The sequence below is a fragment of the Centropristis striata genome, chromosome 15, assembly GCF_030273125.1.
Source record: "Centropristis striata isolate RG_2023a ecotype Rhode Island chromosome 15, C.striata_1.0, whole genome shotgun sequence".
NCBI classification, from domain to species: domain Eukaryota; kingdom Metazoa; phylum Chordata; class Actinopteri; order Perciformes; family Serranidae; genus Centropristis; species Centropristis striata.
This window is the reverse complement of record NC_081531.1, coordinates 23462065-23534153: the sequence shown is the minus strand read 5'-3', so window position 1 is coordinate 23534153 and position 72089 is coordinate 23462065. Positions and strand designations below refer to the sequence as shown.

Below are 72089 nucleotides of genomic sequence, written 5' to 3'. Positions count from 1 at the left end.
GTGTTTGCTCTCATTTAGCTCTCAAAGTGCACCAGATTGATGCATTTTACTTTACAAGGAAATGTTTCTTTACCTGTTTGACAGTTTCGACTCCAGTCTTCCTCAGAAGCGTCATTAGTCCTTAAATTAAATTCAATATGGAAGTGGACTTAAAATCATTGTTTTAATTTATGGCCTTGGTGCCCTGGCTTTTGGCCTTTGTGCCCTCAAAAAATTGACAACACAAAAGGGCAAGTGGCCTTGCCCCTAAAATGCCGAAATTCCAGGCCTAGACAGCCCTAACTGAAATGGTTTAGATCACTTTTGTTGTTGTAAAATGCCAAAATTATCATATAAACTGTAACGATTCAGATAAGTCTCATTTCAGTGAACCGAGTTTTGTCACATAGAAAAACAGAAATGCCTACACTGCAAAAAAAACACAAATAGGGTGAACTCAAAATTTCAAGGCAACAAACCGATAAAATTTTATTCTAAATATTTTAAGTTTTGTTTTTGAGTTTGCTCAACTCTGAATTCAGATTTTTGTCAACTCAACTGTAAGTTGTACTAACTTATAATTTTACATTGTAATAACTTTTAATCCTTACTTCTGCTAATTTCTGCAATGTGCTGAATTGGCATGATTGTAACGCTGCTATGAAATGTCAGCTAATGTTGCGACCACAATTTTGAGTTAGCATTGATACGCTAATGGCTACTCTTGTAGCTGTAACAAGCAGCGCTGCTAGCATCAGTTAGCCGCTAGCATCAGTTAGCCGCTAGCTTTCGCTAATGAATTTCATCGCTTTCCAGCATTTCACAACAAAGAAATAAGAGTTAGCAGAACTATTGTCCCTTGTTGTGAACCCCAACTTAAAGATATAAGTAACATCAACTCTCAAACTTTTTGAGCAGACAACTGGCTTCCTTTGTTGTGCTAACTTACATTATTGCCCTAAATGTCAATAATTTATGCTTCCAAGTTTTACCAACTTAAATCACTGTTTTAGGCCAAAAAATACAAGTTGGCTTTTTTGCAGTGTATTTGAGTGTTTGAGGTGAGAAGGAGCTGCCTGTGTGCAGCTGAAGCTGGTGTCAGAGCAGTGGTGCGGACGGGCGGATGGGACTGTCCCTTTCACCCAGCTCGGCTGCTACAATGGCTGTTTGTTCAAACAGAGCGAGCCACTGTTACAGTATTACAGGAACATTGTTACTATTCAGCCCCCAGAGCCTAAACATACAAGTGATGGATATGCAGTGTGTGTTCCGAAGTCTTCATTTGCATGTTCACAATGTCTCCTTGTCCTTTCATCTGCACAAATATCTGAAGGGTCCTTGGAAATAACTGTATGTGTAATAGATTTATCATTTGGTGTGTGTTTATTTCAATGCTGCACTAATATTTTTAGCCATGGTAGTTATACACAGGGTATCCATGGGGTCTTAAGAAGTTTTATAACGTCTCAAATTTGAATTTAAGGCTTTAAAATGTCTAAAACTCTCTTAAAAACTCATAAAATGTTCTAAACACGATTTTGAAAGGTATTAAAAATGTATTAACTTTACTTTTATTCAAAACAAATGCATAAACTTTAGTCTCACTTTTAAATGTTTTTTTGAGGAGGCTATAACACAACTACAAAACCGAACTAAGTACTTGTACAGCCCAGTTTTCAGAATGTATACAATCAGAATTAAACAGTCAGAATGTAAGGTTCTTAACTAATATTAGTTCACAATAGAGAGGCTCCTGGTGTTTTAAGTTGGGCTAAGGGCTCAAAGCTTTTTGCTTTAACTTCACTGTGTCTAAAAACAAGATAAAAACACTAAATCTGAGGGAAATGATCTTGCTGCATGGACAGATAATTTCACTTGACAAGATTTCTTAAATTAAGATTATTAAATCTAGAAATAAGCTTGTTGAACACTTAAAATAAGAAATAAACTCTTAAAACAGGATAAATTAAAGCTGCAAGCAGCGATGAACTGGCCCGAGCAGAGTGACCTGACAATTATTGGTTTCTTAGCAGATAAAAAAAACAAGATTTTTCTAAAATATTCCAAACAATGTCCTACTCCGACAGCTTTTAGTCTATATGTACAATTTATACACCAACACGTAGGAATTTCCACCCTCTTACATCCAATGTGACTTTCATACAGATAGGACTTACAGTTTTTGAATGAATCGCCCAAGACTGCAGACACTGGAGCAAAATCCTGTCATCCAGGCCCATGTTATTTGACGTCTCTCACTTCCTCAGAAATCCAGATGAGGGTGATTTCTAAACTGCTCTCACTCTTTTATTTTTCATCCTACCGACACATATCATACATCAGTGTCTGCGTCTATCTCTTGTGATGCTCACGGTGGAAAAATATTTCTGATCTCAGCTTTACTTTTTGAGATATCGGGAGTTGTTCAGCACCATGTCCAGTGCTGCTTTCACAGTTTTCCCGCCTAAACACAGCTGTCAGCCCTGTATGCTGCAGGACTCCTGACATGACACAGACATGACACACACACACACACACACACACACACACACACACACACACACAGACATGACACACACACACACACACACAAACACACACAGACACACGCACGCTTGCGTGTCTGTCTGAGTGTCCATGTATGATTACAGACACACACGCACACACAGACGACACTCAGACAGACACACATGCTCTATCAAGAATGTCATCACAATCACAATCATCTGGCAGTAGTCCCGTGGCACTCCAAATATTTCCCTGGAATTTTGTTTCTAGTTCTGTTGATGGCTCTGCTCTGATTGCCTTTGATCCTTTGATGTGACTATAGTTACAGATGCACGCACGCATGCACGCACACACACATGCACGCGTAATCGTGCACATTCCTCCAGATACATGTTTCACACAGACACACACACACACACACACACACATATTTTGAGGTTAAAGGGCATAGGTTGCTGAATACTTGAAAAGGAATGCTTGTTGTAGGTGTGCTCCTTGTATATAATATAGTATCATAATATTACTAGTATTAATTGTTAACTTCCTATCGATGAACGCATGCAGCTTTCAAAATAAGAGCGCAGTGTGTTAACAGAATCGACCACAGAATTTACAAGAAGACTGTCAAAATAAGATAAACATTTAGTCATTTAGCAGACACTTTTATCCAAAGCGACTTACAGGAAAAATAAATAAACATGATGCTTTAAGTAAAATATACAAGAATCCTTATTCTCCTTTAAAATAATTCTTAAAATATGCAATTATTAAGATGAGTTCATGTGATGGAATAGTGGCATTAGAATGTGCGAGAGGCACCAAATTTGGGCTTTTATGGAATTTGCACACACACATGGACGCGTAAGCGCACACACTCCTCCAGATACACATGCTTCACACACACACACACACACACACACACACACACACACAATTTGAGGTTAAAAGGCACAGGTTGCTGTATAAATAAATACTTGAAAACAATGCTTGTTGTAGGTGTGCTCCTTGTATATTATATAGTATTATAACATTACTAGTATTAATTATTTGAAATCTCTGAAAAATCTCATCATAGTGTACACACACCGGCAGTAGCCCCGTGGCCCTTTCAGAATTTCCCCAGAGGACATTTTCTAGTATATAAATGTTGGCCTCTGAAAAGTATGTCCATCTAGTCCAATGGACTTTCCATCATATTCTAATTTATTGAGATGATCCTGTGTAAGTGACACATTTTTACAACTGAGGACTACAAATTGCTTTGGACCTACACCAATGATAAATGAACATTAAAATTTAAAGAAATAACTGTTTTATTTTGCATAATTTTGTTGTCACAGCCACAGGGAGCCACTGAAGAGCCACATGTGGCTCTGGAGCCTCAGGTTGCCTACCCCTGATTTAGATGATATAAGTGTGTATCAAGATGATGAATTTTTGCATAAAATGTGTACTCAGTGTGTGTGTATGATTAAAACTGTGTGTGTTTACCTCAGGGAGATGATATGCCAGAGGAGGTGAACATTGACAACTTGATTGACCTGCCTAATGAAGAGGAGCGAGTCAAAAAGTTACAGGTAGCATGATATATGCGTGTATATCATACTGTATAAAAGAGTACTTATGAAATAGGAAAAGACTTATAAATATATTATAATATAATATATAAATATTTTCTAAATGATACAGCATTGTAAACATCCTTTCTGCACTAAGATGAACAGATTTTGTTGAAATGTGTCACTAAAATAGACATGTTTGATATCATTTAAACATTACTTAATACTGAAGATTAAACATTTTTGAAAATAAATATGACTAAGTGGCTGCAACATAATCCTTCTTCTCTTGACAGGAGCTCCTTCAAAAGTGCAATAACAACACAGAGGTATGTTTTCACTTGGAAATTATATTCCCAACCTAGGATTAGTGCACACATTAAATATGCAAATGAACAGTTTACCTGCACACACACACACACACATACACACACACACACACACACACACACACACACACACACACACACGGGAGATAGTCATGAAGCCAGTCTAAGTTATGTCTGTGAAGATTATAAGGACATACTTTATTAAACTAATTATATTTCACTTTTATATGAATGAACAATATAGCCATAATGAGCCACAATTCATTGTTTTGTGCTAAGATAATATTTTCTAAATTTTTGAACATATTTTTTTATTCAGAAATTCATTACTGTAATGCATCCAGATAAAAATGTCATGGTTTCCCCACACTAATATACAATAAATATTTAATAAACTTTATACAAATAAATATTCATTTGTTTAAAAATGTATAATTTAACAGAATATAATCAAACATAATGGTATTTAACAATGTATAAAGAACAAAATCTGAATAAAAATTGATGATAAAAAAGGTTAAATGTTACATTAATGATAGAATCGTTTGCAGTAAAATATGCGTATATTTTAATAAAATACATGTTGGTGATGCCAGCTACCCTTGAGCATATTTAAGTGCTTGCCAAAGAAAAAAAAAAGAAAAAAAACCTTTTGTTGTTTTTTTTTAATTTAAAAATGTGTTACGGAAATGAATTTTGCTCACAGTGTCTCTAAAAATGTCAGAAAATACCTTAAAATTTAAAAAATAGATATTGAATTCATATTAAACAGTGACTTTAGATTAGATGTGTTATAAAGGGTCAAAGAAAATATGTATTCAATGCTCTTAGAGTTCTGCTATGATCTGTACCATGTTCAGGAGAATCACCCACACTGCTCACATGATGCACCTAAACTGAAGCCGACACCTCGTCCCAGTCGCTCCACATCAACAATGGCCTTCTGTGCACTCTTGTCTTTTTCTTTTCATTTGAAGCCTGAAACAATGAGTCTTTCTGGGCTGGAGTGTCGGGCTTGCTGTGCCCTGGTCAGAGATGCAAACACAGGCAAAAGAGCAGGGAGGCTCAGTGTGGCTGCTGCTTACACACTCACACTCACTTTATTTCACTCTGATGTAGTGTGTCATTACAGTTTTTTACAACCGCTATGACCCGTTTGTCAGAACCTTAAAAACTTTTTCAAAACTGTTACAATATACATGTATAGGTATTTACAATGTAATATAAATTGTTTATAGTATATATATATATATATAATTGTTTATAATATTTATCTGTGACTATATTGATTATTCATATGTATATGTATATAGATATACATTTTTTTACTTCTTCCTACTCCCTTCCGAGCTTGCAGAAAGTGTCTGTTTTCTCAATTTTTTTTGCTTTTTTGTTTTGTTTTTTATTTATTCATCTATTAATATTTAAACTTGTTTTTTTTTATTTGCTTGCATGTTCGAAATAAAGACAATCAATCAATCGATCAATCAATTAACGCACATCACACCTGAAACACACAATTCCCCAAACAGTTCATTTCATGCTTAAAATCACACAGTGTGACTAAACACAGACACACACTTCCAAAATACAATAATACACTAAGACAGTTCACCAAATCTACCAAAACACTGACACATGTTGTCTCCAACAGAAACATTTAGTCAGTCACAACACAGGGTCATAAAAAACACTGACAACTGATGGAAGAACACAAACTCAATCACTTTGCATGTGTCAAATCGACTTTTTTTCCATTTTCTTTTACAATCAACAGATTATTGTATTGATCATACATGTAAATTAATGTTTGTGATGATGTTCTTCATTTTTCATGGTGGCCATGAGTTTTGTTCCTTTTTTTGTACAACATTTAGTACAAGAAGTGAACGAGCCATGTCAGAGCAGCTTTACAGAATGTTTATGAAAGAAGAAGACAGTAAATGACAGGATTTACAGTAAACACTTTACCGTATTGCAAATGAAAATGACTTACACTAGAGTGAAGAGGAAAAAAATCAGCATTCAGCTGTCTTTCATTATTTGTATTGTCAAATACACAAAAAGAAAAAGGCGCAGAAGAAATCACTGTAAAAGAGGAAGAAAAAAAGCGAATCTGTTCAGTCTTCTGCATTGGCCCTTGATTTCACATTCATTAGAAGAGTGTTTCCTAAAGCCTTGTCAACAAAAAAAAGAAGAAGAGGAAGAAGGAATAACTGCTGTAAATAAACTGTTCCACATAAACAAACAGGGCTTTTCCCAAGAAATATGCCACATCACTCTACCGAGTCTGTACCTAACGGCATAAACAGACTCCAAGCAAACAGAGGCTGAAGGGGGGGGGGGGAGGGGGATGGATATCGGAAACTTCCATTGCTTGTGTGAGATTTTGACAGAGCTTCTCAGGGTTATATACTGCTACTGATTAACATTTAGAAGAGACAATAACACACACATGAATCCAGGGTTAAACAAATGTTTTCAGTCAGTATTCAATAGGGACTGAGGCAGCTTGTTTTGCTCACCTCTACTGTACTGTTGCCATGGAACATATCTAATACTGTGTTCCTCTTTAGACTCACTGATGTAGTCATGGAAAAATGATTAGTACACCCTTGTTTTTTATAATTTCTTCTTCATTTTAATGTCTGGTACAACTAAAGGTACATTTGTTGGAGACATATCATGATAACAACAAAAATAGCTCACAAAAGTTTAATTGAAGAGCTGATATCTAGACATTTTCCCAACATGGTCTCACAGGAATCGGTGAAATAGCCACGGATTTGCTTAACTCAAAATCCATGGAATAGCCACGGAATCACTCAAATTTTCGTGAAACTGACACGGATTTCGCTACAGTGCAAGTTAATGAGAGTCATATTCCGTGGGCATTCCATGGAGAACTGTCCGCCATGTTTTTTGTTCTGACCGCCGGAACCTTGAAAGTCACGTGACTTGGACACAAACCAATAGGAAAAAATATCCATGGAATAGCCACGGGATATGACTGTCATTAACTTGCATTGTAGCGAAGTTTCAGTTTCACAGAAATTTTAGTGATTCCGTGGCTATTCCACGGATTTTGCGTTAAGCCTGTGAAACCAGGTTGCATTTTCCATGGTTTTCTTGATAATGATTTTGGTTATTATCAAGAAAACCATGGAAAATGACTCAATATCAGTAGCCTGGGTATACCCAGACTGCCTTGCGCGCTCGAATTTCATTTCGAACCTCCAGGTGGTCTGGAAACCAGGAAGGTTTTTTAGCCCTGTTTTAGGGATCCAATCACAGAGCGGGGAGGGACGGCAAGACGATGACACGTACTACTCGGCACTTGGAAGCTTGTAGTTTTCTTACGGATCCAACATGGCTGCTGCAGACGCGAAACTCTCTTTAGCTGTAGATGGTGTTTTAGATAGTTTAGAGCGAAAGCTGAAAGGCGAAAGGTCTCTCGCCGGCTCCGCTGTCCCCCGCCTCGTAGCGAGATCACCGGTAGCGCCTGTGATCTGGCTACGGAGCCGCCGAGAGACCCGCAGCAGCTTGTTTATTGCCCATAAAATCAGTGGATGTGTGTGGCTGAATGACATGAGGGGGAATAAAGCGTGAAAATAAATAATCTTGCAGAAAGCGAGAACTGGAGGAGCAAAGCAGCAAGCAACACTCTCTCACAGACACACACACAACAAACATCCATTTCTGTTGCTCTACTACGTCATCTGGTTTAACTGATACGATTGGCTAAGAGCTACCTACAGACGCTTTTGATAGACATTCTAAACACACAATAAACGGCTCCGGAGGATCGTAAACCACACCTCCTCTACAGAGAAATGAACGGTTGGTTTCCAGACCAAATCTCATTTGAGATTAGTCTGGTGTTAGCCGGGCTACAATATCAGCTCCTTAATTAAACTCTTATGAGCTATTTTTGTTGGTATCACTACGTTTGTCCAAACAAATGTAGTGATACCAACAAAAATAGCTCAAAAATAGCTACATTTGTCCAAACAAATGTACCTTAAGTTGTACCAGGCATTAAAATGGAGAAGAAATTGAAGAAAACAATGGTCTTATAATTTTTTTTCCACGACTGTATAAAGTTAGCAGGAGAAGAGCTGAACCTAATGTGGTGACCAATACAGTGCTTGTGTGTGTGTGTGCATTGACAGTCTGTTTGAAAAGTATCACATTCACACCACAACACTAAACATTAGAGCGAGTTATGACCTCCTCCCTGCTGCTCTCCAAGGCCTCTTCCATCTATGGACATATGAACGCTCAACAAAATAAGTTAGACATGACTAAACATCCCATTTATTTGGCACCATTATTGTTACTTGACTCCAAAATGCAGTTTGCTTATCATCCTGATAAAGGCAGATTAAATATTTATTATTTTAGTAATTTAACTTTGGAACAAAAGGGTGGAATGCTTATCCAACGAACAGCCATTTACCATGGAATTAGGCACACTTCCATTCAAATCAACTTAACAGAATGGCTAGCGTGGCACCCTGTAACTTCTGCATTAACTTCCATTTACAGTTTTTTACAACCGCTATGACCCGTTGTTCAATACTTTTTTTTTTTTTTTTTTTAATGTATTTTTTTGGGCTTTTTCATGCCTTTAATGGATAGGATAGATGAAGAGAGACAGGAAACAGGGGGCAGAGAGAGGGGAATGACATGCAGTAAAGGGCAGTCCGATGCGGGACTTGAACCGGGGCCAGCTGCAGCGAGGACTGTAGCCTCTACACATGGGGCGCCTGCGTAACCCACTACGCTACCGACCACCCCTGTTCAATGCTTTTAAGGCTTTTTCAAAACTCGTCACACAGTTACCACAACATCAGCCTGTGTGGGTGATACAATTAACACAATTCTTCTTCTTTTGACACAAAATACACACATTTTACATGTTTAAAATTAGTTTTAACTCCTTTTAACACACAAGCTCAATCAAGACCAAAACAGTAGGTGAATTTTCAATTGCTTTCACACAATTTGTCAAAACAGAAAATCTCATGTTCAAAACTAATGGATTGAAGATTACATGAATCACAGCTTCTGCTCCTTTTTCTTTCTGTGTAAAATATGTGGCCCAATGCTGACGACTGAGCAGATTAGCTTTTTTTCTTCCTCTTTTACAGTGATTTATTCTGCTCCTTTTTCTTTTTGTGTATTTGACAATACAGTAATGAATGACAGCTGAATGCTGATTTTTTTCCTCTTTACTCTACTGTAAGTCTTTTTTTTTTGCAATACAGTAAAGTGTTTACTGCAAATCCTGTCATTTACTGTCTTCTTCTTGGTAACATTCTGTAAAGCTGCTCTGAAATGCCTCGTTCACTTTTTGTACAACAAAAGGGAACAAAATTCATGCCCAACATGAAAAATGAAGAACATCATCACAATATATTAATTTACATGTATGATCAATACAATAATCTGTTAATTGTAAAAGAAAAAGGAAAAAATGTAGATTTGACACATGCAAAGTGATTCAGTTTGTGTTATTCCATCAGTTAGTCTGTGTTAGTGTATTACAGTTTTTCACAACCGCTATGACCCGTTTGTCAGAACCTTAAAAACTTTTTCAAAACTGTTAACGCACATCACACTTGATACACTCAATCCCCCAAACAGTTAATTTCATGGTCAAAATCACCCAGTGTAACTAAACACAGACACACACTTCCAAAATACAATAATACATTAACACAGTTCACCAAATCTACCAAAACACTGACACACGTTGTCTTCCAACAGAAACATTTAGTCAGTCACAGCACCGTGTCATAAAAAACACTGACAACTGATGGAAGAACACAAACCGAATCACTTTGCATGTTTCTTATCTACTTTTTTTCCTTTTTCTTTTACAATCAACAGATTATTGTATTGATCATACATGTAAATTAACCCTCTGTAGTCTCCAAAAGCATCAAATGCAGACTTCTTCATGACATCCAGACTAGAAAACAAAGCAGCGTGGAGCCCTACTGTAAATTTACCTCTAAAGTTCTAGCTGTAAACTCCATGAGGCCAGTTTCAGTTTGATGATGATATACCAAGTAAAACTGGAGACAAGCTCAAATAGATTTAGTATAAAATGATAGAACTGGATGGAACCCTCTTACAGTATATGTTAGATTTGACACCTTTGTTCACATTTGAAACATTTACAATTCTTTATTGAGCATGATAGTGTTTTGAAAGGAAAAAAAAAGATTCAAAATCACATTTTATGTTGGACTAAAGGACTAAAAAAGACACAAAATGACCAAAAAAAGACACAAAATGACTAAAAAGACACAAAATGACTTACAAAGACATGAAAAGACATGAAAAGGATTCAAAAATAGACAAAATTGCGCAAGACTCCAGATAATGTTTGTGATTATGTTTTTCATTTGTTGGCCATGAATTTTGTCCCTTTTTTGTACAACACTCAGTACAGACAGTGAACGAGCCATGTCAGAGCAGCTTTGCAGAATGTTTATAAAGAAGAATACAGTAAATGATAGGATTTGCAGTAAACAAAAAAAATCTGCATTTAGCTGTCATTCATTACTGTATTGTCAAATAGACAAAAAGAAAAAGGAGCAGAAGCTGTGATCAATGTAATCTTCTATCCATTAGTTTTGAACATGAGGTTTTCTGTTTTGACAAACTGTGTGAAAGCGACTGAAAATTCACCAGTTAACATCTACTGTTTTGGTCTTGATTGAGCTTGTGTGTAAAAGGACTTAAAACTAATTTTAAACGTGTAAAATGTATGTATTTTGTGTCAAAAGAAGAAGAATTGTGTTAATTGTATCGCCCACACAGGCTGATGTTGTGGTAACTGTGTGAAGAGTTTTGAAAAAGCGGTAAAAGTATTGAACAACGGGTCATAGCGGTTGTGAAAAACTGTATTGTATTTTGGAAGTGTGTGTCTGTGTTTAGTTACACTGCATGATTTTGAGCATGAAATTAACTGTTTGGGGAATTGTGTGTTTCAGGTGTGATGCGTGTTAACTGTTTTGAAAAAGTTCTTAAGGTTCTGACAAACCGGTCATAGCTGTTGTAAAAAACTGTAAACCTTCCTGTGAGGGGAAAAAACAGCTCCATGTGTGTCTGCAGTCGTATATGGATCAGTGACAAATAAGGGTTGGCAAGATGTCAAATGGTGTAAGCACAAAAGAATGATAATTATGAAACACTTTTTCCACCTACAGTGTATTTAATTGGACTTACAGATATGATTATTTCATTTTAAAGTATTTCTACATTTACACATTTCGTCAATATTGAGCAGAACATATTCTAAAAACAACCTTTTTTTTGACAAATCATGTAAAATTTGTGATATACCATTATATTGCAATGTGGATTGTATTTTTTTTTCTCATTTTAGTTCCCTTTTATATTCCTGTTTATAGATATAGATATCAGATTTTTATGAAAAAAATTACTGCTTACACCAACTGACACTTGTAGGATAGAGACGGAGCACCAAGCATCAACTACAGTCATGGAAAAAATATTAGACTACCCGTGTTTTCTTCACTTTATTTTTCATTTAAATGCCATTCTAGCCATTTTCCATGGTTTTCTTGATAATGATTTTGGTTATTATCAAGAAAAACATGGAAAATGTCTAGATATCGTCTCTTAAATTAAACTCTTATCATCTATTTTTGTTGTTATCATTATATTTGTCCAAACAAATGTACCTTTAGTTGTACCAGATATTATTATGATATGATTATTATTATATTATGATATCTGTGCCACAATACACAACATTGTGCTGAAATGCTAAAAAAAAATGCCTATTTGTAGCTAAAACTATTATTTTAAGCACTCTGTCTACCAGAAAGGACAAGGACTGCACATCTTTCTGAATTGTACATGTTCCACTACATCACAAGCTACATAGTGTCAAAAGCTTTAACCCTTGTGTTTTTGTAACTTTCTGTATACACCACTTGTCCTCAAGTTAAAAAATGACCCACCTTCACTTGACCCCTTAAATAAAAAGCTTGATTGAATTTTAAAACCCAAATCTATTTTGCATGAAGAAACAACCTCTCATTCATCACAAACCTTGTGAATATCAAGGTTTTCCCTCTTACAGTGCAGAAAAACTGTGTTTAAACAGTTTAATCTTTACTATTTTACTAAAATATGGGTTTATTTTTATATTATTTTTGTTGCCAAAGTTACTGCATATGTGTAAACATAAATTTTGTGTTTTTTTATAGCTGTCAAAAATGACCCCAAAGACAAGATTTGTTGGTGATCAGCTTTCATGGAAATGTGAACATAGGCAATGTTTTACTTTTTTTCTCATGATGGGGCCATTCTAGGAAAAGTAATTGAATTTCAAGTTGAAAAAAGCTCATTAGAGGCTTTCCTCTGCTGTTAAACATAGTGGCAGGTCATTTTTGACCCTTAAGACAAAACAAAGGTAAACTTACGTAAGACGTAACAGTTCATATACTGAGTTTCAGGATTGCACAGTTTACCCCATTGTATCTGCGAATGTCTCATGTCTGTGTCCACTTTATTCCCCTTTAAAGTTTGCTTTTTTTGGTTTGTCAGTTGTCGGTTTGGTAGTGAACTTCCTCACACAGCAGCTTTTAGACATTTTTCTGCTGTTTGCTAACAGACTGGATTGTTAAGGAAGTTCCCTTCATTTAATACAAAGACAATAAAGAGAGAATGATTGTTTTTCCCCTCTGATGGGACATGACTTTAGTTAATGGGTGAGCTGGACAAACAAGAATCACACAATAATCAGTTGTCTAGGTTCTATTAATACATAGGTACTCCAATACACCACTCAGTCCCAGATGGTTATTTAATAAAGCAACAGTCCTGTAGACCGCTCCACTTGGGGCCATGCGCTTTCCAGCATCAGCTCTTCAACAAGAGGCAATGTTGCTCTAACCTTCCTGCCCATACATGACATCAGGACAGACCCCACTCATTTACACATTCCCCTCACACATGGTGTTATCAGAGTTAAGTTCACAGTTTGAGTTCCCACAAGGCCTTGCGTCTTGAATATCATGTAGGTCGCCGCCTACTTCATGCCCCACCATGACAGGAAACACCAAATTTCCTTCACACGACCCCCCTTTTGACTAACATATATGTAGTCAACTACAAACTAGAAATGTGGTTGCAGGCCGAGGGAGAACTGTATCACTGATCGTTAACCTAGTTAAACCATGATTGAGTGAGAACGGGACAACAATGCAACAGTAATTTTAATAGGTGCATGTGAGTTACATGAAATTCAGAAGTAGTGAGAGAATTCAACTCAGAATATGCATTAGGACATTTCAAAACAATGTATATAAGAGAAAGCTGAAAATGGTGTACAGGTAAACATTCTAAAAAAGTCTAAAAAAATTGTAAAAAATGTAAATAAAACATTCTAAAAAATGTAAATAAAACATTCTACAAAGTCGATAAAACATTTTAAAAATGTAAATAAAGAATTCTAAAAAAGTCAATAAAACATTCTAAAAAAAAAGTAAATAAATCATTTTAAAAAAGTCAATAAAACATTCTAAAAAATGTAAATAAAACATTCTAAAAAGTCAATGAAACATTCTAAAAATGTAAATAAAGAATTCTAAAAAAGTCAATACAACATTCTACAAAAAAGTAAAAAACACATTCTTAAAAAATTAAATAAAACATTCTAAAAAATGTAAAAGAAACATTCTAAAAAAGTCAATAAAAAATTCTAAAAAAGTCAATAAAACATTCTAAAAAATGTAAATAAAACATTCTAAAAAAGTCAATAAAACATTCTAAAAAAAGTCAATAAAACATTCTAAAAAAAGCAAATAAAACATTCTAAAAAAGTCAATAAAACATTCTAAAAAATGTAAATAAAACATTATAAAAAGTCAATAAAACATTCTAAAAATGTAAATAAAGAATTCTAAAAAAGTCAATAAAACATTCTAAAAAAATCAATTAAACATTCTAAAAAATGTAAATAAAACATTCTAAAAAATTTTAATAAAACATTCTTAAAAAGTCAATAAAACATTCTAAAAAATGTAAATAAAACATTCTAAAAAAATTCAATAAAACATTCTAAAAAAGTAAATAAAACATTCTAAAAAAAGTCAATAAAACATTGTAGAAATGTAAATAAAGCATTCTAAAAAGTCAATAAAACATTCTAAAATATGTAAATAAAACATTCTAAAAAAGTCAATGAAACATTCTAAAAAAAGTTAATAAGATATTCTAAAAAAATCAATAATGAAAACTTTAAATAAAACATTATAGAAAAGTAAATAAAACATTCTAAAAATGTAAATAAAGAATTCTAAAAAAGTCAATAAAACATTCTAAAAAATGTAAATAAAACATTCTAAAAAAGTCAATAAGACTTCCTAAAAAAATCAATAATGAAAACTTAAAACTCAAAACTACAATATGTACAGCATGTCCACCCAGTACAATGTTTTACTTAGCTTGTTTTACTGAGTGGTATAAGGTGTCTAGGGGTGTTACCATATCATTGTTTTTGGTATCTTATTGTGACGCCTGGACTGCCCCTCTTTGAGACTTGAGAGTGGGTCAGTAAGTGGATATTAGTCCATCCCTTAGCCTACGGGGCAGCATTGGCTCTTAAGCAAGAGGCAATGTGACCCTAATGTTCCTGCCCATACGTGACATCAGGACAGACCCCCGCATTTACACATTCCCCTCACACATGGTGTCATCAGAGTTAAGTTCACAGTTTGAGTTCCCACAAGGCCTTGCGTCTTGAATATCATGTAGGTCGCCGCCTACTTCATGCCCCACCATGACAGGAAACACCAAATTTCCTTCACACGTCCCCCTTTTGACTAACATATATGTAGTCAACTACAAACTAGAAATGTGGTTGCAGGCCGAGGGAGAACTGTATCACTGATCGTTAACCTAGTTACACCATGATTGAGTGAGAACAGGACAACAATGCAACAGTAATTTTAATAGGTGCATGTGAGTTACATGAAATTCAGAAATAGTTAGAGAATTCAACTCAGAATATGCATTATGACATTTCAAAACAATGTACATAAGAGAAAGCTGAAAATGGTGTACTTTTAAACCTTCTAAGAAGTAAATAAAATATTCTAAAAAAGTAAATAGAACATTCTAAAAAAAGTCAATAAAACATTCTAAAAAACTGAATAAAACATTCTAAAAAATGTAAATAAAACATTCTAAAAAAATGTAAATAAAACATTTGGAAAATGTAAATAAAACATTCTAAAAAAAGAGTCAATAAAACATTCTAAAAATGTAAATGAAACATAAAAACCCAGTACAATGTTTTATTTAGCTTTATCTCTGAGTGGTATAAGGTGTCCAGGGCTGTTACCATAAACAGTAGTGATGGGTCTGATCGTGCCGATGCTTCGGAGCATGTGTCGAGAAATCCCGGAAGTCTTTGGTGGAGCGCGTATCGACGCTTGTGTTGTTTAGGGCGAGTGACGTCATTGATGACGTTCGAAGCCTCGGTGGTTGAGGAAATGGTTCGACTTGTGCACCCCTGCCTCCTCAGTCCCATGCGAACGAGTTTTTTCGAAAGCTGGAGAGGTTGTCTCCAAAATAGAAACCGACTGAGTCCAAGCACAGTGGAGAAATTGTTGTTTTTAAACTGCAATCAATAAAGTCACAAGCACAAATGATGTCCCATCTCTGCCCCGTGCTTTGAAAACACTGTAACATTTTTAACAAACACCTCATGTCCTATTGGATTTATTTTATCATTGACTGAAATGATGCTGGTAAAGTAAATAATAATGATTATTATATATTATTATTAATAATTACTAATACACTGCTATTAGCATTACCCACATATTAATCAAAACAACAGATAAATAAAATCCACACTAAATCAAATTAAGGTGTTTTTATTTCTGTTGGCAGTGATTATTCCCATGCAACAAGAGGCCTCACAAACAGCTCAAAGGTCAATGACAATTTGGACCAGCAGGGGGTTTGTGAGCACATTAAGCCTCAAGATATGAACCTTTTCTCGAACCAGTTGGCTGGAAAGGTTCAAGGCTTCATGAGGCTTCATCTACCCATCACTAATAAACAGGACAGACCCCACTCATTTACACATTCCCCTCACACATGGTGTTATCACAGTTAAGTTCACAGTTTGAGTTCCCACAAGGCCTTGCGTCTTGAATATCAAGTAGATCGCCGCCTACTTCATGCCCCACCATGACAGGAAACACCAAATTTGCTTCACACTCTATTTGAGCCTGTTCTGTGACATCATAGCTGGGCATTGTAGGTTTTTGAATTAATTTCAGTGTCAGGTTTGCTGCATAAACCATAGTGTGTGTGTTCATGTAAAGGAACATGTTTCCAGTGCAACAGTGATGTGTTTTCATAGCTTTTGGACAGTTAAGGTCTATGGCACAGAGAAAGAAGATACAACAACTTGTTGATAGACAGATACAATTAAAGCTTGATGCAATTGGCTGGTATAAATATTGACTTCTTTTTAATGCGTGCATGCTACAGTCGTGGAAAAAAATATTAGACCGCCCTTGTTTTCTTCAATTTCTTGTTCATTTTAATGCCTGGTACATTTGTTTGGACAAATAATGATGATAACAAAAATAGCTGATAAGAGTTTAATTTTAGAGCTGATATCTAGACATTTAACATGGTTTTCTTGATAATATCCAACATTATTATTAAGAAAACCATTGAAAATGTCTAGATATCAGCTCTTTACCCATTTAAGGTGGGAAAGCATTACTTCATTTCTACCATTAAAGCCGGGCACTGTTGTGTTATTCTACCATTAAAGCAGGGAAAGCAGATATGTTGTTTGTGGTACTTGTAGTTTTTTCCACCTATTTTTTGTCTCTTGGCCAATGAAATGCATCAGAACACATGTGGGAGTGTCGCAATGCAACACGTTGATTTTTTTTAAAGACTTTATTGAAGGTTTGGACAAATAAACTCAACTTCTCATGCATGAAAGCCACAGGTATAAGCTCTCAAATACTTTTTGAATTTCATTTCTATCTGCTACAGAGGCTGAAAATCGATTATTTAGTAGGTAGTAGTAGGCGTTGACACTTCTTTTGAATTTCCAGAATTTCCAGAAAAACTTCAGGTTTTAGGGTTTTTTTTCAAATCTCCCAGAGGTTTTACAGGCATTTTTCCAGGCGTTTTAGGCCTAAATGGGTTAAATTCAACTCTTATGAGCTATTTTTGTATTTTTGTTGTTTTCATTATATTTTTTTCCATGACTGTATATGTCATGTTCAACATGGATCTTAGATAAGTGATTTAGGAAAAATATATCATATGATTGATCATCACAGAAAGATACTCACTAACATTGTCAAATATCAAATTGTGGTGGCACTTACACATGTAAAAATCCTATTGGAAGACTTAACTTCATGTGTCTGCTAAATCAGCAATTCTCAACCTTGGGGTCCCAACCCCAATTGGGGTCGCAAGATGATTTCTGGGGGTCGCCAAATCCTTTTGGAAGTCAGCTCTGTCTTTTTGGTCATTTCATGTCTTTTTTTGCCCATTTTGTGTCTTTTTTAGTCATTTTGTGTCTTCTTTGCTCAATGTGTTTCCTTTTTTTGGTCATTTTGTGTTTTTTCTGGTCATTTTGTTTCCTTTTTTTGGTCATTTCATGTCTTTTTTTGCCCATTTTGTGTCTTTTTTAGTCATTTTGTGTCTTTTTTGTCATTTTGTTTCTTTTTTGGTCAATTTGTGTGTTTTCTGATCATTTTGTTTCCTTTTTTAAGTCATTTTGTGTCTTTTTGGTAATTTTGTGTCTTTTTTGGTCAATTTGTGTCTTTTGGTGGTCATTTTTTTTTGTCATTTTGTGGTCAATTTGAGTCCTTTTTCGGTAATGTTGTGTCTTTTCTGACAAATCCCAAAGTAGCAAGTTGTTACTTTCCAAGGAGTCTCTGGCTTGAAGCTGACTGTTACACACTCAGGTCAGAATGGACCTTTAAACTTATAGCAAAGGACTTAGATTAAAAGTAACAATAAAATATAAAAAAAATATATAAATGCACAGACAGAGATGTTTTAGTTGTTGTCTGCTTCATTATTTGTCCAAAATTCGTCGTATCGACTGAGTTTGTCTGATCTGAACTGTGAGAATGTGTTCTGTGAGCGGGGGTCACAGACAACATGCATGTTAAATTACCCTGTGGGTGCTATGCTCCTCCTCAGGGCTTCATCAGAGAGCTGGTGGCAAAGCTGGAGGGAGTTCAGAAGCAGGACGAGCTGCAGAGCGAAGGCATCGAGCATCCGGTCATCTGCCACAGCCACTACCGCCACGAGCCGTACCACTTTAACACCCCGCGGCAACCCCAGTCCTCCCAGCACGCCCGGGGCCCAAACCAGACCCTCTGACCACCCCCTCAGCCAAGGCACGCTGCTCTCACTGGCAAGGCAGGAAAACAATAAATGGAGGTTCTGTTGGACTATGGAAGGCAAAGAAGGAAAATCCACCCTAAAACGTACTCATTAAGAGTTTCGATCTTCTGGAATCACTGACACAGGGACGGCAACACTCAAGATATAGTCCAGGTTTATATTTCCCAAAATGTCAAACTATTCCTTTAATTACTTATTAAAGAAGCAGCTATAGGTGACATGCATTCATGGGAAAACTTATCAGACCTTCATTTTCTTCAATTTCTTGTTCATTTTTAATGCCTGGTACAACTAAAGGTACATTTGTTTGGACAAATATAATGAGAATTTTTGAGCTGATATCTAGACATTTTCCATGGTTTTCTTAATGATGATGTTGGTTATTATCAAGAAAACCATGTTAAATGTCTAGATATCAGCACTTAAATTAAACTCTTATGAAATATTTTTGTTGTTATCATTATATTTGTCCAAAATATTTTTTTTTCATGACTGTATGTTATCTAATTGCCCACACTGCAAAAAGGTGTGTCTCAAAACCAGATAAAAAAAGTAAATCTGAGGGAAATGATCTTGCTGCATGGACAGATAATTTACCTTGACAAGATTTCTTAAATTAAATCTAGATTATTAAATCTAGAAATAAGCATGTTGGCACGCCTAAAATAAGAAATTAACTCTTAAAACAAGATAAACTGTCTAACACTTCTAAATCTAAAGGTTTTTTTTTTATCTTGGTAAGAAACAAATAATTGTCAGTGATGAACTGGCCCGAGCAGAGTGCTGCTCGGGCCAGTTCATCGCTGCTGGCAGCTTTAATTTATCCTGTTTTAAGAGTTAATTTCTTATTTTAAGTGTACAACATGCTTATTTCTAGATTTAATCATCTCAATTTAAGAAATCTTGTCTAGTGAAATCATCCGTCCATGCAGCAAGATCATTTCCTCAGATTAAGTGTTTTTGTCTTGTTTTTAGACACACCTTTTTTGCAGCGCAAGGATAAGACACGAAATAGAAATAAACCTACGAAGATAATCTAAGAGCACAAATAGCCATCAAACAGGAAGAAAATAATACACAATAGGAACATATTTGTTTCCACACACAGTTTTCTCAAAAGAAATGTTGTTTGCAGCACCAAAACCTGTGACTCTCACTTTGACTTTGACTGGAAAAAAGCTGCCATTCTATCTTGATCTTACTATTTTTATCTCTGTTTCCGCATGCACACAGTTGGATGCAACAGTTGCAACTGTCACTAAATGATGAGGTACCTGTTGAAAGCCACTGAAGGAAACCAGGAGCAATGTCTTCCTTTAAAAACAACATCCTGCTTGCCAGCCACTGAACATGACACACTGATCAAACTAGAGTGGATTTAACATTGAAAACATCACTGAACCGTCCACTGGAGACATCAACATGTTAGCTCATATACGTTATTTAACATGTTTCTCATGATGACGGTCATGATTGTTATCTATTGTCATGGTTACAGGACATGGAGATGGATCCAACATAGCAGTACAACATGGTCTCACAGGAATCTGTGAAATAGCCACGGATTCGCTTAACTCAAAATCCGTGGAATAGCCACGGAATCACAAAAATTTCCATGAAACTGACACGGATTTCGCTACAATGCAAGTTAATGACAGTCATATCCCGTGGCTATTCCAACATACAAAGTGATTATGTACATTCACTGAGTGAATATTTAGAAAATAAAACATATATTTCTCGCTAGAAATGTGATCAAAATCCATTTTGATGCAGAAACTAAGTCAAAATATTGATTTTTTCACTAAAAATGAGAGAACTGTCCGCCATGTTTTTTGTTCTGACCACCGGGACCTTGAAAGTCACGTGACTTGGAACAAACCAATAGGAAAAAATATCCATGGAATAGCCACGGGATATGACTGTCATTAACTTGCATTGTAGCGAAATCCGTGTCAGTTTCACGGAAATTTGAGTGATTCCGTGGCTATTCCACGGATTTTGAGTTAAGTGAATCCATGGCTATTTCACAGATTCCTGTGAGACCAGGTTCTAGCAGTATGATGTAACACTGGAAATAATCCTGTTGCATTGCTTACACACTCGCTTTTTAATCTGTCACTGTCATTCATCCTTTCTGTTTCTCAGTTGTGTTGTTACTACTTTTTCACTTTTATTCACTTAGTATTGATTCTGCAAAGAGGCACTAGTGCTCTGCAAGAATTGCTAATAAAATGATTTCTTTCACTGTGGGTACATGTTTAATGTATATGATACTGTGCATTGGCATGTAATGTGTTTTCAAGGTCAGGAGGCACTGACATTGTGTGAGAAATACACACCAGTTTATTACTGCAGGAGTTCATGTCATGGTAAATGGAGTGCTCTTACAGTATATAGCGATTTTATCAAAGTCTAACTGCAGTAGCTACATTTTTGGTCAAATTGAGTTATAACTAAAAATGAACTCCTTGATGTCTGTTTTATCTTGTGACAAAGTTTTAGTTCTTTTTCTAACTTCGTTCGGTGTTTCACTATGGGAATCGCTTAATGCGTGACCAACTACGGAAGCTCCAATGACACCACGTCTGTCTTTGACAGACAGGTCGACCTGTGGGGAGGGCCCCGCCCTCCCTTATTATAAGGGTCGACTGCACTGACCAGGTCATTCTCGCTTTCTTCCCATGCGGAATAATCTACATTTAAGCTCCTTCAGCGCATCCGGACGAGTCGGACTTGCTTAACTGCTATCAGACGTCCCGTCAAGGAGCTACGTCGCCTAGCGCGGTTCCGATTACGACTCTGGACTGTGCTGAAAATTTTCGTCATTGAAATAAAGTGAGTTTAAGCTTTATTGGAATAGCGACCGCGTTGTGGCGAGCTATTCTCGCGAGCGACTTGGTATTTGTTTACCGAGCAGCAAGCGATTATTTAGGGCGATAGCTTCAGGCGAGCCCGGTCGGGTTAGCTAAACATTAGCTGGTGGCTAACCAGACTCCCGACGCATAGCCACCGCGTAACGGCGGGCTATCCTCCACAGGGTGCGGGTTGTAGTGAGGTTACACTAGCTATAGCCGGTGCTCTGTTACAAGACTAACGTGTTACGACGAGTCTTGTTTTTTCTTGCAAGATATCTAGGTTAACAGCCTAGCTTCTTTCTACTTCTCTAGTCATCATGTCTGTGCCCGCGACCCCCGCCAAAGGGTCCGAGCCCAAGGAAGCGGGGGGTGCGTCCCGGTCTTGCCCTGCGTCATGCGGAGCCATCATTTCGGGCAGGGATCCACACCCGCTATGTATAGTGTGCATGGGCGCTAAACACGCCCAGGCTTCACTAGCTGACCCGCAGGTCTGCGCTCACTGCGCCACCATGACTGAAAAAATACTAGAGAGGAGACTGAGGGTTGCGGTGGCTAACATTAACAGCCAGGACCCATGCCTGGCTAAAACCACCGAGGCAAGAGCAAACCCCACTGCCCATCAGCGGCCAGTCTCGACGAGCTGGGCCGACGCGATGGACGAGCTAGAGCCACTGGACATGCCTCCGCTGTTCGAAGGTCTCTTAGCGGGGAGCGACGATGCAGACGGCGATGCCAGTTCTGACATCCTCGATATGGATGATATGGAGGAAGGGGAGGAGGATTCCACCTTCCCCACTCTAGAATCCAGACCCCCCAGCAGTGCTGATGCGGCCTCGCCGGTCGATAACAACTTGTATGAGGTTTGCAAGCGCGCCGCTGCCAAGCTAAACATCCCATGGCCAGCGGCCCAGGGCACGGAGGGGACGGTGAGGGACCTATACGATGGTAAAAGGCTTCCTCCAACCCAGCCTCCGGCGAAACAGCTCCTTCCAGCAGTCCCAGCATGCATGAAGGAAATGAGCCGTTTTTGGTCTAGCCCTTATAAAAGCAAACTTGCCACACAGGGCCACTCTAAACTAGAGGTGCATGGCATGGCTGACCTGGGGCTGGCTGAACCCCCAGCCGTGGAGCCTTCAGTGGCGTACCACCTCCACCCGAATCGCCGGTCCGTTTCTGCGGCCTCTAACGTCTCACTGCCCGGTAAAGTAGAACGAACGACCGCTGCCATTTATCAGAGAATGTATAAATACGCAGCTCAGTCTGTCTGTTCTCTGAACGCTGTCACGCTGTTGTCAGCTTACCAGGCTGAGATATTAGAGGAAATGGGCCAACAACTAGATTCTGGAGTTCCAAATCCAGTACTCTGGGACGAGATTTGCGTGGTGAATGATTTACTGTTACGTTCCTCCCGCGGAGCGGTGCAGGGCTGCGGCCGCGTCATGGGGCTGGCGGTCTCAGGGGAGAGGGCTTTGTGGCTCAACCTGTCAGGCTTAGGGGATGCCCAGAAAGCCGAAGTGATGGACGCGACATACGACCCCACCAAGGGTCTTTTCGGCCCAGCCCTCGAGAAAATGAGAGAAACCAGCACTCTCAGAAAACAGGAAGGGGAGGCTTTCGACTTGTGTCTGCCTCGTAAGCAGACACCGCGCCCCCCAGCCCGTACAGGCTTCGCTGCAGCGGCCGCCGCAGCGAGAGGAAGGCAGCACGACAGCAAGCCAACCCATAAGCCCGGGGCTAGCCGCAACGATCAGCCGCCGAGAGAGAGAGCCGGTAATAACAGACCCTGGGGAAAACAGTCGTTCGCGGCTGCGGCGGCGAAGCGCCGTCCTTCCAACCCCGTGGAGGGGAGGAAGAAACGGCCATCCTAACGTTTCAAGCCGGCCCGTCACCCCCTCCTCCACCTGCGAAAAGGCGGAGAGGAGAGGATGTGAGTTTTACCCCCTCAATGTTCAGCGCGGAGGCTCCCGTTCCAGCCGAAAGCCAAGGGGTCCCTCCTCCAGAGGTGAGCGAGGAGACAGAGGGGTTGTTAATGTGTCACCAAGCACAAGATGTTCACTGTTCTCAAACAGTAGTTCACATCCCCATATTGAAAGAAATAAAGTCTGTACGTTTGCATCCAAGCTCACAGCTGAGGGCAAAGTACACAAAACAAAAAATGATAAAAACAAACAGTATAAGGGAACAGGGTCATTCCTCTTCCCTCCCTCCAGAGGGCGCTCACACCCCTCCGGAGGGTTGTCTCTCTCTACCCACGGTAGGAGAGACAGTGCAGTGCTTCAGGGGGCCTCTGGCTGCGCAGGTAGAACGCTGGCGCGCATGCGCAGTTCACCCCTGGGTCCTGGCGACTGTTTCGCGAGGGTACAGACTGCAATTCGCTATGAAACCACCGAGGTTCAACGGTGTGTTAGATTCAGTAGCGGATGGAGAAGCAGCGCAGGTGCTGCAGGACGAGATCAACTCTCTTTTACACAAGAGAGCGATCAGAATGGTCCCGAACGAGGAGAGTCAGCAAGGGTTTTACTCCCGCTACTTTCTCATTCCAAAGAAAGGGGGACCTGCTCTCCGTCCTATTTTAGATCTTCGTGTATTAAACAAACATTTAAGGAAATACACGTTCAGAATGTTGACACACAAGGTGCTTTGTCAATCGATTCGCCCGGGCGATTGGTTTATAACGATCGACCTGGCAGACGCATATTTTCACGTCGATATTCTCCCCGCACACAGGAAGTTTCTCAGGTTTGCTTACCAAGGCAAAGCCTACGAGTATCAAACTATCCCTTTTGGTCTGTCACTGGCCCCTCGGGTGTTCAGCAAGTGCGTGGAAGCAGCGCTATCTCCGTTAAGGAGCAGCGGCATCAGAGTATTTTCGTACATAGACGATTACCTGATATGCTCTCATTCACAAGAACAGGCAATCAAGGATGCGGAGAAGTTAACGTCCCACCTCACGGGCCTGGGTTTCAGAATAAATTGGTCCAAGAGCCGATTACAGCCCACTCAATGCACTGTCTACCTGGGTCTGAGTTTAAACTCCCTCAGATATTGTGTCAGTCTCTCGGAGGAGAGAATAACGTCATTCAGACAGTGCCTGGCGCGCTTCCAACTGAAAGCCGCGGTGCCGTTCAGACTCTGTCTACGACTCTTGGGTCTGATGGCGTCAGTTATATCAGTGGTGAGGCTCGGGCTCCTTATGATGAGGGATGTACAGAGATGGGTGGCATCATTAAAACTATGCCCCCGCCGTCATCTCCGTCGTTTGGTGACGGTGTCACCGGAGTGTATGGCGGCTCTCCGTCAGTGGCGGGACCCGGCTATTTTCTCTCGGGGTGTGCGCCTGGGGGCAGTAGCGGAGAGGGTTGTCATGACGACGGACGCTTCCTTAAAGGGATGGGGAGCGACCTTCGGGGGCAGAGCAGTGAACGGCATTTGGTCGGTGGAGCTGGCTCATGCTCACATAAATTATCTGGAGTTGATGGCAGTGTTTTTAGCTCTGAAAAACTTTCTTCCATTCCTCAGGGGGAAACATGTTCTGCTAAAGTCAGACAACTCCACAGTGGTAGCATACATAAATCGGCAGGGCGGCACACGCTCCCTGCAGCTACACAGTCTGGCACGGAAAATAATGTTGTGGTCCAGCGACCGGCTGGGGTCGCTACGAGCGACGCACGTGCCGGGAGTCTTGAACATAGGAGCAGATCTTCTGTCAAGAGGAAATCCTCTATTCGGGGAATGGAAGCTTCACCCACAGGTAGTGGCACAGGTGTGGCAGAGATTTGGGCAGGCTGCCGTAGATCTCTTCGCATCGCAGGAAAACACGCAGTGCCCCCTGTACTTCTCCCTGGCGGACGTAAACGCACCGTTGGGGATAGACGCTCTGGCCCACCCATGGCCGAACGTTCTGCTGTATGCCTTCCCTCCTCTCAGCCTAATCTCCCCCACTCTTTCCAGAGTGAGGAAGCGGGGCCTGTCACTGATTCTAATAGCCCCACGATGGCCATCCAAGCATTGGGTGGCGGAAATAGTGCAATTGCTTTCGGGCCAACCATGGCCCCTCCCGCTGCGAAGGGATCTGCTGTCTCAGGCTCGAGGGGAGATTTACCACCCTCATCCAGAACAGGTAGCACTATGGGCCTGGCCCGTGAAAGGCTGAATTTAAACGCAGTTGGTTTGCCCCCCGGTGTGATCGACACTATTCAGTGTGCGAGAGCCCCCTCTACTCGCTCATTATACAGCTGTAAATGGCGAGTGTTTGAGGAGTGGTGTGAGGTGCGACATATTGTCTCTTTTCAATGTTCGGTTGTGGATATCCTCTGTTTTCTTCAGGATCTGTTGGACAGGGGAAAGGCTTTTTCCACAATTAAGGTTTACCTGGCTGCCATTTCAGCATGCCACATAGGGCTGGGTGACAAACCAGCAGGGCAACACCCTTTGGTGTGTCGCTTTATGAATGGTGTACGTCGTAAACTCCCAGTCTCTAGGTCCCTGGTACCTTTATGGGATTTGTCAGTGGTGTTAGACGCCCTCTCACAACACCCATTTGAACCTTTGGAGGGTGTGGGTTTGAAGTTTCTCTCACTCAAAACGGCATTGCTCTTGGCTCTGACTACAGCCAAGCGGGTGAGTGATTTACATGCTCTGTCCACTCGCCCAGCATGCCTGCAGTTTGGCCCTGGGCTTTCAAAAGTATGTCTACGGCCCAACCCGACCTTTGTTCCTAAGGTTGTGGAGTCTGCGTATAGATGCCCCACAGTCGAGCTGAGGGCTTTTCACCCTCCTCCGTTTTCATCAGCTGAGGAGCAGAGGTTAAATGCTTTATGCCCAGTGAGGGCATTGCACGTTTATGTAAACAGGACAGCAAGTTTCAGGAGAAACGACCAGCTGTTTGTGTCTTGGGCTAAACAGTTCAAGGGGAAAGCTCTGTCTCGCCAGAGGCTGTCCCACTGGCTTGTGGAGGCTATAGGGCTAGCTTACAGGTGTAAAGGCCTGCAGCCTCCTTTAGATTTAAAGGCTCACTCCACTAGGGCCATGGCTACATCATGGGCCCTGTTTAAAGGAGTGCTAGTGGAGGACATTTGTGCCGCGGCAAGCTGGGCTACACCGCACACATTTGTAAGGTTTTACAGGTTGGATGTTTCAGGTCCATCCTTAGCTCATGCAGTACTGGAGACAGGGACTCCAGGGACTGTTTAGTCATGGACTAGGTTTAAGGATGCCATATGGCTTTGGGAGAGTAGGCAATCCGGGAGTGGGCTATATCTCCCATAGTGAAACACCGAACGAAGTTAGAAAAAGAACGTCGGGTTACTTAACGTAATCCCTGGTTCTTTGATAACAGAGTGAGGTGTTTCACCAACACTTCCCTCCTTGCCCGGTAAGGGAAGAAACCGTTTAAGAATGACCTGGTCAGTGCAGTCGACCCTTATAATAAGGGAGGGCGGGGCCCTCCCCACAGGTCGACCTGTCTGTCAAAGACAGACGTGGTGTCATTGGAGCTTCCGTAGTTGGTCACGCATTAAGCGATTCCCATAGTGAAACACCTCACTCTGTTATCAAAGAACCAGGGATTACGTTAAGTAACCCGACGATTTCAATTTTGCTTTATTTCAGAGAAATAATGATATAAAAACCACAAAATCCAACTCAAAACCAAGCAGTAATTGCACTTACCACAGTCTGCTTTGGATATATAAACTAATTTAAACATAAAAATAATAGAAATTATAAGTTTATTTGAAAGGGAAATTATTATCTAGATAGTGATGGAGTAAAAAAAGTGAGTTAAGATTATATTAAGACTTAAATATAACATTTCTTTATAATAAGTCTCAAATATGCAAGTATTTTAGACTTTATATTATTTATACAAGTTGTATTTACACTTTTAAATACACAAAATCATTTTGAAAATGTTTATTCACTGAAAACAAAATATAAAAGACAGCAACATTGTAGTTACTGCACTCTGTTTTTGTATTACTATTAGAACCTTTTACAGCAATGCAGTAGCTACGTTTTTGGGGTCAAAGGTCAAATAAATCATCATGATTTTTTAGCATTAAAAATTACATAATCAATACATGTAGAAATAAGTGTTATAACACTTATCTACCCATAACCCAGGGGTGTCAAACTCTTGCCCAAATTTGGCCCGCAGTGTAATTTTATTTGGCCCGCGAGGCAATACCAAATTAATATATTATTATTGTACTATAAAAGCTGACCCGCCGGTATTATACGGCGCATTTACCGCTAATACTACAAATCCCACAATGCCCTGCTGTTGTTTTGGCGCGTCAATCATGAAAGGACCCAGAAACGCGCTCCTCTGTGACAGTCGTCATAGCAACCTCAAGCGAGAGCTGTCTCCAAGCTACCCTTTCCCAAAAATGGCGAAAAGAAAGGCAGAATTTATTAAACTGTTGAAAAAGTTTATTTTGATATTTCAATCAGAAGGATGCAAATAGAAAAGAGGCATCCAATTTTTATTTAATTTTTATTGAATAAATTAATGACATTGATGTGTTTTTTATTTGAAATTTGATTTTGCATGTCTGCACAATTTAGTTATATATTGTATGTTTATAAGCGTTGCTGGTTCCATATTTAATGTTAAAGCCAAACATGTTTGGTATATATTAAAAGGTTTATTTGTTCAATGTTTTATTCAAGTTTTAAATTTTGGCCCATTGTGTATTTGAGTTTGACACCCCTGCCATAACCCATTTGGCTGGCCAGTTAAAACACGTTAAAAAAACTTTAAAGCAGTTTTTCTCAGTTTTCCCTTCTGCGTAGTTACTGCAGTTAGACTTTGTAGGGGAGTGTGTAGTGAAGCATGAAGAAATGCAGCCTCACAGTGATAAAGATCTTGTTAAACTACAGGTCTGACAGCATGACAAAGGCGTGGAGCGGAGGACTTTACAGACACACAATGATTGATAGAGACACATAACACAAGATGAGGCTGGTGGAGAAGATGATTGTTGAGTTAACTTCATAAATCCATTCACTTCTATGGAAGAGGAGTCAGACCACTGACTTTATTCTGAGGAAAAAAAGGTCTGAATTCTGATTTGAAACATTTGGTTTTTCAGTATTCTAGTTGCAGTATTCTATTCCATTGTTGGCCAAAGAATGAAAAAAATATTGTAATGGAGCTGCAAATCTTATTTGAGGCTTACAATGAAGATGAAACAGCCTACTTAGTCTAAATTACCCTACCAACAATAATAGGTCATACACTGTAAAAAAAATAAAATTATTTATTTATTTATTTATTTATTATATAATGTATTTATTTTTATGGTAAAAAACCAGAATAATGATAAAAAAATAAAAAATAATTTAAAAAAGATTTAAAAAAAAAAAAGATATTGACACTGTTGATAAAAAAGTTTTTCCATCAAAAAAAACCCCCGCTGTTCTGCCATATAATTGACAAGAATATACTTTATGATAATGCATGAATTAAAAATTTTACCATTAAATATTAAAGTATATTTTTGTTAGAGATATGGTGTTTAGTACATTTAACAGTGAGGAAAAAAGTATTTTTTTTTACAAAAGATAAATGCAAAAATTACAGTAATGGCTTACACATTTAAAACTTTATCTCAGAATATCAGTTGCTTCACTTAAATTTGCATCTAAAATCTCAGAAAATATAATTTTTTTTACTCGTAAATTTACCGGTTTTAATCTCAAAGAAAGTCTGATTCATTTTTCACACAGGAAATTTGAGTTTTTGTCTTTTGCCACTTTCATCTTTATTCATGATATTCAAGTTTGTTTATATATTACAGTATATTTTTTGTTACAAACACAGTGCCAGTGTATTTTACAGTGGAGTAATGTATTTAAAAAAAACAAACAAAAAAAAAATGTTTTGGCTGATATATACATTTACAGTGTTTCATTGTTACTGAAACTGAATTAACCCATTTACCATTTTACGTCTTTTTTACAGTGTAATGAGCATTTATTAGTATGATTTTGTCAGAAAACAGCCAGGACCCGAGTGCAGATGAGTGCATAAAATAAATAAAATAAAAAAATAACATAAAATATAATGCCATATATATGCAACACATTTGCTGTACACATTTTAAAATGAATACTTTTCACTCCATTATGTACATTAAGAGCACATTCACATTCCTACACTGTGATTCCTTTAAAGTTTACATGTAAGACCAGATTAAAGATAGATTAATTGAATCTTTATTGCATGTATTTTCTTCAATCTGAACATTTTGTGAACATGTTTTAAAGTTAAACTATTAACTTAAATTTTTAACTTTTATTAACGTTGATCAATGATCTTATGATAATGGCTTTAATTCTGCATTGGGTGATAGATCCTCAAATGGTGAGTTGATATTTTTTATCTATTTTGTCTTTTTTGTCTATTGTAAAACTGTTATTGGTGGCTGTAATCATTCTTCCGGTCCATACTGCCTGTGAGAGATATTTTTCTAATGCAGTATGAAAGAAAAAAAACATACATTATGAATTACTTATGAAACTAATGAGAGACTTTATCATCCAAACATAACCTCATAAAAATCATAAAATGTAATACATAAAATGTATATATGCAACACATTTTTATAATTGAAGAATACAAATTGTTTGGGCCTACACCAACAGTCAAAGAAAATTAAAATGTAAAGTTATACAAACAAAATTTCATTTGGTATAATTTTCATTTTGGCAGCCACAGGGAATTACTAACCACAAGAAGAAAGAAAACAGAAAAATATTCAAAATCTTTAGATTCTCTTCTTATTTTGAAGTGGCTGTGATTAACGGCAGCATCGTTGTTCTCAAAGTTTCCTCCGTTTCTTTATGACTATTTAATATTCTTTATATTTGATATCGAACTGCAGACGGCCTCATGTGGCTCTGGAGGCAAATAAACGTTTCACATATTCCTAATTGTCTTCCTTGCACTTCATTGAGGTCTAGGCCTGTCACCATAATTACTGTATGGACTTATTGTTCGTTACATAAAAATGGACAACATAGTTTTTCTGAACTCCATATATTGTCTTTTACATGAGTGACTTTTTATGTGTTTTTTGTTTTGTGTTTAAAGTAATGCTGCAAATGTTTGACAGGCAGTACAATTTGCCGGGAATAAAACAATATTTCCCAAGCAGCCATTCCAGCTGTTTATATGCTATTTTGATAATAAAATAATATAATACATAATGATTATCTCATTGCACATAAACTACAACCAAACCAAATAAAATAGACTTTCAGGCTCTGTTAACAAAACATAACAGAGCCTGAAAGTCTATTTTCTTTGTTTTGGTTGTAGTTTTTTTTATTTATGTTTTATATATCTAGGATATTTAAATATTTTTTTTCCACATTTCAATTCCAATGTTTAATATTCTTGCGATTTAAAAATGCATTGTTGTGGAAAACTACTTATTATGCTCTAATATCATTATAAAACTAAAACAACACCGATACATAGATACGATAGTATATCATGATAGTTTCTGGGAAAATATGTTGTCATAAAAATTGTGTTATCGTGACAGGCCTACTGAGCAAGGTTATAATAGTTTTGGATTTTTCATTAGTTTTGGTTTTAATTTCGTTGTGATTTTTTGTTTTCAAATTCAGTTAGTTTTAATTGGTTTTTAGAGTGTGTGTGCTAGTTTTAATTAGTTTTTATTTTTTGGAAAATGCTTAGTTTTTGTTTAGTTTTTATTCATTTTAGTGTTAGTTTTAGTTTTCTGTAATGGGGTATTTGTTGGGTGCGAGATTCAAAAAAGTCACAATAAATGTTTCCTTTATGTCCTTTTATTATCCATCTCAGCCCTAATTAGTTTATTAAGTCATAAAACCAGATAGATGAAATAGATTTCATATCAACCAAAAAGGTTTACGTATGAAAAAAGTAGACAAAGATGAAAACGAAGGACATTTTCACTATAATTTTAGTTAGTTTTAGTTAGTTTTTTAACCACAAGATACAGTTTCACTTAGTTATCGTTTTTTCTTAAAATTAACAAAAATGTTTTTTCAATTCTAGTTTATGTTATTTCGTCAGTTTCCCTTAACTATAATAACATTGGTACTGAGGTCCTGTTTGAACAGCCAGGTGTAATGAAGCTGGTCCCTCGGTAACACTTTACAATAACCATCATTTATAAATGGTAAACAGATAGTTTATTAATGTTTAATTATCATTATTAAACTGTTTATAGGCCATTTAGAATGGTAAATACATAATTTATTACTGTTTAACTAACTAAATCATTTATAAATGGCTAATAGATGGTATATTAATGTAAGTTTATAATTAATTTACCATTTACAAACAATTAAATTATAATTAATAGTTTATTAATAGTTTTAGTTCCACTCAATATTACATTTTAACACCATATTGAGTATGTTAATGATTTTGAAATGATTAAGAAATTGGTTGAAAACATTTAAAGATTAAATATGTATAGCACTTGTTAAATGGTTAATAATTGGTTTATTAACCATCTAAAAACATTACTTAGATGTTATTGTAAAGTGTTACCAGTCCCTCCTCTTGTTCTACACTGACTGTCCAGTAGGTGGCAGCGGGGAGCCACACTGACGCTTGTTGGGGAAATGGTGAACCACTGGGATTCTCACCTTGTTGACATGTTGTTTTTCTTATTTTTTTGCATGGTACAACTGTGAGCAATTTGCACGTACACTCCTGTCATATATCCTTCAGCTGTTACTGTCCTTTGTAGCACGGTGGAGTCCTGCCATGGCCTTGTAGCTCATTTAGCACCAGTGTTGATTGTCATTTTAACTCAGATCGCTCCACTTTAAGTCTTCCGCTGAGGAAAATGACACTGTAGATGCTGAATGAATGGAATTTAGACTCAAGGCCATGGACACTGAATCATCCTCATAGTGCATGTTCTACCTCCAACACACACACACACACACACACACACACACACACACACATGCATGCAAACACACAGACAGGGTGTGTAGAGCTGTTAAAAATATAAAACACTGCAGGGGAATTCTCTGTCCTATCCTCCTCTACTGTACAGTTAATACAATTAGCAATCAGAGGGGTCCCCAGGGGGCGGGTGTGTGTGTGTGTGTGTTTGTGTGTGTGTGTGTGTGTGGGGTGGGGGAGTGGAGGCGGTGTGAGGGTCGGTGGCATAGGAGTGGGTGGGTGGGTGGGGGGGTGAGCAAGGACGGGACGGGCCTTTCCTCAGGAAAACATATCACCTTCCACCACAATAGAGCCCGTCAGGAAACCACAGGCAGCCACATTGCTCTCTTGAGCCACCGAGTACTTTCGGACACGCTCTCACACTCATCAGTCACACACACACTCGCACACACTCCACAGCCTGGCAGCCTGCACAGCCAGCACACTCCAGGATGACATTGTATTGAAACACTGCAAGGCAATCTCATCAGGTAAGACTCATTCTATGAATTCATAGATGACGTTTGATTTTTATTCTAATGCTTTTATTTTTTTATTTGGATTCCATAGAGAAAACAGTTTTTATTTAAAATGTATGCTTAGGATTAATGCCAATGCTCAATGTATTATGTTTGTATACGTTTTTGTGTTTGGACACATTTGTCCCCAGTTGTCTGAGATGCCTAGACATTCATGTGTTGATAAAAAAGGTTTGAGATTTTCAATTTGCAATGAGGGAAATTTCTGTCATGTCATAGTGAGAAAACTCACATCTGAGGGGGATTCTCATTATCATATTTGACTTTATTTCACAATATATATTATAACATAATGAGGGCTCATTTTTGTTGACTAAGAGACATTTATGGTGTCTGCTTCCCTCGTATCACCTTTTGTTCCTTTAAAAAACATGTTTTGCTCAAAAAGAGTCGTAAAAACCTGTTTACAGCCATCAAGTGTTTTCCTGTCCAGCGCTGCTCTGAGACATCTGATAAACAGTAGAAGAAGAGTTATCAAGTCGTTACAGGAGCACACACAGCGGTGGTTGAAGGCTGTGGTAAAAATATGTGTGTGTGTGTTTATGACACCTGCATGTCATAAAAGCATAAAAGCTGACAATAGAAATCACAATAGCAAACAACACTTTATGTAGGATGTGTTCAGTTTTGGAGAGTTTGCTCTCATCACTGATAATAAGCTTGCAGCTTGTTCCAACAGTCGCTATCCTGACTAAGTGATCTGCTCTGGGCTGCAGCAGAGCTTCCAGGTGTGCAAATAAACCTGTGGTGTCGAGAGAAGAACAGAACTGTGGCCACAGTCGAAGAAAATTGCAAAATTGCAAATTGAATATCAGGGTATCATGCATTAATTCAAAGTTGCTGTACAAATTTTAAAAAGAGTATTTTTCACTCAATATATGTACATTAAGAGCACATTGGCATTCCCACAGTGATTTCCTTTTTATCTTTTATCTTGAATGTCTCGTTACAGAGTGAGAGGAATCAGAATGTAGGAAAGGTTTTGTATGTTTTGGTGCATTTTCTTTGGAGACGAATAATATCTGTTGTGATCAAGACCAGCTAGTGTGATTGAGAAAGATTGGGGAAATAATCGATAGAAGTGTTTAAGTTCAAACATATGAAACTACCTTTGGTTTTGGGGGGTGCTACCTCTAAGCAGTTGCATGTTTTGGCTCATTTATTACATTATTTGCAATTAAATCTAAGATTTTTGCAGATCACTGTGCTGTGTCTCTGATTCCTTTAAAGTTTACATAATGGAGCAGAATAAAATAGATTTATTGAAGCTTTATTACATGGAGGTTTTTTCAATCTGAACATTTTGTGAAAATGTTTTCAAGTTAAACTATTCACTTACATTTTTAACTTTTATTAACTTAATCAATTATCTTAGGATAATAAAATGCAGGTATACGTGTTTAAATGGCTTAAATTCTGCATTGGGTGATAGATTCTCAAATGGTGAGCTGATATTTTTCAAGTCTATTGTCAAACTGTTATTGGTGGTTGTGATCATTCTTCCTGTCCATACTGCCTGTGAGAGATATATTTCTAATGCAGTAGGAAAAAAATACATGCATTATAAATTACGTATGAAACTAATGAGAGACTTTATGATCTAATGTAGCAGTCTGTTTAGCACAAGTCGGTCTTTGTGTTTCCCTGAAGTTTCCCTTTCTTTGAAAATAAATCATTTTCTAGTAAAAACAATACTTAATTTGTTGATGACTATGGATTTAGCTGGAGGTTAAAACAATATAAAAAAAATGTTAAAATGTACATACGGACATGTGAGTGTTGTTCTAGGACAGACTCGAAAAAACTGTGAACCTGTGGCAGACTCAACTCAAAAATGAAGGGCTGGTAGAAAATATAAATCAACAAGTATCCAGTCAGAACACTGAGTTGTTGGTTGATTGACATTATTTCTATAATTTAGAATAATCACATTGAGAATTATAATTCAGCATTACAAAAAGGAATATTTTGTCATCCTCGTGAAAAGTCTGACTGATTTAACATTTTATTATTTAACCTCCATTTAATCAGGAATGTCTCTTGCACATCATTTGAGAAAAGCATTTTAAAAAATACCTTGATTTTTTTGTGTGTAAAACAGTTTTGAGCTGTTATTTTTCCCTATATGACAGAAGCTCTTAAAACATCTTTTTAAGGTTGTTTTCTGAAAAAAAAAAAAAAAAAAAAAAAAAAGGAATATATTCAGTAATATTATATAGTATATATTAGCTATATAGTGTATAGCGTGTGTAAACGCAGCAATATTTTGAATCCATATTTCCTATTTGCTTAGTGAAGTGCATTGCATAACATGTGAACGGATGTTTTTGCTTCCAGTTATATAAACTGTCTGATGGCTGATGTGCCACCACAAGAAAAAAAAGTTTTCCACATTTCATAGGTTCAATTTCCTATGAACTGAAAGCAAGGAGTCATGTCTTTTGTTCTTGGATTTAAAGGTATTTTGTATCACATCTGGATTATTAATGTTTATGGTATTAATGTTGCCATACAGGATGGGTGTTGGGTGGTGTTTTTGTGGGTAAATGTAAAAAAATTTTTTTTTCAAAAAGTCAAGTATTTATAAAGCCCAAAATCACAAATCACAGATTTGCCTCAAAGGGCTTTACAGAAAACTGAGCATTACAGCTAAATCTGACTATTTTTTCTTGTTTTATAGTTTGGAAAAATCTCAAGAGCAACCATGCCCATTCTGAAGAAGCTCCCAGGACGGTCCAAGACCTGCCCCGAGTTTCCCAGAGCCAACGGAGAACTGATCCTGCCCCGGCTGGACCTGGACCTCAAGGACTTGAATGATCTCAATGGTCTGAAGGAGCTGAACGACCTGAAGGATCTCAACAAGAACTTAAACCCCTTCGAGGATGTGGACCTGTACGAGGACGAGAGGAACGCAGGTGACATGGGCCTCATCATGAGGGAGGTGAAGGGGAACCTGCAGCTCAGGTCCTCCCGTGATGGAGAAGAGGAGGAAAACGAGGTGAATGCAGAGAGGCACGGGGCAGGGAATCTTAAAGGGAAGCCCCTCAGGGGGACCCTGGAGCGAATCTGTGGATCGTCGCCCCTCAAAACCCTTGGAAAACTTGGGAAGGGGCTGCGCATATCGGGACGCAGTGTATGGGGGAACAACTCTCCTCACTTCAGCCCTGGAAACTCAAACAGTCTCCCAGCAGAGAGGGAGAAAAGGAAAGGACTACGCAGGGGCTCCGAAGGAATTATGACCCTGCTCCGGTGAGGAGGGGCGGGGAGGAAGAAGAGTTTAGCTGTTGTGTGTCATTGTGAAGAATTTTGATTTCTGATATAAAGAGTAATATGTGTTAAAGGAGCAGTGTGCAGTGAGGTTGCAGAGTGCAACCGCCCCTCCCTTTTCAAGCATGTAGAGAACCTAGAGTCATGGAAAACATTTTTAGACCCTTGTTTTCTCCTTGCTTTCTTGTTCTTTTTAAAGCCTGGTGCAATTAAAGGTGCATTTGGTTGGACATATATAGTGATCACAACAAAAATAGCTGATAAGAGTTTAATTTAAGAGCTGGTATCTAAACATTTTCCATGGTTTTCTTGATAATGAGTTTGATTATTATCAAGAAAACCATGCTAAATGTCTAGATATCAGGCTTTAAAATGAACAAGAAATTGAAGAAAACAAGGTGATCGAATCATTTTTTCATGACTGTATGGTGACAAAAAATCGGAGCTTTCCATTCAGGGCTACTGTAGAAACATGGTGGTGCAAATGGTCAGTCTGTGTAGACAAGATAAGACAATGAAACGTCACTTTCAGGTGATTGTTCGCTAATTAATAACTATTTCTGTCAGTAGATCCTGTAATTGAACATGACATTCTAGTGGAGGGCAAAAAAGTGAAAATCTTCAAAAGTATAATTTTAATTTACAAAGATACCAATTTTTGTTACTATTAAAATGAAAAAAAAAAAAGGCAAATGAATGTTTAGATGGTGCTGCAGAAAGCCTTTTTTCAAGGGCTTTGCTACAATCCAACCATGATCTGATGAAGCGAAATGGCAGAAAAAGCTTTAAATAAAACTGATAATAAATATTTCCCACTTAAAAAGCACATATTCAGGATCCATATTGAAAAATATACAACAAAAAGCATTCTTTACATCAACAGGAATCAATAAAAGGCAATTAAGGACTCTTACATAAAATGTCAAACAATGCAGTAATGTAATTATCACAGAAAACTACAATACAATAAGAAAATCAAGGCCTCTCTCAAGAGCTGCACAACAACAGAGTTGTAAATGTGTTATGAATTGGCCTCCGAGTCCCAGAGGAGAAGGTGAAAGAGGGAAAAACCCATTGCTGCTTGCTGATAGAATAGCATATAGTGTGCTTATTTCCTGACGAGTTATGTAATATGCTATAGCAGCTTGTTGATCTGCGGAACCTCTTTTGTTTTTCACTGACATGTTGAGTACTGGCTGTGCTTACTCAATGGGACTATTTTTAACTGAAGCAGTCACGCTCACAGTTTAACAGATGTGTGAATATGTGGCATTCCAAACATAGCTGCTACCGGCCATACTGTAGAGCAGTGGTTCTCAACCTTTTTGAGTTGCGACCCCCAATTTAACATGCATGTTGTCCGCGACCCCCGCTCACTGAACAGAATCTCACACGCACAGTTCAGATCATACAAAAAAGAAACAAAATTACCAAAAAAAGGAAACAAAATGACCAAAAAAGACACAAATTGACCACAAAATGATCGAAAAAAGACACAAAATTACCTAAAAAGACACAAAATGACCCAAAAAAGAAACAAAATTACCAAAAAAAGACACAAAATTACCAAAAAAGACACAAAATGACCCAAAAAAGAAACAAAATTACAAAAAAGACACAAAATGACTAAAAAAAAGACAGAAAATTACCAAAAAAGACACAAATTGACCACAATATGATCAAAAAAAGACACAAAATGACTAAAAAAGACAGAAATTGACCACAAAATGATCAAAAAAAGACACAAAAAAGACACAAAATGACAAAAAAAAAAGACATTAAGTGACCAAAAAGACTAAAACACATTAACACATGAACACTTTAACACAGTGGAGACAGAGCTGACTTCCAAAATGATTTGTTGACCCCCAGAAATCATCTCGCGACCCCAATTGGGGTCCCGACCCCAAGGTTGAGAATAGCTGCTGTAGAGTACAATACACTCATCCCTATTCATACATTCCTGTATATTATGCAAGTCATGTGGCATGATGCCGTGTCTTATTGAAAGTAATTAATGTTGTGCATTGCTGCTCTGGACACTGTGCAGAATAACAGGTCGGCGTAAGGAGGAGCGCAGAGAAAGCCTGCCCTGCGGAAACCTGAGCACATACAGCGAGGCGGAGGCGTCTAGGCGGCCCTCCTTCCTCAGGATGGTCAGTCTGGGCAAGCTGAAGAGGGAGTCCATGTCAGACAAGGCGTCCCAAGAGACTGAGGAGGAAACAGATGAGGAGGAGCCGGTGGTCAAAACCAGAGAGCCTCTCTCAGGTAACAATCACAGAAACATCAGATGTAAAAAAAGTCCTGATCAAAAACATATTAAATGACAAAGAAGTCTTGGAGTTTTCCTTACATTAGAGAACTTTGCTCCTCCTGGTCAAGCTTCAGCAGAGCTTCCTTCCCAATCCTAGACAACTCTCTGATGAGGCTGAGAGGTCCCCAGATCCCTGAGTCACTGGGTTCAATCACCAGAAGACTGTGAAATCAGGAAATGACCGCACTTCCTCCTACCCCAGGTTCCTCTAGATAGAGGTTCAACCAAGCTACTGTTCACAGACTCCACAGGGAGCCTTGCTAGGAATAGAAGAGTGTGCAGAATGAGCAACAAATATCCCAGTTTGTCAGTCAGGCACATGCACAATACACTGTAAAAAAGAAGAAGTTGTTTTTACGATAAAAAAAAAACGTTTTTTTGTAATATTACGGTAAAAACATTTAAGATTGCCATTTTATTCCATTTTTTTACTGTAAAAAATAAAGTTTTTCCATCAAAAGGAATGCTGTTCAGCCATATAATTTACAAGAAAATGTGAATTAAAGATTTTACCATTAAATATTACAGTATATTTCTGTTAGAGATATGGTGTTTAGTACATTTAACAGTTAGAAAAAGTATTTTGACAAAAAATAAATGCAAAAATGATGGCTTGTATATATATATTACAGAATATTTTTGCTACAAACACGGTGCCAGAGTATTTAACAGCGGAGTCATGTATTGTAAAAAATAGAAACATGTAAACAATACTGTTTTGGCTGATATATACATTTACGCTGTTTCATTGTTACTGAAACTGAATTAACCCATTTATCATTTTATGGTCTTTTACTGACATGGTTTAGCAGTTTTTCACCGTAAAATCTACAGACTTTTTTTTTTACAGTGTAACCATAAAAACAGATACACTCTTTCCCAGTTTGTTGGTTGCAAATAAACACAGCTGCCTGTCTCTTTTGCTCCCCGCAGTACTGGAGATCCTGCAGCTGGTCAACCACAGGGACCTTCTCCTGGCTGACACACACATCCAGGAGCTGGAGCGGGAGTGTGAGCTGCTGTCTCTCCTTCCCATGAACTCTACTCCCACAATGACTCCTACCCTTTGTCCCAGCACCCCTCCTGGCATGAGCCCCTTACCATCCTTATCCTTATCCTTAGATGAGGCCCTTAGCTCCAATGCAACACTGGATTCAGGTCGGCGGAAGGCTAAGGATGTGGAGCTCCTCTATGAGGCCCTGCAGAAGGAGATGTGGGACGTAGTGCGGGAGTCTCTACGCCAGCCGAGCGCCGGCCCCAACCTTGGGCTGGTGGTGCTGGTGGTCCAACAGGAGGAGCATGCCGATGCCTCCTGGGCCCTGAGAGAGGCCACCAAGCCGGAGCGAGAGAACCCCCAGATCCAGCCCAGCCAGCGTCCTCGGCGACTGAAGATGAAGTGGCGGCAGGCTGTGATGGAGGCCGCCGACTGGAGTCTGCCACATCAGGTGGACACCCAGGCGGGCCAGCTGGCCTCATACCTGGAGCGCCTGAGGGGTCGGATGGTGGATGACCTGGATGCAGCAAGGAGAAATGCTGTATCCATTTACCCAGAGGAGTTTTCTGCCTTCCAGGTGTATGTGGAAAGTTACCATCGAGCCGTGGCCAAACGTCTTCGGACAATCACCAGCGGGCCGCTGCAGATCACAGACGTCTACTCTTTACTGGACTGGTTCTACAACATCTACAACAGGTACACTGTAAAAAAAACAACTTTTTTTTACGGTAAAAAAACAGCAGCTGTGGTTGCCAGAACTTTACCGTAATAAATACAGTGCAACTTTTTCTAATATTACGGTAAAAAGATATTAGCACTGTTGATTTCACGTTTAAGATTGCCATTTTATTCCATATTTTACCATAAAAAAAAGAAAAGCTATTCTGCCATTTAATTGACAAGAAAATACTTCATAAATGCTGCATAAATGAAAGATTTTACCATTAAATATTAGAGTATATTTCTGTTAGAGATATGGTGTTTAGTACATTTAACTGTTAGAAAAAGTATTTTTACAAAAAATAAATGCTAAAATTACAGGGATTTGTATAGGGTTAATGGGGTCTTGTATATATATTACAGTATATTTTTGCTACAAACACGGTGCCAGAGAATTTTACAGTGGAGTAATGTATTTTTTTTTAAACTAAAAAATACAGTTTTGGCTGATATATACATTTAAAGTGTTTCATTGTTACTGAAACTGAATTAACCCATTTATCATTTTACGTCTTTTACTGTCATGGTTTAGCAGTTTTTCACCGTAAAATCTACAGACATTTTTTACAGTGTAGGGCACCTTCTTTGACAGTGGATTTCCAATGAAATAATACAATGATTGATAAATCAAACCTGGACTTAGTAATCACTTCTAATTTCCTACCAGGGATGTCCTCGGAACCATTAGCACAACCACACCCATCAACTATACTCCACTGGAGCCCATTCTGCCCCAAGACACAGTGGAGAGGCTGGAAGAAGACTGCATCAGCATTGTCAGGGTACGACATGTTTTCTCCTCTCACAGCTTTACAGCTTTTCTTTACATAATCTGTAGCACACATGTTTGAATGTTATGCTGTGTTTTTCAGGAGAAGGTGACAATCGAGCTGATTCAGGTCCTGGATGATGAGGAGAGGCGATGGGCCCAGACTCTGCACATAGAGGAGTATCAGTCCCATCTAGCACGCTCAGTCATCCAGGTACATGCTACATGTCAATATCTCAGTGAAGATTTTAGTAAAAGACGCAACATGGTCTCACAGGAATTCGTGAAATAGCCACGGAATCACTCAAATTTCCGTGAAACTGACACAGATTTCGCTACAATGCAAGTTTATGACAGTCATATCCCGTGGCTATTCCAACATACAAAGTGATTATGTACATTCACTGAGTGAATATTTAGAAAATAAAACATATATTTCTCACTAGAAATGTGATCAAAATCCATTTTTATGCAGAAACTAAGTCAAAATATTGATTTTTTTTCACTAAAAATTAGGGAACTGTCCGCCATGTTTTTTGTTCTGACCGCTGGGACCTTGAAAGTCACGTGACTTGGAACAAACCAATAGGAAAAAATATCCATGGAATAGCCACGGGATATGACTGTCATTAACTTGCATTGAAGCAAAATCCGTGTCAGTTTCACGGATATTTGAGTGATTCCGTGGCTATTCCACGGATTTTGAGTTAAGCAAATCCGTGGCTATTTCACGGATTCCTGTGAGACCAGGTTCAAAAGACGATACAGAACCCCACTGGCCCGGGAAAACATTTACAAGAAATCATTCATTCCCTCTTCAATAACTGTCCTAAACAGCACAGAATAGGCTGCACTGTTTCTATCTGTTGTTGTGTGTGAATGTGTTTGTAAGTGTGTTTTAATTTGTGATGCAGTGACAAAGACAAATTTCTGGTTTTACTGTAGAACAGACCAAGGTCATAATAGTTTTGGATTTTTCATTAGTTTTAGTTCTAGTTTTCGTTGTGATTCTTTGTTTTCAAATTCAGTTAGTTTGAATTCGATTTTTAGAGTGAGTTTGCTAGTTTTAAGTAGTTTTTATTTTTTTGGAAAATGCTTAGTTTTAGTGCGTTTTTTATTAGTTTTAGTGTTAGTTTTAATTTTTTGTAATTGGGTATTTGTTGGGTGCCAGATTTTTAAAAAAGTCACAATAAATGTTTCCTTTATTTTATTTTATTATCCATCTCAGCCCCAATAAGTTTATTAAGTCATAAAGCCAGATAGATGAAATAGATTTCATATCGACCAAAAAGGTTTATGTATGAAAAAAGTTGACAAAGACGAAAATGAAGGACATTTTCACTATAATTTTACTCAGTTTTAGTTAGTTTTGTAACCTCACAATACAGTTTCAGTTAGTTATCGTTTTTTTTTTTTAAACTCTCGTTTTTATTTTAATTTCAGTTAACGAAAATGTTTTTCAATTCTAGTTTTGTAAGTTAGTTTTCATTAACTATAATAACCTTGGAACAGACAATAAAGTTATATCATCATCATATCATCAAAAGTAGTGATTCTTTAGCCCAAGTTCAGCTGTCTTATTGCTCATGTCTTTCACATTTTCAGAGGTTGAAGGTGGACTTGGACAGATCTACATCTGTGAACCAGTTTCTAGGGGCAAGAGTGGCTCGCTGTAGTCTCATTGGACTGGCTGACTTTCTCTACAAGTGAGTATATGGTGTCAGAGAGGCATACAGTCAGGAAAATTGTTTGCAAAACAGTAAAAAAGTGAAAAAAAAAATGCACTCAAATTTGTAAAATTAGTTGTGTGATTTGCAGGTAGTACAATCAAAAGGCACTTGGTGCAATGGAGTGTCTTTATTTTATTTATTTTTAAAATCAGCTCGTATTAAATACATGATATTTCTTAGGGGAGATATTGTGCTCATTTTCAGGTTCACACTTACTCTAAGTCTCGACTAAAACGTGTTCACACGCTTTAATGTTCAATAAAACTCTGAGTCTCTGCACCATCATTGCAGCTGGGGATTGACTGTTGTGGCCTTATTACCTGTATATAAAATCAACGGTCCTGATGTTACTGAATACAGACTGAGTGTGTTTCTCTGTGGAATGGGTGTTTTGATACATTCACAGTATTTATGAAAAATGATTAGACAAGCCTGCTACAACTAAAGGTAATTTGTTTGGAGAAATATAATGATAACAACAAAAATAGCTGATAAGAGTAAACTCTTATCTTATTTAGGAGCTGATATTTAGACATTTTCTATGGTTTTCTTGATAATAACCAAAATCATTATCAAGAAATTCATAGAAAATGGCTTTTTCCAAGACTGTAGGACTGCTTAATAATTAAAAAAACAACAACATGAAAATCTCACTTTTTCTTTCTTTTTTTTTTTTTTTTTTACAATATGAGACCTTTACAAGAAAGACTGTTATGCATACTTTGGTAACAGTTTACAATGACCAACTAAGTAATGTTTATAGATGGTTTATAAAGCAATTATTTACCATTTACAAAGTGCTATTCATATGTAATCGTTAAATGTTTTCAACCTATTTATTAAAGATATATGAATCATTTCATTCAAAATCATTAACATACTTAATATGGTGTTAAAAATGTTATGATAAGTGCAACTAAAACTATTAATGAACTATTAATAATAATGTAATTGTTGATGGTAAAATAACTAGAAACTTACATTATTATACCATGTATTTGTCATGTATAAATGATGTAGTTAGTTAAATATTAATAAATGATGTATTTACCATTTTAAATGGCCTATATACAGTTTATAAATGATGATTAAACATTAATAAATCTGTTAACCATTTATAAATGATGGTTACTGTCAGTGTTACCCATATTTTGTATAAGCATCCATCAGGTTTTCATTAAACCTCTCTATGCCCAGTTTCCAGAGGAAGATTGAGATGTTTCATGAGACTCAGGCAGAGTTCGGAGACCGAGGGGACGGATATGTTTCCAGGACCATAGCTCTGGTCAACTGCTGCCCTCCTCTCAGGTAGACAAACCATTCGTTCTTCAAATTGTGGCTTATCAACACCTACAGCTGCCAGCACTAAAAGATAAGCCTGTTGTGTTGTTTTGATGTTATGATAAAATGTTATGTTGTGATGTTGTATGTGATGTTGTATTTTTTTCTTAATCGTATCGTAAGTGTTTGTATATGTATTTTGTATATTGTACGTATTTTTATTTTTATTTTATTTTATTTTATTTATTTATTTTGTTTCGTAATTCTCTGCTTTTTTACATCATGGCCAGGGGACTATAGATGAAAACTAGCCTTCTGGCTAACTCTGGCTTTTTTAACCATGTATAATCATTTGTTTTATGAAATTGCACTGTCCCCTTTTAAATAAACTAATAATAATAACGGAAAGTCTTTATATTTTGTAGTAATTTGCTGAAAGTCAATCTTCAATCTGTCCTGTAGATCCTTAGTGGAGCGCTGCAGGCAGTGTGACCCACAAGGCAGCGAGGAGTCTGCACAAAGAGCCAACTCCTCCCTGGACAGGATCATCAACCAGTCAGTCAGGGTCCTGACTGACAGGCTGTTTGAACACATCAGGGTGAGTAAGTCATGAGCAGGTCTCATCAAGGGAATTAAAGCCAGACTGCCACTATAGCCACAATGTATGACAAATAGTGAAAGAAAACCCTGTAACGTACTTCCTGGAAACACAAAGTCAGATTTTACTGGTAATTCTATTACTAATTCTGTAATACTACTATTACAGTAAAAGCCGTAAGAGCTGAGTCACTTTGAAAAAGGCATTGTTAATAAATAAAAAAATTCCATTCAAAGTCAGAGGTGCATCTCAATACATTAGAAAATGATGGAAAAGTCCATCTCCAGTAGTTCAAGTCAAACAGCCCCAACCAAGTATTGAGTCATATAGATGGACATACATTTACATATTAAACAAACTTTTTAAAATTGGTCTTTTGTAATATTTACATTTTTTTGAGACAGTGAATTTTAGCTCTTCATTAAATGTAAGCCATAATCATTATAATTAGAAGAAATTAAATAAATGAAGGCATGAAATGTTTCATTCTGTGTGTAATGAATGAATATAATAGCATTTAAATAGAATTACTGACATAAATAAACTTTTCTATGATATGGTACAAATAATGGTACATTTGTTTGAACAAATATAATGATAACAACAAAAATAGTGAATAGACTGAATAGAGCTGATATCTAGACATTTAACATGGTTTTATTGATAATAACCAAAATCATTATTAAGAAAACCATGTTAAATGTCTAGATATCAGCTCTTAAATTGAACTCTTATGAGCTATTTTTGTTGTTATCATTATATTTGTCCAAACAAATGTACCTTTAGTTGTACCAGACATTAATATGAACAAGAAATTAGAGAAAACAAGGGTGATATTTTTTTCCATGACTGTATCTGTATATTGCAACCTGCCATATCTGCACTTAACTCACTTTATTACTTTGACACTTTATTTTTTATATTGTTATATTTATATTATATATTGTTATTGTTACCTATTTTGTTCATAGTTTTTTTCTTATATTATCCTATATTATGATTGTTTTTGTAATTGTTTTGGATGCTTTGGAGTAATCTGGAAGCAGAATTTCCTTCAGGATTAATAAAGTTCTATCTTATCTTAAAAAAAACTTCAAAACAAGTGTAAACCAAAGGAAAAAGAAACAAACTGTCAGACAGACCACACTGTTTGGATTTCTAGGAAGTGAAGTGAAGTTTTTTTTTTACCTCTACCTTTTACCTGCAATTTCTGCTTATCCCGATAGGTGCCGCCAAAGAAAATAAAAAGCTTTAAACACAGTACCTAAGTAAATATATTTGCTTGTGTAATCAGAGCGTTCTGTTGTTGTTGCAGCCTTTCTTTGACAAACTCATAAAGAGAAAATGGCTGAACAACACAGAGGCCTTTGAGGCCATTGAAGCCAGCATCAAACAACACTTCAAGAAGTTTAGAAGGATGGACCCTCCGCCTTATCAGGTAGCACTAGTTTAATCAATCAGAGGTCGTGTGTTGCATTGCATGTTCTGTACAGCATCTGATTGAGGGTTGTATGATACTCATATGTGTTGAATGACTGACAGACCCTGGTTGGAGAGGTGCACCGGCGGGTCCTGGTGGAGTATGTCCGAGCCATCATGCGGGGACGCGTCATCTGCACATCCTCAAAGATGAGGAAGAGGATGGCTTTCCGCCTGCAAGATGAGGCCAAACAGCTGAAAGGACTCTTTAAGGATCTGGTAAGACTGTATATCAATGTATAAAGTCTGCTTTGTCCTGTAATGAACATACAGTCATGGGAAAAGTGATTAGACCCCATTGTTTTCTTCAATTTATTGTTAATTTTAATACCTGGTACAACTAAAGGCACATTTGTTTGGACAAATATAATGATAACAACAAAAATAGCTGATAAAAGTTTAATTTAACCCTCTGGAGTCTCCAAAAGCACCAAATCCAGACTTCTTGATGACATCCAGACTAGAAAACAAAGCAGCGTGGAGCCCTACTGTAAATTTACCTCTAAAGTTCTGGCTGTAAACTCCATGAGGCCAGTTTCAGTTTGATGATGATATACCAAGTAAAACTGGAGACAAGCTCAAATATATTTAGTATAAAATGATAGAACTGGATGTAACCCTCTTATATGTTAGATTTGAAACCTTTGTTCACATTTGAAACATTTAAATTCTTTATTGAGCATGATAGTGTTTTGAAAGTAAAGATTCAAAATCACATTTTATGTTGGACTAAAAGACTAAAAAAGACACAAAATGACCCAAAAAAGATACAAAATGACCAAAAAAGACACAAAATGACTTACAAAGACACAAAATGACTTACAAAGACATGGAAAGACATGAAAAGGATTCAAAAATGGACAAAATAGCCCAAGACTCGAGAGTTAAGAGCTGATAGAGACATTTAACATGGTTTTCTTTATAATATCCAACATCATTATCAAGAAAACCATGGAAAATGTCTGGATATCAGCTCTTAAATTAAACTCTTATGATCTATTTTATTGTAATTAAATGTATCCACACAAATGTACCTTTTTTATATGTACCAGACATTAAAATGAACAAGAAAATGAAGAAAACAAAGGTGGTCTAATCACTTTTTCCATGACTATATACTCTAATAGTTGCTCTTCAGGAGACCCTGAGCATTATAAATAATTCCAATATGCTGAATCTTAAAAACACGGAGCAGAGCTGGCACAGGGAATGCCGAGTCTGGAGGCTGGGAATGGAGCCTGACCATCAAACTTCCTAGGTCAGGAATAACTCAGACAGTGTTGATACAGGAGTGAGGCCTGAAAAATGGCTGCCGTCAGTGAGATGGAGATGGATGGACCGGGCTTACGTTAGCACTTGCCAGAGGAGGGAAGAGGGTGTAAAACAGCTAGGCCTGACAGCGTGGCATTTGCCCCCTTTCTGTACGCAAGTTCAAACAAGTGTCCGTCACCTCGGCTGACAACAGGAAGCTGCTGTGTTCAGAAGGAACTTCCTGTTCCTGTCAGCTGGCCGGCTTTGATCTAGCTCTGGGATGGCCTTGATGGCCTTTTTCGCCGAGAAGCGGGATGAAGTGTCTGTGGAAACTGGGAACTTTGGAAGGGGTGGGGGTGGGGGGGTTGAGTTTTTAATGGCTGTCTAAAAAAGACGTCGTTATTTTTAGTGGATGCCAAGCCAAAGAATTCTGCTTTCTTTCTCCTGAGTGTTTGAAGGAAAAACATGACCCAGAAAAACAGAGGTGGAGTTTTGTTATTCACTTAGTAAATCACTTAAATGTTGGCCTCTGGACTTTAAAAGTATTAATCTGCGTTTGCTTTGAAGGTTCAATTGTTCACAGTTCGGCATGACTCATCTTAAAAACACATGTTTAATCAGAAGAAGTCATCGGGGTGAACAGCAACAACAAGTGCAATGAACTTTATATTTAGCTGAAAACATTTCTGTAATCATAAAGCCAAAAAAAAGCTTTGGAGACCTTGTCCAAGTAATGCATGATTTATTTAATGCAGCAATGACATTCATCAAGATTGTGTACAGTGAGACATGCAATAATCTTGAGACCCACACCAGAACTGATCCTGCATTGAAGAAACTGTTGCATGGACAGGTCAAGCTCTATTCAAGCAGAGATCATTTGCTCAGCAGAGCGCATAGAGAGCAACAGCCCAGCAGAGAGGAGGGATGTGATACAGAGTCTGTAATGGCGATGAGGAAGCCTGATAGCTTCATGGCTAAGCTACGTTGGGGATGTTTCATGTACTGTAGCTTGGTCTCCGATTATGCAGCCATAACCAGTAGTATCAAGTCATCCAGCTTGTTGATGAGAACAGGTATTAGTGAAAAACACACTGTACAGGAGATTTATCCGCAAAATTCACCATCGCAACAGTCTCTACATTTTATACTTCTAAAAAAGTCTTAAAAAAGACACCTAGAAGTGCACTGATTATTCAAAAAATCACGAATCAATTGGCACATTTCTTACTTGGTAATGAAGACACAGAGTTAAAATCAGCATTTTGCAGAGTCACTATGCCTTGGTTTTCAAACCAGAGGTAGCTAGAGACAAAATCTTGTCTTCAGAGCCTAAGTTTGCAGTCACTTTTTCAAACTGGTTCAGAGTAGCTGTAGCATTTTCTGGGAGAAAAGTCTTATCCTCCAAAGTGAGCTTCTCTCCTAGTTTTCTCAGGGCTGTGAGGGTTTTCTTAGTCTAGCCTGGATCCCGGCCTGCCTGTCTCGCTTCTGCTTCCTTTTGCATCGCAGCCTCTGATTGCTCTCCAGCAAATAATCAGTGCAAGAAAGGAGCTAAACATTTCAGGGACTTCACCATTGCAACAGTCTCTTATATGAGGAATCTCAGTTTGTGATGGGTCTTAATTTTGTTTTTTGTTGTAAACCTAAGCTGCTAACTGCTAACAGTGTAGCTGTGATTACTTGTTCATCCTCTCTGAGTGAAGACTTGGGACTACAGTGACTCACTATTGCTTTTTGAGGCACAAGACAGGACGGGCCGAGCCTGGCCGGGCCAGGGGCTAGCTGGTTAGCATGCTGGTTAGCATGCTAATTTAATTAGGTGTCTTAGCAAAAGTCTTGTTTTTTTCACATTCTGCTGATAATGTTAAGTAATTTTTACAATTTTTAAAACAAAAATTAAGGCCATATTATACCGATTGCATCTTAAAATTACTATTTTGAGTTTGGCTATGCTAATGAATGGCTGTTATTGCATGATAATTAAATTATTGCTATTCTTTATATCTTCTCTGTCGTCTCCAGGAATCAAGTTCGTCCTGGTTGGACAGCATCATCTGCCACCTCGCTGACATCATTCTCCTGGAGGACACTCCCTCCATCCAGATGGAGGTTGCTGTGCTGGTGAAAGAGTTTCCAGATATTCGGTGAGGGCTTTAATAAATTAAGAGTGTTGGAACATTTCTCTTGCAACCAGGAAGTGTCTATAAAAACAGATATTCTCTCTACTGTACCCCCGAAGGTCCTATATTCTTTTATGCTTATTGCTACACATTCACAGTGTTGTTTCTGGCACTTAGCCAGAGAAAGGAAAAAGTAAGACTATGTATGTTTTTTTTTTTGGTCACAATGGATCAAAACAAGGAAAAGGAGCGCGGAAACATATCTACATTAACTTTGCTATTTTTGGAGAGGAAAGCGGGTCTGTTTTGAGAATGGATGAGGCTGAGAGGCCTCGAGGGGGCGGGGAGGGGGGTCCCAGCCGCAGAGACTGTTTGTGCACAGATTAAGACTCAGGTGACGGTTGGCAACCTACGACCGCGCGTGACGCATTACCCTCCGCGGAACAGACAGGAAGCTGCTGCCGAGTACTTCCTGTTCCTGCCACCCTGCAGGAGACAGACTGGTGCCACGCTTGGAATCAAAGAGAGAGAGGTGTGGAAGAGGAGAGCAAAACATAGTAGTTCAGACCCGGAGACATGCTAACTCACTGCTTGGCTCACCCCCTTTGTTTACTGTATGGCATCCCCTGCTGGTATTTTAGGAGATCAAAGGCTGCCGGCCTTTCTTAGGTTCTCTGGGTGCTTCATTTAACTTCTGCAGAGTCCATTCATGCACACGTGACTGTGCCTACACATGGGCATATGAGTCAGTCCTACAAGCACAGACCTTTCCTCCTGGTTCAAGCAGATACTTAAGTTCTGAAGCAATGAATACCATTCTGCCCCATTTTTAGAAGGGCATGGGTAAAATATTGATAGTTGCTTTGTCTCTGAAGAAAAATGCAGAAAGCCGGTGTGATGAATCAAAAGCATTTACAACAACAAAAGAAACTGTTACGCTTATACACAGAAAATCAGTCTCACGTGATCAAACTACCGGAGATAATTACAGGTGATGTCACGACTTAATGTAATTAACATACAGGGATGAGACATTTCAGGACAGTGATACAAGCTTCAAAGAAACAAAAGAAAGCGGATTGAAAACAGAGCCAGACAGTCAGATACTATCATGCAAAAAGACATTATAACCCCCTGAGGTTGGGTTGTCTGGTCATGTGTCTCTGAGAACAGGATTGAATTACTCTTAATGCTTTACAATATTAAGAATATAATATTATTTTCCACAGACAGGAGGTCTTTACACTGCAAAAAAGGTGTGTCTAAAAACAAGATAAAAACGCTAAATCTGAGGAAATGATTTTGCTGCATGGACAGATAGTTTCACTTGACAAGATTTCTTAAAATTAAGATTATTAAATCTAGAAATAAGCATGTTGAACACTTAAAATAAGAAATTAACTCTTAAAACAAGATAAATTTAAGCTGCAAGCGGCGATGAACTGGCCCGAGTAGAGTGCACTGCAAATAATTTGTTTCTAACCAAGATTTTAAAAAAAACTTTGGATTTAGAAGTGTTAGATAATTTATCTTGTTTTAAGAGTTAATTTCTTATTTTAGGCGTTCAACATGCTTATTTCTAGATATAACAATCTTAATTGAATATAAGAAATCTATAAATTATGAATGTGTATAAGGGCTTACAACATTATGACAGAAGTATATGAAGCGAATTCACATGGAATATCATGCCTCATAAGTTGTTACAGCAATTTTTGTGTTGATACTATTTGTTACACAGATCCGATGCTAAATTCAACCATTTTTGTCAACTTAAAAATGGTCAAAGAACATTGAGGTATACCATAGTAAAATCCATGCTGTGATTTAATATCAAAACTTTTGACATTTTGGAGAACATTTTTGGAGGTCAGAGCCAGGGACCCCTTTTTTCAATTAGATTACGAAATGTTGCCCAACTTTGTAGCTTTTTTTTTTTTTTTTAACCACATCTTTTCCCAACAACGATAACAACATGACATGGTTGGTACCATCAGATTCCTTGGATCTTCTAGTCTAAAGTAAATAGTCTTCTACACTGTAAATAATGTTTGTAGAAATTGCAGTAAAACACTGTCAAATTGCATCAGAAATAGGGCGTAACATTAAAAATTGAATATCACTGTAGTAGATGTTTTTAATTACCATAAATCAAGGAATTGTACTTAAAATACCATAATGTCATAAGGACACAATAATCCTAAAATAAAGGAAATATTCAGTCAAAATGACAGTTTTTGATCATATTTAAATTTAAATTTACACTCACTGTATGTTTTACGGTGAACTTATGGCAACCACAGCTGCTGGTATTTTACCGTAAATTAAACAGATCTCTTTTTTACATTGTACAGCCTCTAAAAAAGAAAATGTTAGTTTAGCAACAAATATGAAACCGTTATGAAATGTGCCAAATTCGAAAAAGTGGCACAAATGTTCTGTTACTTCCCAGAAAGCGATACTGTGACTCACAGAGATGTGACTGTTACTCAAAGTCATGAGTGCCTTCGACGGCACCAAACAGACCCAATATCAATTAACACCCATCTCCCCCCCTTCCTCCCTGTATCCTTCCTCCCTACAGGAAGAAGCACGTCTCCACCCTGCTCAATGTTAGAGGGATGATGCGTCAGGCGGAGCGCCAAGAGATCCTCAACATCGTTAAAGACTTTGAATGCAGCAATGCCCTCATGTGCAGGGACCACGCCCTATTTTCCGACATCCCCATCACCTCAGAGGTGCACTGCATCAGCCTGGGCATCCTCCGCCTCGCCATGACCATCACCAACTGGTTCTCAGAGCACCGCCCCCGACTAAACCGCAGGACAAGTGGCAGAAATGCGGCACTTCAGCCTGCTGAGAGCATGAATATGGAAGACACCAATAAACTTCACAGAGAAGACTAGGCTATTGGTGTCAGAGCAGTCACAGATGAACTGTGAAGATGATGATGAGATGTACATGCACCTTGACCAAAAAACTGATTGTACCAAATATTGTTACCAGAAACTTGACCTCAGGTACTGCTCGTACTGTACACGCTCACTGACTTACTGACATTTTCTCCATCTCCACATGTGCATTTTTTAATGGAAATGTGAAACAGACTGTACATCATAATAATCACCATGATTTCTAGTATTTTTATGTGTTATGATCAACAAGGGCAGGGGTCGGCAACCTTTTCCATGAAAAGAGACATTTTTGGCCAAAAAACAGAAAGAAAAATCCCTCTGGAGCCGCATCTTTGAGCCTTATATTGAAAGTAATTTGCCAATTTCTCGCTGCAAATCACTCATCGTGAAGCACTGGCAGTTCATGTAAATGAATCTGTCTTTTCTGTTGTAGCTAGTTTTGGCAAAAATGTATAGAAGAATATAAATGGTGAAGAGCCAGATGGTCATAGGCTACGATGCACATTTCAGTCGACTAAAATATATATATTTTTCCTGTCTATAGGGTACATATTTTTACAATTGTATCATATAAGAATAACTACAATGATGTGGATTAAATTGTAGACAAATTCAATATATTATTTTTTTTTGTCAAAGCAACAGTGAGCCACTGCAGATGGCCTGAAGAGCCACATGTGGCTCTGGAGCCTCAGGTTGCCGACCCCTGAACAAGGGGAACCAGACGGAGCCAGTAGTTAAACGGATAACAGAAGGCTTTATTGTAATTTGCAAATATGAGGTTGAGATAGTGGGAAGCAGTGGTGACGGAGGGTGATGAAGGTTGATGAATGGAGAGGCAAGGTCGAGTTTGGTTTGTGTTGAGCGTGGCAGGCAGGAATGCAAAGGATCTGAGGCACAGGAGATCACTGTAGTGTGGCTGAGAGCACTAATGCTATGCAGTGCCACGCCCCAAACACAAAGACAAGAAAGAGACAGCAGACACCAGAAACACAGAGAAACCAGACTGTGGACTGTAGAGCTGTGCCCACAACATTATGTTGATCTACACATCTACAGAAGTAATCAAGTGGTATCAAATATCCTCAAAATGTAACTTCTTCAGTCCTTTTTAGCCTTGTATTACCCCTCTTCAAAGTAATATGATTTGGGATGTTTTGTTGTTTAAAGGGCAGGTCCATTATTATTATTATTTTTTTTCTTTAAGGTTTTTTATATCAATCTGTAGCTTCCCAGTAGTGTTCCTTAGGTGTTCAAATCCAAATATTCACATGTTGATCAAGTATGTATGTTTTAGCATCAAAATGCTATTTTCCCAATCCCTTCTCAAAATGTTATCCCACTTGACCTGCTTCATATATATCCTTATCCATAGCTATTGAGTGCTACCGACGGCGGTCGATACGCTTCTTGTTTGGAGAAGTATTGAAGTTAAGCTGCTGTGGACATCACTTTAGTTCTGATCTGAGAGCAAAAGTCACACAAATACATATCAAGCTGACTAGCTAACTAGCAACGGACCAACAGCTCCTGTGTTCTGCAAGGTGAAACTACTGTTTATGCCAGAAGAGTCTTTAATAAAGCCATGTGTAGCCACCTCAAAAGGAAAAAACTAAAAAAAAATCTTCATCAATTTCAGTGTATGTTATATAAAGAATGTTTTCACCCTTTAACCTTGCTGTCAGACAGCCCTTTACAACAGACAACTGAAGCAGTTATCTGTGATTTCTTCAAAGTTTTTGTCTCCTTTGACAAAAACACCAATTTCACCTTGTAGAACACACGAGTGGTTAGTTTGTCTGTGTTACTGTGTGACTTGTGTATCTACTGTGACGCCCACGACAGCATATTCTGTGCCATTTTCAAACATTTGACTCAGCTGGTGCTAGTGTTCACAGCCTACTGTAGTAACCTCCATGACTGCTTTTTGCTGAGGCTGAGCGGGCATTTCCATTTAGAAAACTTGGAAAAGAACGCAGATGGAGTCGGCCGTTAACATGTATTTACCCAAAACTATATATACCCATTCTTTGGTATATAGACCACATGTATGTGAGGATATAGTGTATGGAAATGGAAATGTGTTGAACTCTTGACTGTGAAAGAAATGGATCTGTTGCTGGAAACATAATAAAAACCCATTGACTGGGTCGACGAAACTGATTCAGCTGCTGCGTCATTGTGTTCAGCGTTTGTCTGCTTGCTGTGACAGTTATGTTAACTCTTAGAATAGATATGTTATTGTACAGTTACTTTAAATGTTGTTGCCCCTGTACATGGGAGTGTCAGACACAAAGTCTACAACTTATGATAAACAATACATAACACTTTGACAAGCAGGCGAGGGTCTGCGGGTCTGACGCAGAACTACATGTATACACATTTTTCATGCCTTCATTGTTTATGTTAAGGATATGGCAGCTTTGTTCAGCAAACTAGGATCTTGAAATATGGGGCTCCACCGCGGCTCCTATATGACGCTCTACAGCCAGAGGGGTCGTACACCCGAGGCCAACAACGGGATGTTTTTTGATAAACAAAGATTTCCTGTTGTCCACCAAGGTGCCAACGGATGCTTTTATTGGAGCCAAGTTTACGTTATGTACTAGGAGGGAACTTCCCCTCTGCTGCTCAGAGTGGAGGTGAAGCAGCCACGGAGCTTTTTCATGTCCGAGCTGCTCGTCGGCTTCTCAAAACAAAGTCAGGCAGCCTCAGCGGGGCTCATTCTGCACTGCGACCTCTGGGTCTATATATGAATCTGAATGACTGCAACAAAACATTGAAATAACTACTAAAGTCTGGTGTTAGCTATCGCTAACACCAGACTTTAGTAGTTATCCAACTATAGTTGGATTTTACAGCTGGTGGTTGCACACACTGACACATGTTTATCTCATAATCATTGTTAAGTCTGGTTAGATATTTGAGCATTTTGTCACCACCAATAGTCAGTGTGATAAAGTTTGTTCACAGGTCAACCAGGGGACATCCAATAAGTCAATATTTAGTAGGGCCGGGACTCGATTAAAAAAATTAATCTAATTTATTAGAGGCTTTGTAATGAATTAATCGAAATTAATCACATTTTAATCACATATAAATATCTGACCTGAGAACAGTGAGAAGTAATTTTTTTCACATGGATTTTTAGTATACCATTGAATAATGACTGAATACATAAGCTTAAGCAACAAAAATATTGTTTATTTTTGTTCAAGTCCAACAGACCAGTGCAATTTTTGCCATTAAGTGTAGCAATAGCATATTTAGAAATATAGTAGATTTCAGACATGCAGGTAGCCTATAGGTAGGTAGACCTTCTGTAAACTATAATACTTTGGTTTTTTAAGTAAAACACAATCCACGCTAGCTACCACACTAGCCGCTAGCTGCCATATGTTTAGCATTGAGGTGATACTTGAGGCTCGATGTGCTGCGGTGATATGTGAATTCCTTGTTGCATAGCAACACAACCATGCTCTTATCGACGCTTCCATCCGTTGGTTTTTTGTAACAAAATGTCCCATCATCCACGGGGCCAACCAAAGCGTCTCATCAGCTTCTTCCTTCATGTTCACTGTGGTTTGTTGTTGTCTGAACTCATCAACGCTAGTTGGTGCTCCAGTATAATCGGTCCGCCTGAAACTCATCCAGTGGGAAACGTTCCGCGGTGAAAAAATAAGTGCGATTAAAATGCGTCAATTTTTTTAACGCATTAATTTTTGTGTAATTAATTAAAGCTGAAGTTTCAACATAATTTAGCATTACAGTTTTCCTCAGTCTCTTTGGTGCATTTCTCACATCAATATTAACATTTGCACAACAGTTAGTTCAACCTCCACAACATTTAGTCATTTGTGCTCATCATAGTAGCAGTTTCTCCTTACAACAAGTTACAAATGCTTTTGGACATGCATCAAGTGCTTTCATACAACTCTCTGCTGTTTTATAACTTTATCATTTGCTTATGTCATGTCAGTCAAAATTAACTATACTTCTGAATGTTGAGTAGTCATTCCATATGAAACTAATAGTCCTCATTTCATTGCTTGAGTCATTACATACAAAATTGTTGAACTAGTTGTCAAAATCTGTCAAGCAAATATTATACATTTTTTAAATCCTTTTTTTTCCTGAAAATGTTTTCTAATGAATAATTTCTCTCAGGTGAAGCTCAGCATTCACTGATGAGAAGGGCCGTGTGAAGCATTAGTTGAACCAATGACAAGCCACTTCTCTACAATCACTCAGAGCTGAATCCATAAACCCATAAACACTTTACAACATATATGAACCAGCAGGACATAGTGTGGACCATTTCTACAACAATGTGACACTGAACTGTCACAGCTCTACCCAAAGGGACGTCATGCTTGTTGTAAATAAGGCAGTTTTTTTTTTCCTTTTGAACACTGCTGTAAACAAATTAGAATGAAAGATCATATGCAGTAAAAATGTGAAACATACATAGTCAGTGTGTTGTACTCAGTTACCTCAATAAATACAGTAATATGTAACTTTACTGTAGTTTTCAAATGGCTCTGCAGATAGTATATAGTGCTGTCTGGAGCATTTTCAGGTTGCGTCACCAAGATCTGACTTTTCTGCATTGAAAACATTTACAGAGTAAACTGTCATAATGAAAACCTGACAGAGACATTTGACTATCTTGTTCATAAACATGGTGTCAGGACATTTCATCTTGATGACACTTTCATTGACATGAACACTTGCTTATGAGGAATGAGCTATCCATTTAGAGCAAGTGACACACTTTTACAGGTTATCAACTAGGTTTTACAGTTTGTACCAATTGTTTTGAGAAATGCGTTAACTGCTGTGCAAATGTAAACAGTGATGTGAGAAATGCACGAAAGCGACTGAGAAAAAACTGTAACAGGTGTATTTTTAGTTTATTTTTATCCAACTCCCAGCTACAACAAGACTATTGTTAGAGGGTACAATTTATATGTGTCTTGCAAGTCGCAGTGATTTTAAAATTTTAATCTGGACAACAGTAAGAAGTTGAAAACCCGTACAATAAAAAAAAAAAAGAGACTTAGGTTTGATCTTCTTCCAGAATCATAATGGTTTATTTTCATTGGTTTTGGGCATTGCCAAATATCAGGCATGTCATGATAAGATTTGAAATGATAGTCTCTGTTGACAGTATGTCATAAGATAAGAGATGTCATTGCAGATGCACAGAAGTGGACTGTCTGTTCACCTGTTTTTGCTCCTGATATATTGATATTTATGATGGCCAACTGCTCAGAGATGAGCTAAAGAAGGGTGTAATTTGTTACTTTGTTGGTTAGTTGCACACACTGTTAGAAGAAGTATTCAGATTTCTTAAGTAAAAGTATTAATACCACACTGTGAAGTTACTCCACTACAAGTAAAAGTCCTGCATTCAAATCTTACTTAAGTATCAGAATAAAAATGTACTTAAAGTATCAAAAGTTAAAGTAATCTTCATGCAGAGGTGCCCCACTCAGATAGTTTTATATACTCTAAATACATTATTAGATTAGCATTGTAATGTAGTCTGGTGGCTATTTTTGATGACTTAATATACTGTTTTGTGGTTTAATTTATAAAAGTTTGTAATCACATTAAATGTATCATGTTTTGTTTTTTTATGTTAAATCAAACCTGAAAAGTTACTTAAGCTGTTTGCAGACCTTGATTCATGCTTCCACCATCACAGTGGTTGTGCATGTTTCCAAGTATCCCTGTTATTATTATTATACATGATATAATATTTAAGATTGATTTCTAAATCGTTGGAAGCCAAAATTTCATCAACTTTCTGACTCTTAACATTGAACAGATTCCTTTACTTATTTTACTCACTTGCAGATCCAGTTTCCCTGCACACACACAAGTACAGTCAGTAAAAACAAAACAAATGATTGCCTTAATCTGACTATAACTGGACAACTGAAGCGAATGTAAACGTGTTAGTCCGACTAATGTTGGAGTTCTCCAACACTGATTAGGACACCCAGATAATGTGATTGGAATTGGATTTTCACCGGCGTGTATGACAAGACAACACATGTGCGCATGCTCTATCCCCTCACCACCAGCACTGGCGTATAACCCCCGGAACAAAAACATCCAAGAAAGCCGGTCGCATTAGCCTATGGAATTAGCCGGTCGTGTTAACCGGTCAGTAGCCACGGCACAAAGTGTCCCCAAAAGGGGCCATATTAACCCGCTGAAACGACGCATATAGCCATCCAGTGTTGAGGAGGAGGACAGTTTCCCGTCAATTATTCAGTTTTCTCAGTTGCATGTAAACTGGGACAAGGACAGAAGTATGATTAGACGCCAAAATAGACTTTTTTTTATGTTAAATGAAACCTGAAAAGTTACTGAAGCTGTCAGCTGAATGTAGTGGAGTAAAAAGTACAATATTTACCTTAAAATGTAGTGGAGTAGAAGTATGGTGGTAGAAGTTGCATAAATGGAAATACTTAAGTGAAGTACAAGTGTGTCAAAATTGAACTTTAGATGGATGGATGGATGGATGGATGGATGGATGGAAAACATACAGCAACAAACAAATGGGCATGAAACAGCAGCAGCAGGTGAACACATTTAAATACAATAAATACATTTACATTTACATTGTACAGCATCATAGACTGTGAGGCTAATGGAGGTAGTCACCGTGACATCACCTGTTGGTTTGTGTCCCGTTGGAACGTTACACTCGTCACCATCTTGCATCGCCATCTTGTTTCTGATACGGAGAGCAGACCATATCTGGACTGTGGAGGAGCGAGAGGGATCTGATCACTGACTACAACCTCTCATGTTAGCATTAACTGGAGCATTAACTGGGATGTTAGTTTTGGCTAGCAAAAAACAAAAAGAAAATGTTTGTTACTGACCTCGGAAAACTGAGCAGCGACTCCTTGGAGTGTCTGTTAGTCCAACCAAACGCTGAACAAGACATTTAATGAACAAAACGTTCAAATAAACTGTCATTAAGTGAAAATACAGAGAAAGGGTCAAAGTTATGAGACCAAACCGCTAAACGTCCTTTGTTATATCTATATAACGTTATATATTACTTTATTGACACGTTGCCGTGGATACGCATTGATCTACTTCTCTCCTGATGATGGCTCGCCTTGTTAGTGACCTGTCAATCAAAGGTAGCCACGTCCCAAATCATACGATACTGTATCTTCTATTTTCTTCTAAATGGGGCCATTATTAGAACTATCAACATCAAATTGTCTTGAAGAAGATTTTTACTAGTGATTGAGACCATAGTGTTGTCCTAAAAAAAATTCTGAGGTAATAAATCAAGTGAGAAGTTTTCTCATTTTACACTGAAATGAATGGACAGATATTTTTTGCAGCCACACTTAGCGCCCCCTGCTGGAATTTTGGTAGAATGCAGCTTAAGGCACTTCCTGGTTTGCCTCCATGCTCAGACACAAAGGCTGCCGCCTGTACAGCACTTGAGTAAATGTACTTAGTTACATTCCACCACTGGCTATAGCATTCACACTCACAGTTCCCTCCTCCTCCAGAGAGAGAAAGAGAGAGAGAGAGAGAGAGAGAGAGAGAGAGAGAGAGAGAGAGAGAGAGAGAGGGAGGGAGAGAGAGCAGTGGTTGTCTAGCGAGCTAGGCAGTAAGAAGAGAGGGAGTAGGGCCGGCAAAAACAAAGCTGCAAATCAGAGGAATAAAACAACATCCTCTGATTGACAGCAAAGATAAACGCCTCTTTTCATCCCTGCAGGAAGATGTTGCATTATCAGATTTTACATAAATGCAGGGCTCCATTTATGTCACTGTAACAGACGTAGCAGCACCATTGTGCAGTGGTATCAGACCCCACAGAGCTTTATTGCGTTCACACATTAAATGTTTCTCTGACCGTCCCTTCTTGCAACATGTTCAGTCATGCAAAAACTTCCCCTTGTTGACGTGCTTTGATTTATAGCTAAATATAACCAGCGTGCATACTTGAGAATGCAAGGAAAAGTTTCAGACATCCTTAAATATTTCCTTGACCTGTTTACCTGTGACCGTTAATAGATCTCGGATATCTCTGACCTTGGACTGCACCTTGCACTTGTTTTTATTTTGAATAATTTCCACGAATCTGTGGGACAGAACAGGAAGAACATTAAGTGAAGTTGGCATCAAGTGAATGTTAAGTTTGGCAGGGTGGCTTCTGAGTCATTTGTATATCAGAGAGTATTATCAGACATCCTTTCTTATAGTAGACTGAAGGCGGATGTTGAATGGTTTTTTTCCAGGTATCCCAGGCAGGGATTACTATCGTTGACTGAAAAAGGCCAGGTAGGAATGAGGGCCAAGCTCTTGGAGGTTTCCCTCGATCAAGCTGTTGAAGGTGGAAAGGTCTGCAGTATCACAATGCAATCCCTGGGAAGCACTCCCCTGCTTCCTCTCATTAACACAGCTCTGCAATGGAAAATCCATCTGGCTGTATTTGCTGTTTGTTTTCGGAAGCAAGCCGTGCCCTGTCTTTGTTCACACTGTCATGCACTTTTCATGGTTGCACTTTTGTTTTGTTTGTTTACTTCTCATGCAGTGCTCCATATATATAAAAGTGTTCAATTAAGCAACTGTTGTGGCTGTCAGGGGCCCTCATCAGGTCTCAGGTCAGTTCTGGGGTTTGTTTAGTCTAGACGAGTTTGCTCCACTGTTTTTTTTCTCAGTCGATGCGTCTATGCCACTCACACAGGCCAGCTTGATAAAACATAGGACTGATATTAACAGTTTGTATCCTGTGGCCCTGAAGTGCAAATCACAACGGCATATCAGAAAACACAACAACAAATCAAAAAACACAACAACAAAACAGAAAACACAACAGCAAAGAAAACAATGGCAAATAAACTGCAAATAAAGGGTTTATTGCTGTTTTGTTTTTTGATTTGTTGTTGTGTTTTCTGATTCAATGTTGTGTTTTTGATTTGTTGTTGATTTCTGATTTGCCGTTGTGTTTTTTGATTTGTTGTTGATTTCTGATTTGCTGTTGTGTTTTTCGATTTGTTGTTGTTTTCTGATTTGCCGTTGTGTTTTTTGATTCGCTGATGTTTTCTGATTTGCTTTTGTTTTCTGATTTGCTGTTGTATTTTTGATTTGCCATTGTGTTTTTTGATTTGTTGTTGTGTGTTTTGATTCGTTGTTGTGTTTTCTGAATTGCCATTGTGATTTGCACTTCAGGGCCACCGTAGATATCAGCCAGTTAGCGCGTCCAATAGATAGAGAGCATTTGTGCCAATAAAAAAAGCAATAAAACAAGTTCACCTTGATTCATGCTTCCCCAATCACAGTGGTTGTCCATGTTTCCAAGTATCCCTGTTATTATTGCCTAAAGCTATACTATTTAAGATTGATTTCTAAATCTTTGGAAGCCAAAATTTCATCAACTTTCTGGCTCTTAACACTGAACAGATACCTTTACTTATTTTACTTTACTTTTAGATCCAGTTTCCCTGCACACACACAAGTACAGTCTGTACGTTTACATGACACTTGAAAAAAACAAATTATTGCCTTAATCTGACTATAACTGGACAACTGAAGTGCATGTAAACGTGTTAGTCCGACTAATGTTGGACTTCTCCAACTCTGATTAGGACACCCAGATAATGTGATTGGAATTCGATTTTCACCGGCATGTTTGACAAGACAACACATGTGCGCATGCTCTATCCCCTCACCACCAGCACTGGCGTATGACCCCCGGAACAAAAACATCCAAGAAAGCCGGTCGCATTAGCCTATGGAATTAGCGGGTCCCATTAGCCAGTCGCGTTAGCCTGACCTGTTTGTCGGTCGCGTTAGCCGGTCTGTATCGACGGCACAAAGTGTCATCCTGAGGTCAACCGTAACGGGCGCCATATTAACCCGCTGAAACGACGCATATCGCCATCCAGTGTTGAGGAGGAGACACGTTCCCGTCAGTTTTTTAGTTTTCTCAGTTGCATGTAAACTGGGACAAGTATAGAAGTCTGATTAGACGCTAAAAACTATTTCAACTGTGCATGTAAACGCACTGACTGAAACAAGAGTTTATTAGGCTACAGATTCACTAGTTTGTCAAAACCGCTTGTTAGCTTGTCGGAGAGTGTCTGAAGGTAACAGCTGTGACGTTGAAGGCATGTGACTGTGGTGTAGTAGCATCACCTTCGCTTTGTACTTCTGTCGACTGCATTAACACTTCAAACATCATAAAAGTGGTGTTCATTTGTGAAGATTCTCCAGCTGAACAAAAAGTGTCAGCATCAGAAACGTGTGTTTGCCACACAGCTTATTTTTGCTTATGATCCAGAATCCAATGCAAAAATCCCATAGGTGAATTCTCAATAGACCCCATGGAGATGCTACTGCTGGGTTGGCCTACAAAAATATGTCATTTTGTTTGGTCTCTATTCCACAAGTATAATGTGTACTTTTGTGCTATCATTCTGCCCCCTTTTATTAGGAATTGGTCGTTGTGGGCAGTGGATTTTTAGGGGGAGACAGCAGGTCAACAATAAATTCCACATAGAAGTGGTGGACATCATCTGAATGATGAAAGATTAATTTTAGATGCAGTTCAGCACTGTGTGTTAAGTTGTTGTAGTCATAAATCGGCTATAAAAACGGCTCAAATACGTCCCAACTATGTATAAGGTAGTGCCAGTGGATTCCACAGATGCAGATTGTAGGTGTTGTATAGTTTCTGTATAGTTTGACACTTTGGGAAATATGCCTATAGCAGTGGTGGAAAGTAACAAAGTACATTTACTCAAGTACTGGACTTAAGTATTATTTTGAGGTAATTGTACTTTACTTGAGTATTTCCATTTTATGTAACTTTGTACTTCTACTTCACAAAATTTAGAGGCGAATATTGTACTTTTTACTCCACTACATTTAGCTGAAAGCTTTAGTTACTTTACATGTCAAGAAAAGGCTTCTGGTTGCCAGAACTTTACCGTAATAAATACAGTGCAACTTTTTCTAATATTACGGAAAAATTATATTAGCACTGTTGATTTCACGTTTAAGATTGTCATTTTATTCTATATTTTACCGTAAAAAAAAAAAAAAATTCCATCAAAAGAAACGCTTCTCTGCCATATAATTGATAAGAAAATACTTTATAAATGCTGCATGAATTAAAGATTTTACCATTAAATAATACAGTATATTTCTGTTAGAGATATGGTGTTTAGTACATTTAAAAGTGAAAAAAAATATTTTTACAAAAGATAAATGCAAAAATGATGGCTTGTATATATATTACAATATATTTTTGCTACAAACACGGTGCCAGTGTATTTTACAGTGGAGTAATGTATTTTAAAAAATTTAAAAAAATACTGTTTTGGCTGATATATACATTTACGGTGTTTCATTGTTACTGAAACTGAATTAACCCATTTATCTTTTTTTTTTTTTTTTTTTTTTTGAAATGACTAATAACTGTTTGAGTGACAATGGTGACCTGTAGGTGTACCTTGTCAGAGTAAGTCTAATTTTATTTTTAAAGATTTTATACTTTAATTAAAGGGAACACACAATCATGTTGTTTTCTTTTGGAATGTACTTTGTTTAAAGAATTTAAAAAGGGTTCTTTAATCACATCATCACAGTGAGTGTCTAGGCTCCATCAGTGTAACGTATCTTGGGCGTTGCCGTGTCAGGCTGTCAGCCACCAGACAGGTCATTCATATGTGGTTATGTAATCATATATAAATGACCTGTGCTGACATGACCCTTTGGGGCATGATTCAATAGAGAACCTCCTGTCCTCTCCCATGTCCAGTTTACACTGTCTGTCAGGATGGCTGCCCACTTGAACCAAACAATGGTGCACTTCGTCACTCCTGATGGGATATCCTGATTTATGTTATCTGAGTGTATCCATCAAGTGGATCTTTATTTAGCAATGAGGAGGTGCAAGGCCGTGCCTGCCGGTGCCCACTCAACTCCAGATCAGACCGAACAGACACGCCAACCTGTTTTGTTTGGTTATCAACAGTCACATTGAATCATCGTTCTCAGGCCTTGGCCTCAGACGGAACGGAGGAAGTTCACCTTTGTTTAGAGCAGGGACTAAAATCTAAAATAAACTTCTAATATCGTAATCTTTCCTAAAATGCATCAGCAAAACAAGTTTTTTTTCCCTTTAAATGTTGATATGTTTGGTGAGTGCTAAAAGTCATCCTGTGTGGATACACTGATATAAATATTTTGCTCAGGTCTAAATGCTGGCCTGATGCCACTGACACTGTAAACATCCCAACCTGTGGACTTATTTGTTTTCCTTTGTTTAAACTATTTTGACGTGTGTATAATAGTGAGAAAAAAACAGGGGGAGGCTTTGTTAAGTCCTGAATGTCTGTATTTATACGAGCACATCCCCTGGCCTCAGAGACCTGGAGTCATTACAGCAAGGAGCTCAGCATCCACGTCAATCAAACAGTGATACAGCACTAAATAAGACCATGGTGGTCATCAGAAGGAGCAAAGCAAGTGAATTACAATCAATTAGCGTAACATTCATAGTTATGAGGGGCTGCAGGGGCCATAATTAATTCTCCCCTCTCACATACACAAAAAATACAAAATAAAAAGTAAAATTGTGAATTTGAGAGGTAAAATTGTGAATGTGAGAGGTAAAATTGTGTATGTGAGAGGTAAAATTGTGAATGTGAGAAGAAAAATTGTGTATGTGAGAGGTAAAATTGTGAATGTGAGAGGTAAAATTGTGAATGTGAGAGGTAAAATTGTGTATGTGAGAGGTAAAATTGTGAATGTGAGAGGTAAAATTGTGTATGTGAGAGGTAAAATTGTGTATGTGAGAGGTAAAATTGTGAATGTGAGAGGTAAATTTGTGTATGTGAGAGGTAAAATTGTGTATGTGAGAGGTAAAATTGTGAATGTGAGAGGTAAAATTGTGTATGTGAGAGGTAAAATTGTGAATTTGAGAGGTAAAATTGAGGAAAAATTCATATTCTGTAGAGAAAAGTAATAGCACACCGATCCTGATCAAACCGCACGTTTTGATATATAATTTGTCCTGCAACTCTTTAAGTTGAAAAAAAAATAATGTGCCTTAATGAGTGCCCTGCTAGTGCCCTTCTGTGCCATGGTGCCTCTCTTTGGTAGATGTGACGTCCCTATGAACAGCTGCATCGAGAGATACTAAAATCCACAATGGATAACGAAGCAAAAAGCCGATTAATAGTCTGCCTTTACTCGTAGTAGAAAAGCACAATTAGATGCCAAGTTAGAAAACATGATAAAGTGCCCTTGCAATAGAACGAGAATCCCAGTGAAGAAAATGATCTGCAGTGATTATAAAAATGTCACAGTAGGATATCAATATGATAGATTCTATAATACAGTATCAACGAACTGTGAAAAATGTAATGTGAGGTGTTTGCTCTCATTTAGCTCTCAAAGTGCACAAGGTTGATGCATTTTACTTTAAAAAGTACAAATTCTCCCGGACCCCCTAGATCAGGGGTGGGCAATTAATTTTCCCAAGGGGCCACATGACCAATACCACGAAGGTTGCGGGGGCAACCAAAACTCTGAACTAATGCTAATATTAATTTAATCGCTTTATAAAATGCAGTAAATTATCTGGTTTTGAGAAGACTGTTAATGTGGAGTAAATCAAATATAGCAGTAAAAAGTAGTATATACTCCAATCACTGTATCACTTTTCCATTTATAACTGTAAATGACCTTTAGCAAGGTTCCTGTTGGTATATTTGTATTATATAGCTTGTTTTTTCATGTTTGTAAATTTTCTAGGTGTTTTACAATATTGTGATGCTTTCATTTTGAAAAGGCGCCATCCAGTGTGAAACGGGTGCTTTTATTTTGAAAGGTAGTGACAGGAAATAACAGGTAGAACGGTAAAAAATTAAAAACGAACGGTAACGAGTGCATCGTAATTCATATAAAGTTGATATAAAGTATGAAAAAGGCTTCTATATTGGTTGACAGGGAGACAAGGTTTGCTAAAGTTTATTTTCTTCTGTCATATATATTTGTGGCTATATTTGTTGTCTTAACTATAGTAAAAGTGCTTGTTTGCTCAAGTGCTAATGCTAATGTTTGTTAGCTCTTTCGGTGGATTCACAAGGTGATCAAAGAATGTCTTATTTTTATGTTCATGGAGCTACGATTTTAAATAAATCTTGTGAACTATCAGTTAAAGAGTCAAGTCTTTGCATGGGGGGTACGTAAATCGCCTTCAAAATAAAAGCACTGCGGTTGTATTGATTTCTAATTTCTGGGTAACCTCATGGCCGGATGAGGACAGCCAACGGGCCAAATGTGGCCCGCGGGCCGCCCAATGCCCAGGTCTGCCCTAGATGTTTGGGTTTGGTTCAGTACCATATCATTAATTACTTTGATCTGGATCTCCTTTTAACTTAATGCTAATTGTAATCAAGGATGAGAACTATTTCATCATACATGATCATCAGAGCTTTTTGCGTGCTGGTGGGCCCCATGTTGTGCAGAATGAGCCCTTCTTATTTTTTCTCCCCTGCCCTTCAAACAGTTTGAGTCCACCACTGACAGGTAACCTCCATGATATTCATGTTAACAGTCAATCATCACCTGAAGGTTTGTCCTCAGAGTCCTCTTTTTCGTTGGTTACTCCCACAATAACTTCACAAAAAACAAGAGTTTAAAAATAGATGAGAGGCAAGAGGAGAGAGTGGGGATGACAGTGAGTGACTGTGCTGTCAGATCTTTTCATGGAAAACAGGGTGGACAAGCGGACATCCTTAAAGGCTGTGTATTTGTGAGGGAAGTCCATGGCCTGTCCTCCAGGCCTCACCGCTACTCTTTGGGAGGAATTTCTGTTGTTCTAACCCCAAACACGAACATGGCCCGAGCAGCCTCTGACGGAAAAGTAGCAGGGGCTGATGTTATGATCATATGCCAGGTTATCAAATCTTTGGATTATAAAGCATTTTTTATGCAAAATCATCCATTTAAAATATGTTTAAATGAATTAATAAATGCACAGACTGCAAAAAGTCAGCTCTTAAAAACAAGGGAAAAAAGTACAAAAATTATGTGTATTTTGCTTAAAAATAGCAAAATTATCTGCCAATGGAACAAGAAAATTTGTCTTGTCAAGACTTTCCGAAACAAGTAAAAATATCTAATCTTAATTAACCTACAAATACCTTAGAATAAATGGGTATTGAACAGGTTGAATTTTTTGCGGTTGAATTTTTTGTGGTTGAATCTTTTGCGGTTGAATTTTGTGCAGTTGAATTTTTTGCAGTTGAAATTTTTGCGGTTTAATTTTTTGCAGTTTAATTTTTTGAGGTTGAATTTTTCACGTTGAACAACATTCAGATTCATAATCTCAATGCATAAATATTCAGTGCTAGAAATTCAACATCTTTTTTATCTAAAACTCCGATGACACAGATTAACTTCCATATAAATTTATTATTTATTAACTAATATCATGTGCATTTTTCTTGATTCTAATGAAATACACATGACCTATTTTCTCAATATGTTGAAAAATATTCTTGAATTAATAATCAGTAAATGCTAGAGCCATAATCTTGGCATAATGATATGCATAGGCATTATATTTCTAGAAACCAGCAAAATCAGACTAAAAACTAGTGTACTTTTCTTGATACAACTACGAATATTTTTTATCTATATGAAGAATATTTTTCTTAAAATTCTTGAAATAAGGCGAAAGCTGTGGAATCTTTATATCAAACAAGTGAAACCGTCTAAAATAAAAACTGCTGACTAAGAAGAAATATTTTATCAGACAAAAAATAAGCATCCCCTTGATCTAACATATTTCATCCTAGATTTCAGTTTTTGCAGTGCAAATAAGCCAATCAATCCATCAGTCGCTGACATCTTGTTGGTTACACCCTGAATATTTTTCTGATGACACATTGTTGTGTCTGCCAGTGTTTCTGCCAACACACTATACACTATTTGTCCCAGCTGCGGTGCTCACAAAGAAGCCTCCCCCATGTTGTTTTGTCTCTAGCTTCCCTACCTGCCAGCAAGTTGTCTGTTCCTAGCGTTAACAACAAATTTATTGGCTCAGACCATTTGCAAGAACGGAAACTACTTTGCATGGCAAGGAATAAGTCTTGAGCTAAACAATGGTTGCTCTTGTGAAATATGGCAACAGGGTCTCACCTTTGGCTCCTTGTGCCTTCTCCCCCGGCTTATTTACGTAAGCAGGTTGTGTTCTGTACCCCACCAGGAAGAGGTGTTACAGGAAACCCAAATCTGGGGTGGGATTTAGAGTAAACTTACAACATTAGACCCCAAAAGAGAGCTTATCTGATCTCTGGAGGAGGTGAAAGAAAGGGTAAACACACGTGTGACCTGTGCCCCAGAACCCACAGGGAGCCAGAGAGCCACATTACTGGATTTGATTGGAAACTGTGTTGTTTCCACATGACTCACAGGTTATGCTGACCTACAGCGTGACCTGTCTATTGTGTTGAATTCCAGCAATACCAATTATCACTAAGGTGCTTTTTAGTGCACATTAAACTTTCAACAGCAACTGTTTAAGACAAACAGCACTAATGAAGCAGAGGAAATCAGTGACAGTGTTAAGTACAGTGTGCTTGAGACTGAAAATGAAAGAATAAAAGTTAATTTAACTTTTGATCTTAGTAATCAGATCATTAACTTACAATAAATATGACTACAGTCATGGGAAGAATTATTAGATCACCCTTGTTTTCTTCAATTTCTTGTTCATTTAATGCCTGGTACAACTAAAGGTACATTTGTTTGGACAAATATAATGATAACAGCAAAAAAAGCTGACAAGAGTTTAATTTAAGAGCTGATATCTAGACATTTTCCATGGTTTTGTTTCATAATGATTTTGGTTATTATCAAGAAAATCATGGAAAATGTCTAGATATCATCTCTTACAGTAAACTCTTATCAGCTATTTTGTTGTTATCATTATAGTTGTTCATACAAATTTACCTTTAGTTGTACCAGGCATTAAAATGAACAAGAAATTGAAGGATACAAGGGTGGTCTAATATTTTTCCATGACTGTATGTCAACAGTTTCAACAAATGAACTAAGTATTAAATGTAATGTAATATGAGATGTATTTTGTTTTACTATTATTTTTTATTAAGTAGACCTATTTTTAGGCTCTTATTTTCCATTTTCGTAATTATTTTATTGATTTTGTCAAATGTATTGAACATTAATAATTTAGCCTAACTATTATTTATTTAATTTGGAACTACTTTATTTTGTTGTGAAATGACTTTAGGTCTTCCCGGGTGAGAGGTGGTGTTTTTTTTTTTCTTTTCTTGGGTCTTTGTGTTGTGGTTGTTCTTGGCTGCACGTCTGAGTAAATGATAAAAACATGAACTGGTCCTTGTGCTTCTGTTTTTCACCTACAAACCCATAAATTAGTACACTGCAAAAAGCCAGCTCTTAAAAACAAAGGGAAAAAGTACAAAAAATAAGTGCAAAATTATCTGCCAATGGAACAAGAAAATTAGGCTTCTCAAGACTTTCCAAAACAGGTAAAAATATCTAATCTCAATGAACCCATAAATACCTTAGAATAAATGTAGTCTTACTAATAATATGTGCATTTTTCTTTATTCTAATGAAATACATGTGACCTATTTTCTTAATATGTTGAAATATTTTCTTGAGTTAATAATCAGTAAATGCTAGAGCCATCATCTTGGCATAATGATATGCATAGGCATTATATTTCTAGAAACCAGCAAAGTCAGACTAAAAACTAGTGTACTTTTCTTGATACAACTACAGAGATTTGTATCTGTATGTAGAATATTTTTCTTAAAATTCTTGAAATAAGGCAAAAGCCGTGGAATCTTTATATCAAACAAGTGAAACAGTCTAAAATAAAAACTGCTGACTAAGAAGAAATATCTTATCACAGAAAAAATAAGCATATATCCCCTTGATCTAACATATTTCATCTTACTTTTTCTAGATTTCAGTTTTTGCAGTGTAAACATAGGGAAAGACCTGTGTTACAGCAACAATATGCATGTTAAATGTCTCCATTATACACTGTATATTACATTGCTGTGTTAATATTACTACATAACAGTAATAATAGTCCTTACTTATTGCCAAATGAGGTGTCCGTGGTGACAACAATCAAAGGTATGCCATCCATAGACTGTATAAAAATAATGTAAGTAGACACTGTGAAGTCCGCCATTAGTTTCTGAACTTTGTTTGCACCTTGGTTTATACACTGCAGCCCATAAAGTTGGAATAATATATATATTTTTTTTCTTTTTCAATGAAATGATTGTGACAACATGATTTATTCTTGACAGATAGTGAATATCTTCTCAAAACTTTATTAATCATCTCTTCCAAAGACATTACAATGAAAACAAAACCACAATAAAACAGAGGATTGTGTCTGAAAACAAAATTATTCTAACTGTATGTATCATTGACACAATGCAAAAAAGCCAACTTGTATTTTTTGGGCTTAAACAGTGATTTAAGTTGGTACAACTTGGAAATATAAATTGACATTTAGGGCAATAATGTAAGTTAGCACAACAAAGGAAGCCAGTTGTATGCTCAAAAACAAGTTTGTCAGTTGTTGTTACTTATATCTTTAAGTTGGGGTTCACAACAAGGGACAATATTCTGCTAACTCTTATTTCTTTGTTGTGAAATGCGGGAAAGCGGTGAAATTCGGTCATTAGCAAAAGCTAGCGGCTAACTGATGCTAGCGGCTAACTGATGCTAGCGGCGCTACTTGTTACAGCTACAAGAGTTAGCCATTAACGTATCAATGCTAACTCAAAATTGTGGTCGCAACATTAGCTGACATTTCATAGCGGCAATTACATTACAATCGTGCCAATTCAGCACATTGCAGAAGTTAGCAGAAGTAAGGATTAAAAGTTATTACAATGTAAAATTATAAGTTAGTACAACTTACAGTTGAGTTGACAAAAATCTGAATTCGGAGTTGAGCAAACTCAAAAACAAAACTTAAAATATTTAGTTTAACTGTCCAACTTAAAATTTTATCGAAGTTTGTTGCCTTGAAATTTTGAGTTCACCCAACTTTTCTTTTTTTGCAGTGTATAAATTTAACCTGTAAGAAGCATTTTAAAGCTTTCGCTGGTTGACGTGCATCTAGTTTTAGCTACTTTATATAATAACCACTGATCTTATAAACTAGAGGTTCCCAACTCCTATAGGCAGCAGACGGTACAAGGAGCTTGGAAAACATGAAGAGCTAAATAAAAATGAAATAATATTTTGTGATAATTACTTGAGCTTGGCCTGGTCTGCAGTGGGATTTTCCTGATAGACCCTGGTCACACCCCCAACGACAATATACTGATTTTGGACCTAAGCTTTTCATCAGTATGTAAGGTATGATAAAACTGGGTCCAGATCC

At 37.7% G+C, this 72089-nt stretch overlaps 2 protein-coding genes across 2 annotated transcripts in view; both read left to right on the top strand.

Moving 5' to 3' along the window:
• ppp1r14aa (protein phosphatase 1, regulatory (inhibitor) subunit 14Aa) overlaps positions 1 to 21076 on the top strand; it is a 27652-nt gene extending 6576 nt beyond the window's left edge. Inside the window, exons 2-4 of the mRNA XM_059352363.1 lie at positions 3984 to 4064; positions 4343 to 4375; positions 18623 to 21076. Coding sequence (XP_059208346.1) covers positions 3984 to 4064; positions 4343 to 4375; positions 18623 to 18805 — 297 coding nt within the window. The 3' untranslated portion in view covers positions 18806 to 21076. The remainder of the gene's footprint in view (positions 1 to 3983; positions 4065 to 4342; positions 4376 to 18622) is intronic.
• An 11834-nt stretch (positions 21077 to 32910) lies between these two features.
• Positions 32911 to 54780, top strand: exoc3l2a (exocyst complex component 3-like 2a). Its single transcript, XM_059352382.1, has 13 exons — positions 32911 to 33135; positions 35864 to 36432; positions 38501 to 38718; positions 39698 to 40454; positions 41146 to 41260; positions 41351 to 41461; positions 42853 to 42953; positions 44175 to 44285; positions 44721 to 44856; positions 46172 to 46294; positions 46399 to 46554; positions 49609 to 49730; positions 52291 to 54780. Exons 2-13 carry the CDS (start codon positions 35888 to 35890, stop codon positions 52610 to 52612), a joined length of 2817 nt encoding a protein of 938 aa, XP_059208365.1. The 5' UTR covers positions 32911 to 33135; positions 35864 to 35887; the 3' UTR covers positions 52613 to 54780.
• Positions 54781 to 72089: the final 17309 nt, after the last annotated feature.

Coding starts and splice junctions, on each gene's coding strand:
- exoc3l2a (XM_059352382.1), top strand. CDS start 35,888: ATGCCCATTCTGAAGAAGCTCCCAGGACGGTCCAAGACCTGCCCCGAG. Junction 42,954..44,174: donor CTGGCTGACTTTCTCTACAA/GTGAGTATATGG, acceptor CTCTATGCCCAG/TTTCCAGAGGAAGATTGAGA. Junction 46,555..49,608: donor AAGGACTCTTTAAGGATCTG/GTAAGACTGTAT, acceptor TGTCGTCTCCAG/GAATCAAGTTCGTCCTGGTT.